At 41.3% G+C, this 72,089-nt stretch overlaps 1 protein-coding gene across 1 annotated transcript; it reads right to left on the reverse strand.

Moving 5' to 3' along the window:
• Positions 1 to 3,867: 3,867 nt before the first annotated feature.
• On the reverse strand, positions 3,868 to 51,047 carry LOC120526133 (alpha-1,3-mannosyl-glycoprotein 4-beta-N-acetylglucosaminyltransferase C-like). The gene is made up of 4 exons (XM_039749103.1): positions 51,016 to 51,047; positions 44,394 to 44,542; positions 14,614 to 14,728; positions 3,868 to 4,833 (listed from the first exon to the last, which is right to left on the reverse strand). Exons 2-4 carry the CDS (start codon positions 44,526 to 44,528, stop codon positions 4,202 to 4,204), a joined length of 882 nt encoding a protein of 293 aa, XP_039605037.1. The 5' UTR covers positions 44,529 to 44,542; positions 51,016 to 51,047; the 3' UTR covers positions 3,868 to 4,201.
• Between the last annotated feature and the right edge of the window lie 21,042 nt (positions 51,048 to 72,089).

Raw genomic sequence — 72,089 nt, forward strand, 5'->3', positions numbered from 1 at the left:
CTGTCTCTGCCCAAACAGTGTCCATCTTTGCACTTTCATTCATGGTCTTTATATTCCAAGTTCCAGTGTTGATGGCCCAGAATGACAGAAGGTTGATCAGTTCTATAGTTCATTATCCTTCCACTTTCTCTTGTGGTCTTTGTGATGAATGGTCTGTGGTGAAGGGTGAGTTTTTAACTAAATAATCGCACCTCAAAGTGCAGGCTCTAAATGAGAGTGGGTGTGCGCAAGAGGTTTCCACTCCAGGGTTGGTTGTGGTAGCTTGGTCGATCACGCACACAAACTTGCAAAACTGAGAGGAGCGGTCAGGTGCCAGATTCATACCTCGAAGTGTGTGAAGGTTCCCACCTGCTCTCAATCAGGCTAATTAGGCAAGATAAAAGTAGCCTGCATGGGACAAGGGGGGAAATGGAAAAAGAACAGAGAAGTAAAAGAAAAGAGAGCTTAGGTTAAAAGATAAAGAGAAGGGCAGGAGTGAGAGAGAGGCAATACAGAATAGAAGGAAGCAGGAGGATAGGAAAGTTGGCCCTGGGAGCATGTGGCTGGTGCTCAAGAAGGGGCTGAGGTTTTCTTCTGTAGAGCAGCCAGGGAGCAGGAGCAACGACCAAATACTTCAAAAGGACTCCCCAGCAAGGCTGGGAATGTCAGCGGGAGTTGGAGGGAGTGGCGCTCGATGGACTGGTAGCAGAGGCCTGAACAGATCAGGGGGTTGTCTGCACTTGCTGGTTGACATCTCTCCATGCTGCAAGACCCAAACAGGGTAAGCCAGGGAGATGTCAGTTTTAGAAGCATGCACCTGGGCTTGTGAGTTTTACAGGACTGATTCCTGCCGATATTTTAACCTCAATTCTATGGATTATTTATGGATTAATTTATTGGCTTGTTTTAATCTCCACAATCAGTGGCTTTTACTGGATTATTTATTTCTTTATTGAAGACTGAATCGCTGCACTATTTTCACTCTGTTTGGACTTATTTTAAATAAAAGCACTTGAACACTTATGCACGTGTCAGAAGGGGACCTTGTTTTTCGATTTCCAGGATAATCCAGTTACTGATTGTGTCAGGGTTGTCTGCAGGATGTAGGTATTGCTGTCTGGCAAAGGAGTCACCACTTTGAGGTCTGGCTGGTTGAGTATACAAACAATACCAAGTTGTGATAATAGACCTGCTCCTTCCTTGGAGGATGTGTGTATTTACCTGACTTGGATATTACATGTCTGACGCTATTGGTTTCTAATCAGCATATCTGTACTTATTCATGATTGGTAACAATACATTTTGTTAACTTGTATTTTCATTAATTGTTAAACCCGGGAAATTTAGATGTGCCATTGTTTAATCTGTTTGTCCAGAACTGATAATGGCAGGGACTGAAGGAGATTTAAGCTTCTGGGCAGGAGAAGGGGAGGGAGGAACAGTCCACTGAGAATACTGCCATGACTCGCAGAGAGCACAGGGGCTCACTGGCAGAATGGGGTATGTGGCTGGTGCGACGTGAGGGACATGAACGGCATCACTTTCCCCGAGGGAGGAAGAGACAGCTCCACAAGAAGATGGTTGTGGGTCCAGCGGGAGACGGAAGCCGCATGAAAGGACCGAGCAAAGCTGGTAGATGAGAGGTGAGGCATGCCTAGGTCACAGTAACACAAGGAGCCCAGAGTGGAGAAAAAGAACGACGAGGAGACACTGACAGGGATTCTACGATTGGACAAAACTTCTGTTGGGAAACAACTGTCCAGTGAACAGAATGCAGCGGTGGACAGTTGCACGATTGATTGTTGGGGTAACAGTGCACAAACTGGACTCTGCACCACTAAAGGTTGTATCCTCCGATTCTGTTTTTGACGGACTTTTGGAGGACTGTGCGTTTTCCTTTTAAAAAAAATAAATTCGTTCTTGATATTGTTAGATTTTGTTTATGCTCATTTATCTTTTTAATGTACTTATTATTGTCTGGTGTAATAGAAGTTACTGTTGCTTTTCCTGAAATTACTGTTGTGTCATTTATTGTGTGTTTACTCACTGCCCAATTTAAAGAAACCTGTGTGCTATTATTGGTAAATTTCAGGAGTTCCCAGTCTCTTAATAAAACTGGGTGGCGTAGTCGGATAATTAAATGGTGTCTAAGTTGGATCACCTGTAAGTGTGACCAGACACCTGTCACACACCTACCTGTTGCTGCATGTGTGTGTCCTCATGTGCCTGGTTCATGACTATCGACGGCTCAGGTTCAAGAGACTCCAAGACAGAATGGGGAGCGTGAAGCCGACTGGGACCATTGCAGTATTTACAATTCATGTTCAGAAGTAGATTGTCCTGGATGATAGAAGGTTGATCGGTCCTGTGGTGAAAGTTTATGACTTTATATCTTCTATGCGAAGGTTGTTCTTTTCCCTTGACTGTGGTCTTTATGCCTCTGTTGATGTTTCTATAGAACTGTTTCTTCTTTTTTCTGGTTGTTTTTATGAGATTTGATTACTAGATTGCTTCGGATTGTCTATAACATCATATAGTATTCTATGGTTACACCAAACTGTAAATCTGTAAATTACAAATACCTACAGGTTTCATAGTATACACTCTTTTATATTGCCTCTTTTCTATCTATCTATCTATCTATCTATCTATCTATCTATCTATCTATCTATCTATCTATCTATCTATCTATCTATCTAATTTGAGCATCATATATAATAAGTATGTGTTTTAAAATAATCTATAAAAATATAACTCCAAAATATATACAGTGTGAATGTGTTTGTAAAGCAATCATCATTGCTCAGCCTGCAATATTAAAAGGCATCTTCCATTTTAGTGACACTTCACCATGATTCTTATTCAATTGTTTAAAATAACAGAACTCCAGCTGACACAGTAAGTTGCCTAAAATATTGTCCCGGCACTTAACACCATATTACAAGGAGAAAATTCACTGTGCTTACTAAAATAGTGTACACAACAAAATGAACAAAGGCACAGGTTTCTCAGAAAACTGCCAGATATTGCCAAATTCTTGTAAAAAAACAAATTATACTTAATTTTAAATAAATGACACACTGCCATTTTTCTATTATATTCATGGTTTCCATGGATCATTTACTTGCCCTTTTAGCCCTTTAAACTCAGCCACATTGTTTCTGACTTCCTGGCAGGACCAATGAATAATTCAAAAGTTTAACAAAAACTGCATAAAATCATTCAGTGCATACCAAAATACCACATTACAATGTTTTCCTTTGCTTTCTTGAATGTCCTGAGTTAATTATGTACAATTTGATGGACAGACCATATCTGCTAAATGAGAGGGGTGTTTCAACTTTCAAATGACTCCACTTTACACCTTTTGTATTTTGTAATTTGGCGGCCCGATATAATTTCTTTATCAATTACGTAAAATCTGAAAGTGTAAGATCTGCCCTTTAAAATGACACATAGGCCATAGGTCTCCCATAATGAATATGTATGCTTATATGAAAACAGTAAAACCAAAAAAAAATCTGTTTTTTGAGTTAAAACCAGGCATATTTGTAAATATGTCATTACAGTTTTTTCTGGGTGTTCCTGACAAATGTGCTGACATTTTTATAGTGTTTGGAAGCTTATTCCAACACATATGGAAATAAGAATAACATTCAAAATGCAATGTTTTGTAAAAATGTTAAAGAAATCTGCAACATATTCTACTGCAACATACTGTAACATGTCCAACATTTCTAATTCTCTAGCTGTAAAAAGTCTGATGGAGACATGTCTGATCTTTATTTTGAAGGGAAGAACATGAATACTGAGTGAAGGATGATAAGGTTCGAGCCAGCTAAAACAAAGTAGCAGAAAACAGACAAGAATGAGGCTGCATTTGAAGGCTTAAGGACTTTAATGCAATACTGTTGACATTGTAACAAAACAAACCATTCTCCAAAGTGCTTATCCAATTCTGGGTCACTGGGAGCCAAAGCTCATTCTTGAAGCACTAGGCACAAGAAAGCAAACAGCCCTGGACAAGCCATCCATCCCACAGTGCATATTTTAGGATGTGGTAGGGAAAGGTGAAGTTCATGGATGATAACCTAGACAGACACAGAGAGAATAAAGCAAACTCTACATAGCAACAACCAGTTATGATCTTCAAACCCAGGATCCTTGGAGTGGCAATGCTGTCTACTGCATTACCTGCATTGCTATTGTGTCTTTTAAAAAATTACCAAAATGCTGGAGGTATAGCAATTATATCCTTTTTTTGAATTCTAGTCCTCTGAAACTGAAGTAACAATTCTGGAAGTGACATCTTGTCATAAAACAGCAACAGGAAACGTGCCAGTTGTGAACAGTCATAGTTGTGATAAAGTTTTCCAACTAGGCCGGGATAAGTGAGGTGAAGAGAAACCCATTGACCTTTATTCATTTCTGCAATATGTGCTTTCACTCTGTTGAAGCAGTTCTTCGTACACCTAAGGCTGTCTTCCAGAATGATCACATATTTAGAAAGGTTTGAGCAAAAATTTATTAGGAAAGCAAAATCCACATTTTCTTGGACACTGGGGAGACTGTTTTCTTGGTTTTCGTTGAAATCCACTTGTTTAAGGGGTGGGTATGCACTCTTAGCTGCCTGAATGGTAACTAGTCTGCCAGCAGCAATGTGTATGCTGAAGTAGGTTTTAATTGCTTCTGCTATGCTCAAAACCCAAGCATTGTCAGCATCGGCTAAGTAGATTATGACAAGAATTTCCTCCAGATTTATAGGACTTGATTCATCAAAGATGGAATGAATGACTGCTAAGGAATTTACATTGTCCGTATTTTTCTTGACTCGTATTCCTACTGCAAAGCATTCTGAAATTGAAAAAAATATATATTTAAAATAATATTTTAACTGTTGCTTATTTTTTTGTTTGACATCTGTAACAACTGCCTTGACCATAGGGTCTGCTAATCCAATAAATGAATGATTATCCTCAAATTTTATTTGTTTACCTTTAAAAATAAAGGCAATCCACTCAACCATACAGGTTTCTACTTCTTACAGTCAGGTCCTTAGTATTTGGACAGTAAGTCAGTTTTCATAATTTTCGCTCTTGTATACTACCACAATGGATTTGAAGCAAAGCAATCAAGATGTGATTGAAGTATAGGCTGTCAGCTTTAATTCAAGGGGTTTAACAAAAATATTGAATGAGCTGTTTAGAAAAGGCTGACATTTTTAAACATGGCCTCCTTATTTTCAGGGGCTCAAAAATATTTAGACAAACTAACGTAATCATATATTTATTGATCATTTATGGTTGATAATCCTTTGCAATCAATGACTGCCTGTATTTTGGAACCCATGGTCATCTCCAATTGCTGGGTTTGCAACTAAGTGATTCTTTGCCAGGCCTTTACTGCAGCGGTCTTCAGTTGCTGCTTGTTTGTTGGACTTTCTGACATCCATTTTGCATTCAGCAGGGGAAATGCATGTCAAATTGGGATGAGGTCAGTGGATTGAGCTGGCCATTGAAGCATATTCCACTTCTTTGCTTTGAAAGGCACTTGGTTTGCTTTCACAGTATGTTTTGGCTCATTGTCCATCTGTACAATGAACCGTCGTCCTATCAGTTTTGTAGCATTTGGCTGAATCTGAGCAGATAATGTAGCCATGTACACTTCAGAATTAATCCTGCTACTTCTGCCAGCAGTCATGTCATCAATAAACACTAGTGACTGACTTCCATTCGCAGCTGTGCATGACCATGACATAAAACTGCTTTCAACATGTTTCATAGAAGATGTGGAATTCATTGGATCATGTGTCATTTATCCTCTTCTCCAGTCTCTTTTTTTTCCAACATTCTTGTATATATTCATCTTAGATTCCTCTGTCCAAAGACAATTTTTTCACAACTGAAGAGGCTTTTAAAAAATGTCTAATCTGTCCTTCCTATGTTTGAAGTTTACCAGTGGTTGCATCTTGTGGTAAACCTTCTGTCTTTACATTCATGAACTATTCTATTGATTGTAGACTTTGGCAATGATAAGTCTACTTCCTGGAGAGTGTTCTTGGTTTGGCTAAATGTCATGAAGGGGTTCTTCTTCATCAAGGACAGAATTTTGCACTCATCCAACACAGTTTGGTTTTCCAGGCCTTCTGGTGTTGTTGAGCTCACCAGTACGTTCCTTCTCTCAAAAACTACTCCTTGTGTTTCTGGTGTCTCTCCAAAGGGTTGGTTTTGTTTTCTCAGCCTAATGATGGACAGCTTTTACTTACTGTACATGGGTAGCTGTTTGCACCTCATATTTAGAGTTCACGGTGACAGCTTCCAAATGCAAATTCCACACTTGAAATCAATTCCAGACCTTTTACCTGTTTCATAGTTAATGAAATAATGAGGGAACGACTCCAATCTATCTGTTGAACAGCTTGTCAGTCAAATGTCCAAATACTTTTGAGCCCTTGGAAAGGGCAGGGCTATGCAGAAAAATGGCTACCATTCCTAAAAACCTTATACGATATTTTTGGTAACCCCCTTAAATGAAAGCTGAAAGTCTTAACTTCAATTATGTATTGATTTTTTTCTTTTCAAATCCATTGTGGTGGCGTACAGAGCTAGATTTTAAATTAATTGCAAGCTGTAAATAAAATGTATGGACTAGTTTGCAGTACAGTAGTGAACAAATTAGCATTCTACATTGTGAGAAAGAAGTAGATCTTGGATGGCAATTTTATGAGTTCGTTGCCAAACAAAACATCTCATTTATGGGCTGATTTGACTAAACAAAGTGTTAAGCCCACTAAGTTCAAAGCTGAGAGTTTCTTGTTACTCTTTGCAGGATTTCATCCCAGGAAAATAAATGCTATTTTTCAGTGTTTAAGGACATGTAGATACACAATGGTTCTTTATATAAAATAAAATAATTAATAACAAAACAGGAAAAGCATCATTAGATTGGATTAAGAATTAGAAATGAATGTCTTCTTCAAACAAGTGAAAGTGGACATGGTGTTTTCAAACACGATTTCCTAAAGAAAAGAAGGCCATATTTGATTTAAGGCAGCAAACTTAAACTTTTGGCTTTATGCTTGCTTAGAGGTGCTGAGAAATGGAAAACTAAAAATACGGATGTTGTTTCCTCTTTATTAGGTGAAGAGGTCAGAGAGTTATCAATCTCTTAGACATCCTCACAATGGCTTCCCTTGTTCCTCCTAATAAGAATTTGCCTCAACACCCCTAACTGACTCTAGCTACAATTCCTTCTGTGTTGCCATATAACGTTCAATATTCTCTTGGAATAAATCACTGTCAAGACCTTTTTTGCTTTTCTAAGCAATTGCCCAAATCTAGCAATATCACACTGTTATGTTTAAAATCACTCCCACTACCAAAGTGATTCTTGCTCTCTTTTGGAGGTCTTCTGTGAAACTTTAGGCTGTACAACATAATCCTGCTGGTGTTCTTCACCTTGACAAACCTCTTGCCAGCCTGATACAGTAGAACCTCTGGTCACAAACGTTTCCGAACACATACAGATCAGGTTACGATCAAACAGTTTGCCAAAATTTTGCATCTGTTCACGACAACACGCTCTGGTGGCGAACAAAAACACTGGTGGCCAGTTTCCCAACGCCTGTTCGTACGAATGATTTCCTATTCCCCGTTTACTATTTTCTTTTGTTTGCATATATAAGGCCTAACAAAGCAGCTAATGTTGCAAAAGGAGTTAAAATGTTAACCAAACAGAGGCCTCAAGTACTGGAAGAGGTGGAAAAACTGTTGCTAGTGTGGTTGAATGAGAAGCAACTTGCAGGGAATAGCGTAAGCAAGGTGAACATATGTGAGAAAGCCAGGAAGATTCATGGTGATTTGCTGAAAAAAAATCCTTCTTCAAGTGGCGAAGGTGAGGAATTTAAAGCCAGTAGAGGATGGTTTGAAAAGTTTTGCAAGAGAAGTGGCATTTAATTTTTTTTCCCTGTGCTTAAAACTCATGAAAAAGTGTTTACAGCAAGCGGTTCGTAAGGGTCTAGCGCGAACTCTTACAATGTTAGTTTTCTCTGTTGTTCAAGGTTTTCTCAGTGTTATTCAATGTTTTTACATTTAGTTTACTATTACACTTTGCATTCTATGTTATAATTAACTATTTTTGTGCTTAAAAATGTATATTTACATACAGTTTGTACAGTCTAGAACGGATTAATTGTATTTACATACAATCTTACGGGGAAATTACGTTCGGGAGTTTTGGAATGAATTACGGTCGTGACCAGAGGTACCACTGTATATCTTTTTAGTATTTATTGTCTGGATGCTACATACATTACTTAAGTTTTTAATTAAGTTTTTTTATTCTATCAATGTGTCATAGGGTACCGGGGCCTCATTTGTAAAATGTTGCATGGATTTGAGTGCAAAAAAAGAAAAAAAAAAAACAGGACAATGTGTAAGCCAAAAAAAATATGATTTTTAAAACCTGGTGTATGCACATTTCTACACAATATTCCATTTATAATTCACAGTCACCTTGTAAATATGGGTATGGGAACACACCTCGACCACTGCCCTGAAACATCCATATATGGAGCATGCTATTCAACCTCATGAATATGCAATCACAACGCTGCAGAACTTCTTTGGCTGGTAGAGCAGCTCCCTCCTGAGACCCTGCCGACTGCATTCAAGATTATCTCACTGGGTCTTGCAAATGACAGTGTAAGATCATTTGTGGTATTAAAGTGCCTCATCTCTTTGCTCTGTGGGTCCAGGAAAGGTGTAAGGCATCATCATCTAAGAAGGTAGCCACTACCACCTGGCACAAGAAATGACGTGATTGCAATTACAATAAATAATAAAGACCATATGAAACACATAGTGTTGGCTTGCTTAAGATGTAACTAAAATACATTCTGTACATCATATTCATTGCTTCTGAGGTGTAATATATTTGATATATCAATGCACTTTATAATAATGGCTCAGTGATAAGAATTACTATACATGGGTAAGTCATTGCATAGCTGGTTTGGCTGCATTTCCCTACTTTACAAAGGGTGTTGTCTTTTCCCAATCTCTCCCAATGTGGGTCAGAATTGCCTTAAATTTTCACACATTCTCACATCAATTTTTCATTTATAAATCCTGAATATGCATATTTTGAGCCTGTTTTGGTGTGTATGCAAGCGTTACAAGTGAGGCCCTTGGAGCCTATCTCAGGGGCATCAAGCGCAAGACAGAATTCAAATCTGAACAGGTCAACAATTCCGTGCTATCAGCCTGCCCTAAGAAAACCTGTATTGACAAAGGGAGAATACGATAATTCTGCAGAGTGTGCTAACTGTGAAGGAACAGTGCTCACCATTGTTCTATCAACCATGCTACCTTTATCTTTACATTTATATATTTAAATTTTTTTAACATAATTAATCTAATTTAATATTTTAAATAGTTTTTTTTTCCATAGTATAGCAGTGTATAAGACATTAAGATACACCACGGAAAATGCAGAGCAGCCTTTACCAGACTTCAGCCCTTCTGGCATTCATTTAGTCATATAACACCAGGATGAAATGTTTCCAAACCATTGTTTTTTCTGTTCTCTTGTATGGCTCAGAATGTTGGCGTATCACCCAACTTGATACAAACAAAATCTCATGTTTTCATAACAATTGCCTGAGAAGATTCATGAAAATCCACTGACCAGTGGAGACTCTACAGTATCACCAAATTGGAAAACCTGATGAACATACTGAATAAACAATTTTATGCATGCAAGTATGATGTCTTATAGAGATCAAACATGAGGCAGTCCAGCCTGATGGCAACTAATGTAATCCCTGCTCCACCTTCCTTTAGGGTTTTGGATCTTAATGTCCAGGAAGTGGATGTTAGTCTTGACCAGGTGCTGCCAGAAAGACACATACACTTGGGTACCTCTGGAAATAGATTACTCTTGGCAAACCATCAATAAATGGGGATTTACAAGTGGGACTCCATTCCTCTTCAAAAAGTATGTGTTCTCTTTTACACCAACTGTTCATTTTTTATTTATTCAGTTCTGAGTCGTGGTGGATAAAGGATCATTCTGGTGGCACCAGCCAAAAGGAAGAAACTGTCCCTAGATGGGATTCTAGTCCATTGTGGGGTACACTCAATGTTCACTCATACTGGGCAATTTCACCACATGACATAATACACACATCTTTGGATACGTGAGGAAAACTGAAGTTAAAATTTCCCTGAGATAAAACTGAGCAAACACATAGAGAACATGTCATCTACACACAGAGAGTAAATGAGACTACGTTTAAACCTCATCACGTATGAAACAACAGTATTAATGACTGAGCCCTATATTAACCATTACATATAATAACAGGCACTACTGCTAAATCATATAATATTTTAAAATGTCCCATTAACCTGAATTGGGAAGGTGAATCTAGCAGAACATATTAAAATACAAACATATATACTGTAACAATTCAGTAGTTGCTCCCCAAGCACCTGTATCAGCAATGTATGTGCAGGGGACAAGACCCAAAAGATGATGGCCATTATGAGATGTTAAGTAGGCTGCTCCAAACTGTTGGAGACAAAGACTGTGGGAGACATATGCCATCCATTCAAGTTCCTGAACACTGTCAGAGAAGGAGAAGCTTGGCTGTTCCATCTGTTGCTGAAAGGTCTGTGGTGTGTGGTACCCCTTACTGAGGATACAAAATAAATAGAGACTGGAGGAATTGTTCTTTTGTAAAGAACTGAAACATTTCTGCCAGTCCCAAAAACTGATAATGTTCATTCTACTTCCTTTACATCTTGAACCTTATTTGCCAACCTTGTGCTATCAAGTGCGGCTAGCAGCCATACCACATGTCTTTCAGAAAAGGTAATCCACCTGAAGCTAAACATGTTCAGGCCTGCCCAGTACTTGGATGGGAGACCATCTGGGAAAAGCTTGGATTGCTGGTGGAGAAGGTGTTGGTGAGCAGGGGGCACTTACCCTGTGGATCCCAATGCCGTAGCACATTGGTGAGGACACTGTGCTTCAAAAATGGTGCCGTTCTTCAGATATAGACATAAAAGCGAGGTCCTGAGTCACTGTAGCCGTAAAAGATCCCAGGGCATCTTTCATAAAGAGTAGGGTTTTTCCTGATATCCTGGCTAAATTATCCATAATGGCCTGATCATTCTGACCTTCTAATCGTCCTCAGTCTCAAATAGCTAACTACCTCTCTCACCTCTTCATCACCTAATAACTAACATGGGAAAGGGGCAAAATCACTGCATTATCCTAGTGGATGTTGCACATTGATGGTGTTTGTAGTGGCTCTCCCCTCCCTATGTAAAGTGCTTTGAGTGTCTTGAAGATATAATGTAATGTCTCCCTCATCAAAATAAAATACAGTGATCCCTTGCTATATCATGCTTCGACTTTCTCTTGCTCTTTCGACTTGCTCTATCGTGATTTTTTCTCATACACGCTTACGTCACTACGCATGCGCTTTCTGAGAACTTTTATCTAAGCCCCATGATGGCTCCTAAATGTGCTGCTTTTCTAAGCCTTCTGACAATAAAACTAAGCGCCGGAGGAAGATGCTTACTATCCAGAAGAAGGTGAAACTCTTGGATATGATCAAAGATGGCAATACCCTACAAAAGCTTTCTCACGCATATGAAAAGACAGAGCCAGCAACTGCCTATCAAGATGTTCTTCAGCCGCACACCCAGACACTCACTTCCTACTCCTAGTACTCCTTCAGCGGAAGAAGACAATGATGCACCTGCTGAAGAATACTGCACCACCTGAAGACCCTCCTACTGAGATTGTGTCTTCATAGGCTAGTGGTTGTGTGTAAGAACTGTGTGTGTGTGTAATTAAATGTACAGTACAATAATCTACTATATAAAAGCAGTCAGGATTGTCCTTCCGTTCCATGAGTACAAAGCGTAGTGGTATTCCGCTTATCACAGACTTACTACTTGTGGTACGAAACAAGGCGATGTGAGCAGAGTTCTGGTGCTTCCATTGTTCCCTTGCTTTTGTGTGCGATGCGTTGGAAAAATAGACAAAATTGTGTCTCTGGAAACAAATAATGTTGATGGAGTACAAATGCCTCACCGCATAGTAAATATCAGGGGAGATGGTGCTTGCTTATTCTCATCTATAGCTTATTTAGTGCATGAAACTCCGTCTTTAGCGGTACAGATTCGGGCTGACATTGTACGACTTTGGACAGGCACTCGAGGGGATAAAAACGTTTTTTTAGGTTTTTAGTTATGAATGTGCACTTTGATGTTCTCATTCCCTACACTTACATGTCTGATGTACACATGGAGCGCACACAAATTGAGGATAAAAGGCGGGTGAGCCTAGTAATAATATGATATTTGTAACGTCTAATATGTCTTATTTTCTCTTATTTTGTCTAATATATTGGAAAATACGAGTGTAATGGTGACTAAAGGGTGTTATTTCATGTCTAGAGGGCTCTAATAATGTTAAAAAATGTATTTAAAAGGTCGTAAACAGGTTTTCTATACTCTAACTGCGAAAATATTTGATTTATAAATAAAGAATCGTACTTCGCGAAAATCTATTTATCACGGTAGAGTCTGGAACGGATTAACCGTGATAAACAAGGGTTCACTGTACCCTGATTAAGAGTGTAAAACATGTCTAAAATAAATTATTTCTGCAATGAAATGCATACAGTATATTATTTTTATGATTCTACTGAGTCCATTACAGAGTTGTAGGAAGCTGGAGCTTATCTTGTGTGGTAAAGGCGTCGACCTGACATAGACTGACAATGGAGGCACAGATAAAAATAAACGAAAAGATTTTATTTTGTCTTCAGCTGTGGGGTACATCTTCACCGTGTCCCACAGGCCCTACACAGTCTCAAAAACACCAAAAGAAAACACCCTTAAAATCTTACTCTTCTTTCTCATCCACTCCTCCCAGGCAGCTTTGTTGTGATCGTTGTTGTTGTTGTTGTTGTTGTTGTTGTTGTTGTTGTCGTCATCCTCCCAACTCTGGCGCCCTGAGTAGTGGCTGCAGGCTCCTTTTATAGCCATCCCGGAGGTGCTTCAGGTGGTAATTGGCCTAATTAGGCTGCACTTCCGGGTGTGGCTGCATTCCAGCCCACACTGGCTCGTTAAGCCGTGCAGCTCCTCCGGGTGGTGGCCACGGAGCCCAAAAAGTCTGAGCCCTGAAGTCCCATGGCTGTGGCCTCAATGTAACTCAGGAGGGCTTCCACCACGCATTCCAGGGGATGTAGTGTGCATCCCATGGCTGCTCCCCCAGTCCCAGTGTCAAAGGGGCGTCCCGGCCGTCTGCCACACTTGGCACCATCAGGCGCAGGGAGTTATCAGTCTTGATGGTACAACAATCCAAAGCAGGGCACATTCTAACACTCACCAACAGCCACTCACACAGGGCCCATTTATATAGTCACCAGTCATCCCAACTATGCATATGGGAGGAAGCTGTAGTTTCTGGAGAAAACCCATACATGCAGTAACTGGATTGAGTATACAAATACATTTATTTGATGCACTTTAATAGAATGGTTATTAACATAATAGTTAATAGAAGTTAGTCTTTGAATATTACAGCAAACACCCAAAAAATTAAATGTGACATGCATACTTTTAAAATAGTAAAAAAAAATTAGAAAAGAAAAAATGTCTTTTCCATTCACTGGAAAAAAGTCTTCTTTCCCAGTGAAAGCTTTAAAGGGTATAAAGGAGGTTTAGATAAAAAGTAGCAGCTCACTGCCTTTGATTATTTAAGGTTGAGTCATCTATGATTACAGTTCTGTATGAATCCAATAAAATAAGAAATAAAAGCTTTAGCTCCCTCTCTTTTGGGGTAATGGCAAGTAGGCCATTATTTCACACTCTTTTCTGTAAAATCTGAAACAAAAGGATGCTGTTAGACTATAGCTTCTCTTTCTTCTTCTTGCAGTGATGAATTCATTATATCTCTTAAAGCAGTCATTATCTGATGTACAGTGAAGCCCAGTATTGCTTCAAGTAAAAACAAATGTTGTTTTCAACATCTGCCAATTTTTTTTATTTAGTAATTGATGCCAAGCATTCCTTGCTAATGCAGTATCACTTTCAGTTCCTAAGTACGGGCTCATATTTTGTAATGAGTCTATCCTTTCCAAATTTCATTTTGTACAATTATTTTAATGCTTAAATGGCATTCCTTTGTTTCTTGAGCATGCTTTTGTGTAATGATTTGACAAGCAATGAATATAAAGAATAATTGGTAAAAGCAGTTAATTTTTTGCAATTACAATTAAGATTACAAGAAAACAGTAATTAATTGAAACCTATTGAAGTTACGATGTTTTTGCTCAGGTAACCATTTTGTGGATGAATTGACAAGTTGTGCTGTAACATTATAAGCAGACTCACAAACTGTGTTAGTCATTGTGATGTAAAATCCTTCAAATATTTTTCTAAACACCAAATTGTAAAACCTGACACTTTTCACAATAGAATGGAAATTATAAAATACAAATATGATCTACTTATCTTAACAGTGTCCCATTTGCATTGCCAGCACAAGCAGTGAGTATGAACACCTCATTATAAATGAATACTTCTGAAAAGAATCGGTAAGGATACTTACTTTTGGTTAAAAATGATGACCCCACCAGGTACCGATAAGGAACTTGCAATGGAAGATAAATTGCCTCCTTTAAGAATGATGTCTGATCCTGCCATTTTCTATAAAAATCTGTTATCTGAAAAAAAAAAATTTTTTTGAACTGGTGCTTCTATTTGCTGCTGTAAAAACAAATGTATTCCCATGTTTACCTTGTATTATAGTATATACTGTACATCTTTATATGTATTCTTAAAGAGTCTACTGGAAAAAAAAACTGTTAAAATAAGCTGATTAAATGGAGTTGTGTTGTTGTTCTTCTTTTTTGACCTCATAAGGTGATTCTAGTGTGATTTGTTACATTTTATGATATTAAACAGCCTTTCTGATATCCAAAATTATTTGCATATATAATGTAGTATATAATCCTGTTTATTAAAATAACCAATGCCTATCCATTTTTTAAATAAATAAATTCAGTCATGCCTTTTTTATCCCAATTATCCCAGCAACCCAGAGTGCAGCCTTAGACCTGATACTAATTTATCACAGTATACAGAGAATTATATGTTTCTCAATGATATACCTTCATACACTTCTTTACCTTGATCACTTGTTTTTGTTTTTTTTTCACCTATGGACTACCCTTTTCTCTTAAACCAGCTAGGGGATACACTTCCTTGAATGAAACATGTTTTTCTGTTAGAGGTATAAAATTATAAAAGTCGCTTAACCCACATAAAATATATATATAAGCAGAAAACAAGCAGGAGTTAAGAGGAAACAAAATTGGCAAACCTGAAGGCACACAGCACCAAAATAAATAGGAGTGCAACAAAACAATACCTTTAAAGGAAAGACAGAAATCAAGAAACCAAAAATCATAACAAAATGAAAAATAGAAAGCCAAAGAATAAAAGATAAACTCAGTGCTGAACGAGCATTATGTGAGCTGCTTGGTCTTAAAAAGCACTCTGGGTGGTTCCCCAGCTCCACACAAAAAATACAAGGAAAATTATTTTAAGTACTAAATGCAACAAAACTGCCCCTCCTTGAACCGCCACCTTATCGTGGTGGAAGGGTTTGCGTGTCCCAATGATCCTAGGAGCTCTGTTGTCCGGGGCTATATGCCCCTGGTAGGGCCACCCAAGGCAAACTGGTCCTAGGTGAGGGATGAGACAAAGAGTGGTTCATCAAACCTTCTATGATGAATGAAAACTTTGGACAGTGTTTTCCCTTGCCCGGACGCGGGTCACCGGGACCCCCCTCTGGAGACATGCCTGGAAGTGGGGCTCGATGGCGAGCGCCTGGTGGCCAGGCCTGCAGCCATGGGGCTCAGCCAGGCACAGCCCAAAGAGGAAATGTGGGTCCCCCTTCCCATGGGCTCACCACCTATGGGAGGGGCCAAGGAGGTCAGGTGCAGTGTGAGTTGGGTGGTGGCCGGGGCACCGATCCTCAGCTACAGAACGACACCTCTCTGAAGGGGAAGGAGCCTGAGCTAGTGCATGAGGTTGAGAGGTTCCGGCTAGATATAGTCTGTCTCACCTCAATGCACAGCTTGGACTCTGGAACCAATCTCCTTGAGAGGGGCTGGACTCTCTACCAGTCTGGAGTTGCCCCCAGTGAGAGGCGCAGAGCGAGTGTAGGCATACTTATTACCCCCCGACTTGGAGCCTGTTCAGTGGGGTTTACCCTGGTGGACGAGAGGGTAGCCTCCCTCTGCCTTTGGGTTGGGGGACAGGTCCTAACTGTTGTTTGCACGTATGCGCCAAACAGCAGTTTGGAGTACCCACCCTTTTTGGAGTCCCTGGAGGGGGTGCTAGAGGGCATACCTTCTGGAGAGTCCCTTGTTCTGCTGGGAGACTTCAGTGCTCACGTCGGCAATGACAGTGAGACCTGGAAGGCCATGACTGGGAGGAATGGCCCCCCCGATCTGAACCCGAGTGGTGTTTTGTTATTGGACTTCTGTGCTCATCATAGATTGTCCATAACGAACACCATGTTCAAGCATAGGGGTGTTCATATATGCACTTGGCACCAGGACACCCTAGGCCTCAGTTCGATGATTGATTTTTGGTCGTGTCGTCGGACCTGCAGCCACATGTCTTGGACACTCAGGTGAAGAGAGGGGCGGAGCTGTCAACTGATCACCACCAGGTGGTGAGTAGGCTTCGATGGTAGGAGAGGATGCTGGTCAGGCCTGGTAGGCCCAAACGTGTTGTGACGATCTGCTGGGAACATCTGGCAGAGTCTCCTGTCAGAAATAGCCTTAACTCCCACTTCCAGCAGAACTTCGACCACATCCCGAGGGAGGTGGGGGACATTGAGTCCGAATGGGCCATGTTCCATGCCTCTATCGTTGAGGCAGCTGACCAGAGTTGTGGCCATAAGGTGGTCGGTGCCTGTCGTGGTGGCAATCCCCGAACCCGTTGGTGGACACCGGCAGTGAGGGATGCCGTCAAGCTGAAGAAGGAGTCCTACAGGACCCTTTTGTCCTGTGGGACTCTGGAGGCAGCTGATAGGTACTGGCAGGCCAAGTGGAATGTGGCTTTGTGGTTGCTGAGGCAAAAACTTGGGCGTGGGAGGAGTTTGGGGAGGCCATGGAGAATGACTTTCGGACGGCTTCGAGGAGATTCTCGTCCACCATCTGGCGTCTCAGGAGGGGGAAGCAGTGCAGTGTCAACACTGTATATCATGGGGATGGTGCGCTGCTGACCTTGACTCAGAATGTTGTGGGACGGTGGGGGTGTACTTCGAAGACCTTCTTAATCCCATTAACATGCCTTCCAATGAGGAAGCAGAGCCTGGGGACTCAGAGATGGGCTCCCCCATCTCCTGGACTGAGGTCACTGAGGTGGTCAAAAAACTCATTGGTGGCTGGGCCCAGGGGGTGGGTGAGATACGCCCAGAGCTTGGCCAACCAGTCTACATGTGTTTTGTGGACTTGGAAATGGCGTTCGACTGTGTCCCTCAGGGAATCCTGTGGGGGGTACTCCGAGGGCTTATAAGGGCTGTTCAGTCCCTATACGATCGGTATCAGAGCTTGGTCTGCATTGCCGGCAGTTAGTCGAACCCGTTTCCAGTGAGAGTTGGACTCTGCTAGGGCTGCCATTTGTCACCGATTCTGTTCATAACTTTTATGGACAGAATTTCTATGCACAGCCAGGGCGTTGAGGGGATCCGGTTTGGTGGATTCAGTATTGGGTCACTGCTTTTTGCAGATGTTGTCCTGTTTGCTTCATCAGGCCGTGATCTTCAGCTCTCTCTGGATCGGTTCGCAGCTGAGTGTGAAGCGGCTGGGATGGGAATAAGCACCTCTAAACCCGAGACCATGGTCCTTAGCTGGAAAAGGGTGGAGTGCCCTCTCAGGGTTGGGAGCGAGATCTTGCCCCATGTGGAGAAGTGCAAGTATCTTGGGGTCTTGTTCACGAGTGAGGGAAGAATGTAGCGTGAGATCGACAGGCGGGATTGGTGCAGCATCCGCAGTGTTGCGGGCTCTGCATTGGTATGTCGTGGTGAAAAAGGAGCTGAGCCATAAGGCAAAGCTCTCAAAATACCATTCAATCTATGTTCCTACCCTCACCTATGGTCATGAGCTATGGGTAGTGACTGATAGAATGACATCGGGAATACAAGCGGCTGAAATGAGTTTCCTCCACAGGGTGTCTGGGGTTTCCCTTAAAGATAGGGCGAGAAGCTCAGTCATCCGGGAGGAGCTCAGAGTAGGGCCGCTACTCCTCCGCATCGAGAGGAGTCAGATGAGGTGGCTCGGGCATCTGATCAGGATGCCTCCTGGACACCTCCCTGGTGAGGTGTTCCAGGCACGTCCAACCGGGAGGAGGCCCTAGGGAAGACCCAGGACACGCTGGAGGGACTATGTCTCTCGGCTGGCCTGGGAACACCTCGGGATTCCCCCGGAACAGCCAGAAGAAGTGTCTGGGAAGAGGGAAGTCTGGGTATCTCTGCTCAAGCTGCTGCCCCCGTGACAATATCTCGGATAAGCGGAAGAGGATGGATGGATGCAACAAAACTGACATCATACTGACATTACATCTAATGTAATTAATACACAAAAACATTAATCAATAAATAAACCATATAAAAGAAAATAAAAATATATGTGTGAAAGTAGGATATTTAGGGTGAAGGTTTTCCTGGTGGGACGGAAGTAGAGAGGAAGGCATATTTAAGTAAGTGAACGGGTGAGCCCATTGCACTGAGGATGATGAGATTCTGGCATCAAAAAAGCAAAAATAAGTGAGGCCTACAAACATACTCACAGAAAACAAGACATAATCCTCACTGGGCTGCCCCAAAAATAGGTCTCACCCCATGGGAGCCTGACCATAGAAAACCTCCAAAGGCACATAAAGCCCCAAACAAAGTAATTAGAAATGTCCCAAAATATATCAAGGATATTAAAAAAATCTTACCATTGAGAGAAAAAATGAAAAATTCTAGTTATAGGATAATGCAAGAGGATTTTATTTAACAAAAGCCAAAAAATGGAGACAGACAGCAATAATGCTGAAAGGCACAAAAAAATAGTCACCCAAAAGGCAAGTCTTAATCCCCAAATCAAAGTCAAAATCCAGGGGTAATGCAAAAATTACAAACCAGAATATCAGAGAAAAAGCAATACTAAAGAAATCAACTGCAAGGTTCACTACACTTATATACAATAATACATTAAACATATATAATAAATAATAAATGAAGAAAGCAATATTAATTGAAACTATTGCGACAAATGAACAATACTGATACCTGAAGGAAAAGAAAAGGAAAAGCAATACTAACTTAAGCTAGGAAAGGAACCCAAGCCAAAAATATAACAGAGGGTTGCACTGTATAACCCGTACAAACAGGCCCAGAGTGATTTTCTTTTTTCTTTTTTTTAATACAGTATTGTGCCTCCTTTAGTCCATTGTGTTCTATCTGGATTTATACCTTCCTTGTTTTTATGTTTTAATTTGTTTTCTTTTTTACATGTTTTGCCTGCATGATGTTTTGTGTGTCATTAAGAAGAGCCCCTTGATTCACAATATATGTAGTAAGTGCTAAACATTTATATTGACTTAGGCTGGAGTTATACTTCACGCAAGGCGAAGCATGCTGCAGCGGACGCTCCTGCTACGCAAGCCTTGTAGTGTTCATACTTGCGCGCGTACTTTACGTAAATCTGGAGGAATCCACCAGGTGGCAGTGCGAGATATTATCACGGTGAGAACATGTTCGGCTTCTCTGTGTTGTAAATTGCCTAGAACACCTATTAAATTCTGATGACACCTTACCGCAATATCTCTGAAAAGGATGTTTATTGATTAAATCCATCAATTCAGGGATGTGTCCATTCCAGCAAGCATTGGGCACGAGTGAGAAATAGTCCCTTGACGAGGCCTCAGCTCGTCGCAAGGTGAATACAAGCACACACATACACTAGCGTAAATTTAGCGGCACCAGATCCCCAAATCTGCATATCTTTGGAAGGAAAACGGAGCACAGTGTGGACGACAAGCAGGAAATACCAGCAACATAACTCCCTGCGAGACAGCAGTGCTATCGCTCCACCACCGTGACACTGTTTCACAGGTTAATAACGACAGTAGTCGGGCAATTAGTTCAAAGCTGGTCGTGTTATAAACTGCTGCAACAAATACACCGAAGCAAGCCCGTGCTGACCCAGCCTGATGACATCATCATTAACCGCGCCAGCCCGCTAGTTAACATCCCTTAACATCTTTCCCTTCTGAACGAAAATGGCCATCAAGTGTATAACTAGAATTACCATTGATGCCAAGTAAAGCTATTATTATTATTATTTATTATTATTATTATTTTTTTATATTTTTTTTTAAACAATGTAATAGCAACAATAACACACGAGTAGGAACAAAACAAATTACTGAGAAACAACTTCAAGAACAAGGGGGGGGTACATCACAAATTGAGTCTGTTGGGAGGCCTGGACACCCGACCAAAGCGTGAGATGACGGTGGTATGTTGTGCGGGGGTGGCATCACTAACATCAGCACAGGGTGTTGTTGCTATTGCAGGAGATGACTGCTCCTCCTCCTTGTGTTGCTCCGCCTTGCCATTTCCTTCCAATTGACTGAAAGTTGACGAAGTCCCAGACTTTAAATCTGAATTTTGCATAGAGGACTCTGCAGGCCTCAAGTCCACCCTATTCCGACGATACAGCGAGCCATCTACTCCTACTAAGTAGGATCTCGGGGCTACCTTCTGCACACAGGATCCCAGCTTCCAGATGCCCGTTTGATCACCTGGTGGCGGCTTCATCCGAATTGCTTCCCCCACTGAGAGCTCTGGGAGATCTTTTGCACTGCGATCATAAGTAAGCTTTGCTATCTGTTTTCTCTGACGTAGTTTCTCCACAACACCTGTCACAACACTGGGCTCTAACAATGAATTGGTGACTGGAAGGGCAGTCTTCAAGCGCCTGGACATTAGGCGCTGTGCTGGGCTACTGTCCATTGTTTCAGTTGGTGTGTTACGCCACTGGAGTATGTCCTTCCAGGCGTCAGTGCCGTCACGCAGTGCTTTTTTGATCAGATTCTTTGCTAGTCTCACGGCAGCTTCAGCCTTGCCATTAGCCTTTGGGTGTCGTGGGGAAGATGTGCAATGTTCAAATTCCCATGCTGCAGCAAAGCGTCTGAATTGAAAACAAGCAAACTGGGGCCCATTATCGGTGATTACTCTATCAGGCTGACCATACCGGGCAAACTGTGCCTTACAACGTTTGATGGTTGTTTCTGCAGCCAAATCAGGTAAGAGCTCTATCTCCCAAAAGTCCGAATAGTGGTCAACCAGCAGCAGAAAATCTTTACCGTTGTGTTGGAAGAGATCGATGCCGATGATTTGCCAGGGTCTGGTAGGAAGTTCATGAGACATCATTGTCTCTTTTTGCTGCTCTATAGCGTATTCATTGCAGACTGTACATTTGCTCACAAAGTCCTTAATCTCACTCTGCATGCTGGGCCAGTATAAGGTGTCACGTGCCTGTCTGTAATAAGCTTCTCCACCAATGTGACTTGCATGTATCCGTCTTAACATTTCTGGGCGCATTGATTTTGGGATAATCACTCTCTGACCTTTATAAAGCACGCCATTTTGCACACTGAGTTCTTCCCTGTATGGCCAGTATTCTCTGACTGCTAAGTTGGTGTCGTCTTTCAGGTTTGACCAGCCTGTTAGAACTGTGGATTTAAGCGCTTGGAGGTTTTCATCTTTTTCTGTGTGCTGCCTTATTTGCGCTGATCCGTGACATTGAGATAATCGGCCTGATTCACGTGTTCGAGATCGAACAGCTCCTGCTGTAGCGCACAGACTGAGTGCCATGCTTCACCTGAACCACTGTTCGTGTCCGCTGTAGTGGCTCTGCTGAGGGCGTCACTCAAAAACATTTCAGGACCCGGTTTATATACCACTTTGAGGTTGTAATGCTGGAGGGCAAGCAGCATACTCTGAAGACGTTTTGGTGCACAGATAAGGGATTTACTGAAAATTGAGATAAGAGGTTTGTGATCCGTTTCTGCTATGATTTGATCTCGGCCATATAAGTAGTGGTGGAAACGCTGGCAAGCAAATACAATACTTAGTCATTCCTTCTCTATCTGTGCATAGTTTTGCTCAGCTGAAGTCAATGCTCTCGAAGCAAAAGCAATGGGCTGGCCCTCTTGCATGAGGCAACAGCCAAGACCGTGTTAGCTTGAATCGCTTTGGATGGTAACAGGTTTAGACACATCATAGTATCGCAAAACTGGAGTTGTGGTGACAAGCTTCTTAATCTCTTGCACAGCAGCTTCATGTTTGGGAAGCCAGTGCCAAGTTACATCCTTGCTCAAGAGTTTCCTTAGGGGCTCACACACTTCCGAAAGACGTGGTAAAATCTTGCTCAGGTACGTGATGAACTCTACAAATCGTTGCACAGCTTTAGCATCTGTTGGAGTTGGCATTTCCATGATTGCCCGCACTTTTTCTGGATCAGCTTTTAAGCCACTGGATGACAAAACATGTCCATGAAAGCGAACTTCAGGCACTTTAAAGCGCAACTTCTTAACGCTAAGCCTCAGCTTGACCTTTCTGCATCGCTCCATGAAAGCAAGCAGCTTCGCGTCATGGTCTTTATTAGCCTCGACATCAGTATCACCACAACCTACAATGAGGATGTCGTCTGCAACTGGCTCCACACCCTCGAGCCCTGCAAACAACTCATGCTGCTTACGTTGGTACACTTCTGGTGCAACACTAACTCCAAACTATGCTTACGACTGTGAATGACACATTCTGCGTCAAAGAGTCCTAAGGAGGTCATTGTTTGACCCGAGTACAGTTTTAACTTGGTATTACTGGGACGTAGTTTTGCTCTTGGTGCTAATCTCATTTTGTCCTTTAAGCACATAACATCACAAGTGGCCCCAGAATCTAATTGACATTGCTGTAGTTTCTTATGAAGCTGCAGTGTAACAAACCACTTCTTACCTCTAGCACCCATAGTGCCAATGCGTTCAGTAGAATAAACATCATTATCAGCACAGCTGCCTGCTTGGTTTACCTCTGGTTCAATGGTAAGAGGTTTACCTTCCATTCGTCTTCTCTTGCTTTTCAGGCACACTCTAGTGAAGTGGTTGGCTGTTTGACAGGAGTTGCATGTTTTTCCATAAGCTGAACAGTGCTCCCTCCCACGTCCATGTGGACTACCACAATATTTGCATGTTGGTCGATCTGTATCTGAACCTGAAAACTGACTTGCCTGCTTTGCTGCGGTGATGGGTGGTGACCTCCTAGTAATTCGCTTCGAGGTGGCATTAACACTATCCATGGAAGGTTTATCCAAATCCATCGACCTAAGTCTCATGTCAGTGAGCTCTGCTGATCGACATGTCTCCACGGCCATGGCCAGGGTGAGATCTCTCTCTCGTAATAACCGTCTGCGGGTTGCTTCATTTGCTATACCTAGCACAATTTTATCGCGAACAAATTCGTCTCTTAATGCTCCATATTCACAGGTGGCGGATTTTTCTTTTAACCGTGTAAGAAAACTGTCAAATGGCTCCCCTTCCTCCTGCTTGCAACTCCCAAATACATAGCGTTCATAAATCACGTTCTTTGTAGGTTTAAAGTGTCCCTCCAGTGCATTTAGAATAGCCGTTACATTGGACTGGTCCGCTGCTGAAAGATTCAAGTTGTGCTTGTACACATGTCTGCACTCGGCGCCCATGATACTCCGCAACGTAGCCGGTTGAATTGCGGCGTCCTTCCTATTAAGCTTGATAGCAATGGCATAATCTTCAAACTCTGACCTAAAAACATCCCAGTTTGTGCCCAGGTCGCCACTCATTTTCAATGCAGTAGGAGGCGGAATGTGTGTTGCCATATCCGCAGATAAGTGCGACTACTAACTTGAATTGATTCGAAGCGGCGCAGCCCTTGTCTGTGTTTAGGATACGAAAGAAAAGCGGTGCGTTTTTTTAATCTTCGGAGCCGTGGTTAAACTTCTGACACCATGTTTCACAGGTTAATAACGACAGTAGTCGGGCAATTAGTTCAAAGCTGGTCGTGTTATAAACTGCTGCAACAAATACACCGAAGCAAGCCCGTGCTGACCCAGCCTGATGACATCATCATTAACCGCGCCAGCCCGCTAGTTAACATCCCTTAACAGACACCCCCATGTGTGAAATTAACAGTATTCATTATTTAAACGAAATTATATGTAAAATGTAACATACACACTTTAATGCATTTCATCATGAAAGTGATATCAAGTATAAATCTAAAGATTCTGAATGTGCAGAGAGTTGGAATATCATACATTTAATTTGTTCTGTGTGGCGATCAATTGCTGCTTTCCGCTGCTGTCAGGTCCAAGAAGCCCGTAGCGATTAAAAACTGGGATGACGTTTACGACGACCTGCTTTAATGATAAAGTAAACTACGAGGTTAAAGTGGACATTTCGCGATTAAAGCCGAAATTTCCACTTTAATCACAAAATACATGTTTTCACCGTGTCCTTTATTTTTTTCTCAGTGGTTCAAATACTATATAACGCTATACATTATGTTGCTGCTGTTAAGTTGCAAAAATAAAAAAATAAAAAACACGACACAAAAGATGGTATGTGAGACTTTTAAAATGTATCGTGTCATTACGTTCGGGTACTATCTACATGTGACAGAAAGCCTCTATGCCGATCCTACGGGATGGATGCTTCAATGTGGTGAAGCAAAATGCCGACATACAGATGCATTCGTGGTGCTTTTATATTCAAGCGTTGCATATTCCCGATCGTAATGACACAATACATTTTAAAAGTCTCACATACCATCTTTTGTGCCGTCTATTTTTTGTTTTTTCAACTTCACATCGGCAACATAATGTATAGCACTGAGAAAAAAAATAAAAGACATGGTGAAAACGTGTATTTTGTGATTAAAGTGGAAATTTCAGTTTTAATCTCGAAATGTCCACTTTAAACTCGTAGTTTACTTTATTATTAAAGCAGACCATTGTAAACATCATCCCAGTTTTTAATCGCTACGAGCTTCTTGGACCTGACAGCAGGTAAAGTAAAAAAAATTAAAAAAATAGAGGGCACAAAAGATGGTATGTGAGACTTTTAAACTGTATCGTGTCACTACGATCGGGAATATGCGACGCTTGAATATAAAAGCACCACGAATGCATCTGTATGTCGGCATTTTGTTTCACCACTTTGAACCGTTCATCAAACAGCAAAGCGCGCACATCGATCCCCGAAGGATCTCCATAGAGGCTTGCGGTCACATGTAGATAGTAAACAGAGACTCTGACGTCACGTTCCGACTTTTAGCACACTGCGCCCCCTGACTTTTTGCTGGTACTGCAGTTCGCGCATGCGTTGCGTTAATTTCTGAGGACCTGCTCAGAGGACGCGTGAAATGAACGCTGGGAACGCGTGGCAGCCATGAATCGGGTATAAGTATAAACCGGCCCTAACAGAATGCTTTACTTTAGGAGAGTTGACTTAAATAATAACGAGCATACAATGAACACAAATCAATACATATGACTAGCACAAAATTCATTTGGATAAATTTGCTAAAGAAAAGAGGCCCTTCAGCCTAACCTGCCTTTTCAGTCTCTACATGTGGTGTTCTAAGGTGGTTAAAAACAGGGTGTTGTCATAGAAAGGACAATTCAAAAGGATCAGGAAAGAAAAATAGCAAATGTAGCATAGCAAATGACAGGGAAACACATGGTGAAAAAACCAAAGTAGCAAAGCAGATAATTGCCTTAAAAGAGACAGGTCTCTCCTTAAAAGTACAGTCATCAAAAACCAACAGAGCAGAGCCCAGAGGATTTGAGCAAAGACAAATCTGAGACCAAGCAAAAACTTCATAACCAAGAGGTCAAAAATAACTCCCAACCAACATCAAAACCAAAAATTCCAAAATCAAGTTATTTTATGAACATTTAAAAACAGGAGATTGAAGGCACAAGGAAAAAATAGCAAAAGAAATGTGACAAGTTTGTGAGGAAATCCAAAAATGTTGACATCAACTAATTAGTGGCAGATGTTACACATCTGAGATGCCCCCTCCTTTTAAACCCCTGCACGGATTAAGTAGTGGACATCTTGTAGTTCATGACCGACTGAAAACTAGTTAGTCGGTAAGAGACACCAACAAGGTTTAAGGTACAAAATTCAACATTATGCACTTATACAGTACGAAACACAGTTAAATAGCAATGATGCACAAAATGAGAAAAATAAGTATTTATGCTATTTATATGACTGCAACTTTTCGTAGCTACATACTGAAAAGCAAAAAGGTTTTCTTCCACCAAAGAATATTATAGGAAGTCCAGGAAGCCATTCCACAAAGAAAACAAAAATAATCCAAAGATCAAATACAAACACAGCTCTTAATCACTCATTCGTCTAATCCGAACCACTTCTCCAATTCTTCAAGTCAATGATCAGCAGGCAAATGGCCACAAGACAACCCCTAGTGTCAGCACAGGTGTTTTATACTACTGGCTACATGACACATCTTGTTTCCATAGGAAGTCAAGATGATTATCTATATATATAATTCACTAAGGCAAGGCACCCATGGAAAGCACGCCGAAAGGGGTGTGGATTCACTAAGCCGCCGACAAGTAAGACACCTATGGCGCACGCAGGAAGGAGCCACGCCGGAGGTGAATCGCCATATGCAGTGTGTAAAACGGTTTGCGAGGGGTATCCCACGGGATCCTTAAAACAATCCTTTACAACTGAGGTTAAAACACAATGAAGTAAGCAGACTTTAAAAACCGAGTTTTCGGTTATGATGCACGACCGCGTGCACCATAGCAAACTGTTTTACACGCTACATACAGCAATTCTCATCCGTAACAAACATGTGTCTTCTTAGATGCTCCTGCAGGAACACGGAAAGTCTACGTGAGTCACAGGTGCATCTGGACTGTGCAAAGACGACAACGACTCAAGTGACGAGTTGCAGGTGGGCACATGAGCAATAGCGGTCCGCCAGTTTTCAGTCATGGACGATTGTGTGTTGGTTCGTTCCGTGCATTGTTACAATGTTGCTTTTCTTGCTGATTTATTACATTACCGATTTTTCAAATGTTAATTTTCTCCCTATGCTTAAAAATTGATTGATTATGCGGCGTATGGTATGCCGCGGGTTGGCTAGTTTCTAATACACTCGCATGCTAGTGTACATAGAAGGTTCTTTTTCCTCATTCACTTCCTGGTGGCTTTCTCAGCTGCTCACATGGCCTTTTCTCTATGTGTGCCAGTGACCCATTTACACTCCGTCCTCCGTGGTGGCAGCCTACCTCTGGGAAGATGGGCTCATTTTTATTTGAACGTGGGTGCTAAAATGCGTTTGTATGACAGTATGGAGCTGCTATGACCAGAGCTGAACTCCCAGCACAAACCCCATTTCTAAAGGTAAGTGCACCAGCTGCTGTTACAAAGTTATTCTTCAGGTATAAACATCCATCCATCCATCCTAACTACAGGGTCACGGGGGTCCGCTGGAGCCAATCCCAGCCAACACAGGGCGCAAGGTAGGAAACAAACCCTGGGCAGGGCACCAGCCCACCGCAGGGCACACATACACAAACACACACACCAGGGACAATTTAGGACAGCCAGTGCACCTAACCTGCATGTCTTTAGACTGTGGGATAACCGGAGCACCCGGAGGAAACCCACTCAGACACGGAGAGAACATGCAAACTCCACGCAGGGAGGACCTGGGAAGCGAACACGGGTCTCCTAACTGCGAGGCAGCAGCGCTACCCACTGCACCACTGTGCCACCCCAGGTATAAACAATTAAAGATAATATAAGCATATGAAAAGACAGTATTTCACTGATACAACTCGTCACAGCATCAAATCTTATTTCTCTTTCTCTTATTTGTTGAACAGGAGTTTCTCAGTCGGTGTGGCTGGCTTTTCATCAGACTCTGCTCCTTTGACATGTGGAGTGCCACAGGGCTCGGTTCTTGGACCTGTACTCTTCTCTTTATATATTCTCCCCTATCACAGATTCTTAACTCTTTTAAGGATATTTCGTATCATTTCTGTGCAGATGATTTACAACTTTATTTTTCATTTAAACCTAACCAAATTAATACTTTGGTCACTTTGGTTGATTGTCTATCTCATGTTAATGACTGGCTCAGTAGTAATTACCTGCAGTTGAATTCAGGAAAGTTTGAGGTATTAATTGTTGCTCCTCCTGTTCTTCATTCTGAAATCATCTTAAAATTATCTTCTGTCTCTCCATGTTATTAAGTCGAATTTACGTAACCTTGGGGTTATTTTTAACCAGCCCCTGACACTTGATGCATATGTAAGATCAGTCAGCTGCTCCTGTTTCTTTCATTTAAGAAATCTTTCTAAACTAAGAAATGCTGTTTCAAAGTCAGAATCGGAGATGCTTGTTCATTTTTTATTTTTTAACGGCTTGATTACTGTAATGCTGTCTATATGGGTTTCAGCAAGTCCTCTCTCTCACGTCTTCAGTTAGTTCAAAATGCAGCTGCCAGGCTCCTAACTTGCACTAGCTGGAGTGGTCATATCACTCCCATTCTGCACACACTGCACTGGCTCCCAGTGTTTTATAGAATTAATTTTAAAGTTTTGGTACTTACTTTCAGAGCTTTCCTTGGACAAGCTCCTGAGTTCCTAACCAGCCTGCTCCAACGATATACAGCTTGTTGGACTCTTAGATATGGGCAATAGGGCCTTCTCGTTGTCCCACTCACTCGGCTGAACACCCGTGGAGATTGTGCCTTTCAGTCTGTGGCACCAAGAATATTGAATAGCCTGCCTTGTGTTCTGCATGCAGCTGAGTCTGTTGATTCTTTTAAAAAACAACTGAAAACATTTCTTTTTAAACAGGCTTTTAATCAGTGCTGAGTAATTCCTGTTTGTTTATTTATTATTTTTATAGGTTTTGTTTATGTATTGCTTTATCTGTTGTATTTGTATTGTTTTTGCTGTTCAGCGCTCTGTGACCTTTTGTCTGTGAAGAGCACTATACAAATAAACTACTAACCAACTAATTAACTAAATGACCAGAAACCTCTGAAAAAGTAGTAAAGAAGATGGTGGTGCCCTATAGAATATCAGTAAAAATAATAGAAAAAAACTTTTTTCACCTGTCTCCAATGTAGTATTATCTTCTGCACTAATGGTAACTTATACTGTTCTCTTTGTGAAAAAATACTTTTAAACACTGACCATTATTTTATACGGAAGCTCTGAACCGCACAGTGAAAAAAATTCTGGGATAACCTTTATCAGACGTGCGTGAAAATATCACAAATGACGTGCGTGAAAACATCTTGTGCGTATGTGCGAGATGTTTTCACGTACGTACAAGATACTTTCACGTATGTACGAGATAAACTTAGATTAAAATATTACAAAAGTGTGCTTCGGGGCTTCCTAATTACGACCTTACCAAGGCCATGGCGCTTCAGTTTGACGTCACTTCCAACACTTGTAGCGCGGTAAAATAAAAAAGCAGATGGATGGGCTTTTATTTATTAAAGGAGTGTGGGATGGTTAGAGTTGGGTTTAACAGCAGCTTGCAGTACCTACGTCAGGTAATGCCCAGAACGTCAGTCACGAAATGCCCATCGTATACCCCGTTACACTGTGGTTGAGATTAGGCTTGTGGGAGGGTAATGGTTTAGTTACGTGCTTTATGTTTACAGGTATTCATCTGCACACTCGTACGGAGCAACTGAAGAGATCTGGTGTTTTTTTCTTCCTGGGAAACAATTTAGTACAACTTACTATCTCGTGCCCACCACTTACCATAGCCTGCGCACCAGGCACTTTTAAGGTCACATCTGCCAATACTGCGTGTGCACCGCATTCTTTCAGATGAGCACCAAATGCCATTGCGTGCTACTGTACATCATTTTCTGGAAACAGGACATATCACTGAACAGTCTGATGTTTTCCTCATGCAGTTAGAGTCCACAGAAATTAATATTGACAAGTTTATAAAATCAGGCTATGCATTCAAGCCCAGATCGTTAAATCCGCGAAGCAGCACCGCTAACCAATGCACTAATTTATAGTAAAAAGAAATTACATTAGTTAGCCATTTACTTTCTAGCCCGCAGCTTGTTATTCGCACAAGTTATGAAAGGAATTCATATTTCACGTATTTACTGCGTGTGAAGTTAACCCAGTTCAATGCGGGTTCACTAATTTAATTCTTTGGTAAACCAGGCACACTCGATTGCTTATCTGCACCAATGAACTGTGGGATTTAACGTGCATCTAAAGAGTTAAATACAAATCGGGCCACTTTAACTCCCTCCGTTTTCAGACAAGAAATGTACCCTTGTTAAAAAGCCAAACTTGAATATCCTAGTGAAATCCACTAGCCAACCTGGCACACTGGGTCACCCGTTGTATTGTGCAAAATGAACTGCGATCTTTAAAAGTACAGCAGAGATCTAAATCGTGTTGCTGCAGTTTTTATTGTCACGTTTTTGACAGGATGGATCACTAAGTTAAATTGCAGGTAATACTTGCTTAGCCCAAATGTAGGTACACTTGGTATATTAATTGGCTAACTTATGATGTCATTGTGTTTACGTTAATGGGAAAAAATAAAGACATCTTCTTTCAGTTTTATTACATATCAGAGGCACGGATGGTTATTTAACCTGATTGCCCCTTAAACAGCGGAGTCCGACTTGTTGCTGATATGGGAATGTGTAAACTTTGCTAGAAAAAAAGGACTTGTATCCGCATTTGGGTGTCAAAATCTAACTGCAGTCTCTCTTGTTACAGAACTGTAAAATGAAAGTGAGCCAAACTGATTTAACAATTTAGAGTGTGACTTCAATATTACAATCAGTCTTGTGCCATTTATATGAAGACAGATGTATGGTAAATTTACTAGTCAATTTGACTATACTCAGGTTGGTCTGGGCAAAATTCAACTGCATTTAACAAAAAAAATATATATATATATATATATATAAATCAAAGAGCTCCAAATCGATTTCACTCTTTAGAGCGCATATTATATATCCCACACTCCTTTTATAAATAAAAGCCCATCCATCTGCTTTTTTATATCACCGTGCTACAAGCGCTGGAAGTGACGTCAAACTGAAGCGCCACAACCTTGGTAAGGTCGTAATTAGGAAGCCCCGAAGCACAATTTTGTAATATTTTAATCTAAGTTTATCTTTAAGTTTATCGCGTACGTACGTGAAAACATCTCGCACGTATGTGAAAGTATCTCGTATGTACGTGAAAACATCTCGTACGTACTTAAAAATCTTGTACGTACGTGAAAACATCTTATGCGTGCGTGAAAGTATCTTATGCGTACGAGATATTTTCACGTACGTACGAGATAAGGGTTATCCCATAATTTTTTTTCACTGTGCGGTTCAGAGCTTCCGTAATTTTAACTGTGCAATTGTGTTATTTTGAAGAATTCACATTAAACTAATAGCTGGTATCAACCATTACAATTTCTCTTATGATTTTAAACACTTCTATACTATCAATCCTCAATTGCTTAGTTTGAAAAAAATTCAGCTTTTCAGTCATTCTCAGTCATAGCCTATGCCTGGTGGTCCTGGTCTCAGTCTGTTAATTATTCTTTGTACTTTGCACTGCAATGATGTGTTTTTCTGGAATAAGCTTCAAAAAGTGCATTTTACAGCTTGAGTAAGACCCCCTTTGGTGTGTACCCAAAAGAATGTGATGTAAAGCCCAATATTAGTCGTCTTAGTTGGTTCTGTTCAATGTCTGGACTCCTAAGTTTAGCACTTACAAGTCTGAGACCTCTTTTGTGTGTCTGCTATAATGCTTCCTGTCTGTTAAAGCTTATGTAAATAGTATTAATAATACATTTTTTATGCTATACAGTAATCCCTCGCTATATCGCGCTTTCGACTTTCGCGGTTTCACTCCATCGCGGATTTTAAATGTAAGCATATCTAAATATATATCACAGATTTTTCGCTGGTTCATGGATTTCGCGGACAATGGGTCTTTTAATTTATGCTACACGCTTCCTCAGTTTGATTGCCCAGTTGATTTCATACAAGGGACGCTATTGGCGGATGGCTTAGAAGCTACCCAATCCGAGCATGTATTACATATTAACTAAAACTCCTCAGTGCTATAAGATATGCATCCCGCGCGCTTGTTTTGTTTGCTTGTCTCTGCCTCTCTCTCACCCTCTCTGACATTCTCTGCGCCTGACGGAGGGGCTATTTGCACAGAGGCTGTTTGCTTAAAAGATACTGACGCTCCTCTAAAAAAATGCCGCTTTATTGCGGTGCTCGGCATATTTAAAAGCACACGTATTGATTTTTTGATTGTTGCTTTAATCTCGCTCTCTCTCTCTGACGTTCTCTGCGCCTGACGGAGGAGATGTGAGCAGAGGGCTGTTTGCACAGAGGCTGTTTGCTTAGAAGATACTAACGCTCCTCTAAAAAATGCAGCGGCAAACTTAAAAGCACAAGTATTGATTTTTTGATTGTTTGCTTTTCTTTGCGCTCTCTCTCTCTCTCCTCTGAAATTCTCTGCTCCTGAAGAGAAGAAGATCTATTTGCATTCTTTTAATTGTGAGAAAGAACTGTCATCTCTGTCTTGTCATGGAGGACAGTTTAAACTTTTGACTAAAGGGTGTTATTTCATGTCTAGAGGGCTCTAATAATGTTAACAGTGTGGGAGAGTTTGTAAGGGCTTAAAATATATAAAAATAACTACACAAACATATGGTTTCTACTTCGCGGATTTTCGTCTATCGCGGGGGGTTCTGGAACGCAACCCCCGCGATCGAGGAGGGATTACTGTATATCTGACCAAGTTTGAATTTTATCATAGTTCTCATGCCATTTTCTTTTGCTATTAAATGCAAAAAATTAGATAATTAGCATATTCTTATCTAGATCTTTGATATAAAAAGACCAGGCACTGAACCCTGTGAGCTCCATTTTAAAATTAACTAATTACAAAAACATTTGTTGTACCAACTTGTACTCCTTGCATTTATACCTATTTCACATCTTTTGAATTTTCACTTCTTTTTTTACAAAATCTCTGTTTACTACATCATCAAAATCTTTATAAGAGTTGAGATACATCAAAGAGTATGGATCTTCAAATGCTTTTTGTTGCTTCCTTTTCAAATTCTAGGATGGCTGTGAAATATGTTGTTTCTGTCTAAACCTAAGGTGAGTTTTCACTAATAAACCAGTAGTCGATTATCTGCCTCAGACAGAGAAAAAGGCAGAGTGAAGTGATTTGTAAAGGACCAAAAGATGGGAGCAGCAGATAACGCGGTCAAACAACAAAGCAAAGGTAACAAATAAACAGAAAGACTAGCCAGAAACATAATCAAAATCAAAGTCGTCGTAAACAAGCAAAAAGTCTTTTAGTCCTGAAAAACATTCAAACAAACTGACTGTAAAGCCGCATAACGTGATATTCAACTTTCTGCTCTCATGTGATGATGATGAGATTGTGTTGCTATGCACAAAATGGCTGCCGGTAAAAATATGTGTCTCCCAATGGTAGCAATTGTGGCAAAACAAAATGGGGGGCAAAAGATGATAATAAATGATAGAACTGATTTCAAATAACAAAATTATCAATATTAACGTATTACAACAGTCTCAGAACTAATCTTCTTATATGATATGCTACTGTGGCTGTCTGTTTGTCTGTCCAGGATTTTAAATCACCTGTAGCTTGCAAACTGTTTGACCTATTGACCTGAAATTTGGTACACATATACTACATGATGTCTACTATCCGCTTTCGGGGTGATGATTGAACTCCAAGGTTTTCCTCTTTTTATTTTTAATTTATTTTATTGTAGAATCAACTCAGCAAGGCGGATGTGCAGCACATGCATACAGGTACCGTTCTCATTCCCTACCACCTTCGCCATCATTTCCCCTATCTCTTTAAATCTTAAATCATTCTTGAGGCAGATTGAAGACTTAAGTACCAGCTTAAGTTAAAAATTAAAGAAAACGTACTATGTAATTGCAACACAAACACTGACTTAATTAGTTTTAACGCAAAAATAGAAGAGAAGCAGCAGGCGTTGTAGGGTAGAAAAAAGAAGATCTGCTCAGGAAGCAGCAAGTGCATCAACCTCTGAGCAAACAGATGCTAAATGCACAGAGAAAGAGGATGAAAACTATGAATACTCAAGTCAAGTGTATTCACTGCACGTTATCGTACAGTGTGCCGTTACTGGTATTTCTTTAAAACACTGGAGTAAATCATTACATTGATATATGGAATTTTGCCAAATTTTCTCCTTAATAATAATTTTTACCAATTATCCTGTGATACATGTTTGAATGTATTTTTCATGCAAAAAAATAGATTCATTGAATAACTTACTACACAATACAGTGGACAGCACCATTTTGATGACCTTTAAACTTTGACTTCATATTTTTTTTTGAAAGTTGGGATTTCCTAGTTTGTTTAGGCTTTATGCGTAAACTCTTCTTAAGCTATTATTTTAGGAAAAGTCTGTTATAAATACACCACTCATTCAAAATCATGGCAAGAAAAATCATATGCAATATCATAATGCTAAAAGCAATTATTTTGGCATTTATTTCAAAGATAATTTCAATTAAACTAAATTATGCTAATGATTCCACTATACGCATGGTATGTCAGCTAAGCAAAAGCATCTGCCAACACTGAGAAATTTTAGAATAGGACCAAATTACATTGGCTACAAATAAGAAGGAGTTCTAGATGAAAATTAATCAAAATAAGAAAATCTCTAAAGTAAGATCTGACACAAAAGAAAGCATTAGCAATACATCAGTATTTTGTCTTTAGGACAGAGAATATTGGTCAGATATTGTGTGCAGTTTGCTTTTCCGTTGAGGCCACAACTTGAGGCAAGATGACAAATTTGTTCCACCATTTAAAACAGCACCACACACCACTACATGATGAATGTTTGGCAAAATGGTCATTTGAAAAATTATCTCCTAAACCCAGCAAGTAAGCCAACATCAATCTTTGATGTGTTTCTGGGTGCAAAGCTTTATAAGACAAGTTTCTCTAGGTCCAAAGAAATAAATTAATGACGCCATCAGCTTCTATATCACACACAGTTCATCACACTGAGATTCTTGTGAAGGTACACAGGCCAGACAGGCCACCACACCAGACAAGTACTTTACAAATATAACATCGTTCTTTTAGGAGGTAATCACTTCAGCACTGCCCTGGAGTAATTTATCAGCTATCATGCAATACTAGTCTCTTGAATCCTAAACGTCTCTTCACTGTTTGATGAGCCGTAAAGAAAAGATAAAGCATGCAAAAGAAATTAAAATACATTATGTATCAAATAACTTCACTTAAGTTTTAGTCTGTATGAAACAAATCTAGAGAATGTTTCCTTTATTTTCAAAAACAAGACAATAAATGGGTAGCACACTGGTGCAGGGGTTAGTGCCATCACTTTATTAAGTTTGCAGTGGAGAGTTTGCAAATTGTCCTGGGCTGTTTCCTGCTTTGCACCAAGTGCTGCCAAGAAGGGCTCCAGTCCCTCGTAACCCAACAATGGATTAAGGGAGCTTGAGAATGTTATTTTATACAATCAGCATAATGCATTTGCTTTTCTAGAGTTGCCATCCAAGATATGTACTGTATTCCAAGTACAATGAAAACATGACATGGGTAGAAAGTGGTACAGTCAACACAGCTACTGGAGTGGTAGAGATGCTCTACGTTTTGCTGGTATTTATATTTTCATTCTAACAATTATTATTTGATCTAGCTAGCTAGCTAGCTAGCTAGATAGATAGATAGATAGATAGATAGATAGATAGATAGATAGATAGATAGATATGTATGACAGTCTATTTGAGATTACAGTGATTCAGAAGTTTAGTACAATAAAAGATCAGCCCCTTAAAATTATTAAACTTCTTTTCATTAATTTGTTGGCCAGAATGTCTTCCTTCATCTGATGCCCACTACCTCAGGAAACCACATATTGATTATAACTGGTACCCCTTGAGGTTTCTGTATCCCGGATCACTTCTGTAGGGAGGAATAATTGAGTGATTTAATTGTTTCCATTGCATTTGGCATTTTGATAAGGTTTCCAGCTTATTCTGCTTACTTTTCCCTGCTGATGGGGATTGTCAGCCTTTAAGCTTATATCAAGGTAACCAAAGCACATTTTTTGTAACAAACAGCATAATACAATTTCTTGATTACGCAATGTAAGGATTATAGAAATCAGAAAGCTGCTAACACATGCAAGATGGACAAACATATAACAGATAGATAGATAGATAGATAGATAGATAGATAGATAGATAGATAGATAGATAGATAGATAGATAGATAGATAGATAGATAGATAGATAGATAGATAGATAGATAGATAGATACTTTATTAATCCCAAGGGGAACTTCACATAAGAAGAGGCTGTTCTAGGTTATTTAGAGGTTTTCATTTAGCATTTGTCTCATCTCACTTTTCCTTTAATGCAGTTGTTAAACTTTTTATTTCGTGACTTTATTTTGCCTTTTTTGTGTGTGCCTTTGATTCCCTCTCTGAGAATTACAGAGGCGGGTCATAGCGGAACAAAAACTTTCCCATTTTCCTTTCCCATTGAGTACAATTGTGAACCGGGACTCTTCACAACCCAAATTCAGGCAATACACAACCCAAAATGGCTCACGACCCATAGTTTCAGAACCTATGCTTTAATGCAGTACCATAGTTGAAACAGGGCTAGACTGTTAGTTTGTAACTGAAGCGTCTTTTATCTTTGAATTAGTTAAAAGCTAGTAAAAGAGATGTTTATCTTCCCCAGTTATTCATGACCTTCTCATACATTTATTATGTACTTGGTGTTCTAGTGTATCTTTGCACAAGTAGAGCAGTTTTATAATACCAGGCCTTCAAATGAGATAGCCAATTGTCCAATACTCTTGAAAACATTGACTTTGTGATAGAGTCCACTCTTTGTTTTTACCGTACAGTCTTTTGTTCATGTTCATGATGTGGCATTGTCCTCTGCAACTTCATGGATACTCTGCAGACACAAGAGTCTAGTAGATAAAATTCCATTCTTGAAGTAAGGCTTCTTCTCTGAAATTATTCCAGACTCTAGAACACAGCATAACCTTTGAAGAATCCTGTCCCCAAAGCAGCATCACTCTCACACACTCTGACCTTTAAATAGAATAGATTTCATGGCCAGGAACAACGGATGAGCTTCCTTGTTCCAAAGAGAATGAAGACATGCATGCATGTAGTTTTTAGAACAAGGTATATTCTGTGTTCCTGGATCAGAGTCCCTTTCCAACTAAAGGCCCATGCCTGCATATACTGTACATGCAAGAGTATTTCCACCAGAGCAAGTAAGAGTTCAGTCTATGGTGACAGGTGTTATGTTAGGCCATTTTCTTTAAGTTATTCTGTATTTATTTACAGTTTTCTTTGGTAGTTTTCTTCTTTTCCTGTGTTTTTGAAACCTGTAGAATTTAGTTTCACTTTCATTTTTTACTACAGTGGTAGTGCTGCTGCCTCACAGTAAGGAGACATGGGTTCGCTTCCTGGGTCTTCCCTATGTGGAGTTTGCATGTTCTCCCCATGTCTGTCTGTCTGTGGATTTAGCAGGGAATGCATTGTATGCCATTGAAAGTAAAGCAATGTATGTAACGCCCACTTTGTCATACACACTACAATCTTTTAATGTAGTAATAGAACTACAATATAACATTTATTTCGTTTTTGATAGTGATGATGTACTCCGTCATTTATGGCGTAGTTTAACTTTTGTAGGCATTGACATGAGTTAATTTTGGAAATCTACCTTCCTTTTCTATGGACCTTTTGGTTGAAAACTACTTGGCGTCACAATCTGATAGCCATGCTTAACAAGGAAGAAAGTTACAGTATCGGTGTGAATTTATTCATCCGTTTTCTTATCTTCTTTTTCAAGTCAGGGCTGACAGAAACCTAAGTTTGATTCAGCACCAACAGAGACAAGCTAATAACTTGCCCTTATCAAAGTTTTTTTTTCAGATCAGCAGAAAATTCAAACTTATTTTCACAATGCCAAAGATTATGGTAATGTCCTTTCACATCGAAAATGTATAGTAAAGAAGAGAGATGATCTTTACACAGTGACAGATGGCAAACAGTTGCTTTTTCCTGCAACAGTACATGAATTTCCTCCTGGAGCTGTCAACTGCCAGGTTTAATGGAACACCCAATAAATCTCTCTCTGTGACAGTAATGGAATTTGTTAGAGGTTAATTCTCTTTATTGTTGTTCTTCTATTTCACCCTTAATACACAGTGCAGTTATGTTTGTGGATGACCTTAAGTAATTGTGATCATTTTGAAAGTTTCTATATATTACACATACTTGAAAAGGTCTACGAACCAAATGAAATAAATTTTACCAGAACAAAAAACTTGTAGTGGTAGGGTGAACATTGACCACAGGATAAATATGTTAGTGTTAGGGCATCAGGGAAAATGTTTATTATTTGGGCACACTTTAAGATCCTTAGTCGTAGTCGAGGGCCTTTAGCATTATAGCGCTGGACAGCCAGGGTCCTATATCACAGGTGTACCTAATGCTTTATGTACTGTTTTTACAGAAGGTTCAAATTTACTGTACTGTCATACATCAAATAATTTATTAATTGTACAACATGTTTCCTCCAGGGTAAATGGGTGGCACATTGGTTAGCATAGCCGCTACATGAATCCAGGATTCTGGGTTTGAATAATGCACATGATCACTGTATTTCTGGAGTTTACATGTTTCCACTATGTCTGCTTGAATTATTTTCTGTATATACTTGTTATACTCCCTATTTCCAAACACATGTACCTGAGGTTAATAGACAATTCTACATTGGTGTGTGTTTCCCAGAAAACAAAAATTTCTGAAACCACTTATTACATCGTGCTCTGGTTGGTTTGTGTTTACTGTGTAGCTCTTCCCTAATTGAAACCTGCTTATTACAATGTCTCATTCCATGACTGGACACCCTTCATAGAAAAAAACATATTCCAACACAGCAGGCATAGAAGAGTTGCTTTCTATTGCGCTCGTTGTGTTGCTTACCTGTATGCATCTAAATTGTGTTTTGTGCGATATTTAAAAATCATGGACAAGCGACTACTCACATTGCATGATAGAGTCACCAGTCATTTATGTGCTCATACTGCACCAGCACTTTCAGTGCAACTAACATGCCACAGAGTGAATGTTTAGACTCTTCACGTGCAATTCATAATCATTGCAGTCGATGCACAATAAATTTAAGGAAATTAGATGACAACATCAGAAAATTGGCTTATAAGGCTGCCGGCAGCCCAATCGTCAGAGTCAATCGGGAATCCCATTATACTGCTCATGAAACAATGGCCAATAAAGCTAAACTTTGAGACGATTCAGAAAATCAGTCAGTGACTAAAAATAGGGCTTACAATTGTTCCAAAATTGCAGTATAGATAGATGATTATGCATTTTAAAACAATGTGAAAATGCCAGTGTGGACAGAGATCACTTTCATTTAAAACACCTTTTTAAATGAAGTAGTGTAGAGGTAGCCTTTCAGTTATCTTTTTATACCATTATTTTTCTCTTACTGACAAATTACCTTTTTTGTTGTTGCTCTCTTGGTCTCATAAGCTACTCAGTTTGAGCTATGGTTACACATGTGTCTTGCAAGAATAATAAAGTTGCCATTTGCTAGGTAATTTTTTTACCCAGTTACTCATTCATTGAGAGCCTCTGGTGTGTTTCAGATTTGTACTTACACGTTTTATTTTTTTTCTGTATTGTGTGTAGAAAACTTTTGAATTTACTTTATTGCTTCTACAACACCCCTAAATCTGGAGTGAAAGTAATGGTTTTACATTTCTTAGAATCTTTCTGTCAGAACAATGTGAAACTTGCTATATTGTAATAGTCAAGTGATCATAATATAATAATTTGAGACAGGTTGGCCCTTTTGATGTTATGTTGACATAAGTTAAAGCCAATGTTATTACATTTCTCACTTCTTGCTCCTGAGTACCACCAATTTTGTTTTTCCAGTTCAGATAAGGGTAATTATCAATGCTTACTATAACCTCCCTTTCTAAAATTGTGTTTTTAATAGTACAATAAAGTTAATTATTGACAACACTAGGTGTTGGAAAGTTTTTGTTATAACCCAAATGTCCTGACTAAGGTGTAGCTTCTCTCCCATTTGTAGCACCCTCATGGTGCAATTCTCCCTTATGTACATGGCTGACCCACCTTTTCACACTTGTTCATCTTTTCTTAAATAATGAGTATTTACTTATGCTCATTTTCATCTCCAGAATCCGACCAGGTTCCTGGAAATGTTTTCTGTAGTAATCCTGTACAGTTATATACAACTCTAATTTATCTATACTATTTTTAATATTCCTATCATTAACAAAATCATTTAGCCCATTATTAATTCTATTGCAAATCTATTCCCTGCTGGTAAGTAATTTCAATATGTAATTTCTTCATTTTATTTCTATTTAATCTTGTTCTCAAACAGTCTCTGCATACCCCTTCTTGATAAATCAATGTTTCTGCCATTCACATGCAGACAGTCTTGGAGGTACAGGTACAATTTGTTCCCAAATACCACAGATACCTCATAAACTCAAGCCACTCTATACTGCACCAAAATGTTATCTTTATATTGAAAAATGTGAACTTCTTTGTTCCATCTGGACTGGACTACCTTGTTTTTGAAATTTCCTTTCAGGAATGGTTGCCTTCTTTAAACTACCATTTGTTCCAGCATAGACAGTGGCAAATGGACATACCCACTTCTGGGCAAAAGTTTATGCATATGTAAAAGGAGATTGCCTACTTGTATATTGTCAAGAGAACACCCTGTATAAGACTACCTCCTTGTCACCTATGTAATTCTACAACTCCTTCACCATAATTATAGAGACCCTTGACTATTGTGCCAGAGGTTTACTGTCCAGGCCCACCAGGTGCTCAGACACTTTTAACATCTGAGCTGAAGCCTCTGCTTGCTGACAACATTTTGCCTTAGTTTCACATCTAAGACGTGACACATTTGTCATGTGAAATCCCTTCCCAGTCTACTCTCATAGTGTACTGTATCTCTCAAACCATATTTGCTGGATGAATATTAGCACTGCTAATACTGAAGTGCTGAATGAGTTGGCCTCTATCCTTAGTATAGTCTTTCAAACACGTTTCTGTGAATCCCAGTATCGAGACCTCTAGTTTTTTGAGATAAACTGTTTTACATCCCCTGATTTAGATTGGATGCACAAAGATGCCATCATTGAATTTACCTCCTGCAGCACTGAAGTTGATAAAGAAGGCTCAGTAAAATATAAATGATTTGGTTCCCTTTTTTTTAGAACACACTAAAAACTGATATATAACTTATTTTACTGTTATTCAAGATTACCTGAACATACACTAATTATGTCTATGTGTAAGTTTCTCTCTGTCATGAGCTGAATTTTACTTTTAACTGCCACCATTGCAGATGTGATTGAGCTTTTCCATTTTCTGTTTCTCTGTGTTATTTCAGTGTGATCAATAACTTTACCTGAATGAGCATAAAATAACTTACTTACTACCCCATTTTAAAAATTTTAACTAAGTCACATTCTATTGTGTACTTATGCATGGTATGTCAATGGATTACTAAAATTTTTGTGTTTTCCTTGAGTAAATTAATATACCTAATCATACAGCAATACTTGCCTAACTAGCACGCTTCTATCAGCATAAATCACAAGTGAATGTTTACATTAATGAAAAATTACAAGTACAATAAACATATTTATAGAGTTATGTGATTTTATTATTTTTCTTTAGCGTGTTAAATGCTATTATCTTATATATTAACATCTACTCATGGAAGTGTCTGTGTGTCTGTCTTTCCAGCCCCTAAAGTATGAGGCTACAGCATGAAGCTCAAAGAAGGCGACTCTGTCGGCAAAGTGAAACCGCCACCGCTAATAAACAAGTGAGGCAACCACTTCAGTTAAACGAAACCTCCAAGGAGAGAGAAACTCGCTTAGTCACTGATAGACAACGGAGATGAGCAGGTTGGCAAAATGAAACCACCGGAAAAAAGGGAACCTCACTTTGTTGCTAATGCATAACCAATGCGATAGATTGATTGAAGTACAAGAATCCATGGTTTGTAGGAGCCCGGGCTTTTCAAAGCACGGGCTTAAACAGCTAGCAGACTATAATTTTATGATGTTAAAACTGTAAGGGCATTTTTTTAGTTGACCTTTTGATTTCTGTAATAGTAGTCTGCTTTAAACACAGACACAGGAAGTGACAGAGACTTGTAAATGGGCAATCTAAGACGAAGAAAGATTAGAACCTTAAGTGGTAAAATAACCATTGGATATCCTCATGCATGAACACATCTTGTGAACATGTGCTGATATGGTTTGTCAAAATGAAATTGGGACGGAGAGAGGCTAGGGGTGTTCACCATTGCCCAAACAAGCTTTATACAGTCGGCAGCTTAAAGTGAAAGCATTGAATTGAAGAGAGGGAAGGAATATGGAAGAAGGAGGAGAAGCAAGAAGAATGCCATCAAGATGGCACACATTGTGAGACCAGCAATATTCAGTAAACTATAAGACACAAAGCCGCACACATTGAGTATGTTAGCCAGCACTGTCTATTACATCTCCTGAAATATTTGTTTTGTTTTTTGGCACATTAAGAATATTTAAGAATGTTAAAGACTATAATGATTAAATGAAAGTTTAATGCCTGCTTCCCTTGTTTGACTTGCTGCCCGATATTGCCATCTGGGCTACAGAGAAAAGAGGACACATCCTCTCATTGGAGAAGTGAAGCACCATAGCAGTCAATTCTGGATGTAGTTTGTATCTCTAGTCCCAGTGGCAAGTGTATTGTGACTGCAGGAATATCTCTCCTTCCGAACGAGTTGAGATAATAAAACAAGAAGAGCAGAGGTGGAGGACGCATGTGTGGGTCTATGTAACAAAGAATCTGGGCCTGGAAATAACAGTATCGATGTTTTAGGATAGGGTGACTCCAAAACCCTTCCATGATAGAAAAATAAAACAAAAGTGTTTTATCAAATTGTATGTGTTGCTGTTCTTCCATATGGATGGAGTTATGATTTGCACTTTGACAAAACTAAACTGAATTGAATTGAATTTGAAGACAGCAGGATAATAAAAACAAAGCAAGACAGATAAATACTTAAAAAAACACATAACCCCTAATGATGTAACAGCTGTCTGAAACAAAATGATCTCACATTCATTAAAATAATGATCATCACAATACCAAATACATGTCCCCACGTATGTAGAATATGTACTACTCCTTCTCATTAGCTCCCTGTTGAGAGGGGAGCTACTTGTAAAGAGGATGGACATAGCATACTGTGAGTGGAGTAAATTAAAAGAATTGAAAGATGTATTGTTCATCAAGAGAATAACAGCCAAATAAGAAGGAAACAAAGACCTAAAGGAAAACAAGACCAGTACCAGGAAAACTAGCTTATGTAGAGGAAGAGAGAATGCAGATATGTATAAATGCAGGAAAACAAACAAGAATCCAGAATGTTTAAACAAATGGAAATATCTCTGTCCAAAATTGTGATTGAAAATTGAACGCCAATTGAAGCTCTACTTACTTCATTCTGTAACTGCATTTACAGAAAGCCCTTAATTCTATTATACGTTACTTAATGTAGTGGCAGACAAAATTAAAAACACATCCAAAAGAAACCCGTTGTCAGACCTTTTAAATTCATATTCATTAATCTAATTTGGATGGTGTGCCTTACATGTTATACGCCTTATGTAAAAGGAAATTTCCTGTACAGTTTGTCTTTAAATTTTAACACAAACCTTAAACTTTATGAAAGATATTCCAGTTAGAAATTGATTTTTGGTAGTTTTCCTCTACACAAACCTGTAATGATTTCTTCTCCTCCTCCCCCTTAACAATTCCCTGTGGCAAACAGGACTTTTATTTGTTCTTAAATTTTTTACATTAGCTTTTGAAAATCAATATCTCTTATATTGAAGAAAGAAAAAATACATCATAACAGCCTTGGCTTAAGCAATATCTAGAAATTTAGAGCCTAAAATGTGTGTGTATAGTTAATATTACAGGTATGCCCTACTAACCATACCTGTAAAATTAATTGAAATTATTTATTCTCTTACATACCTGTTCATCCTGTAAGAATTTGCAGTCCACATCTTGGTCAGGAAGATAGTGCCATTTTAGCAGTACAAAAAATATTATGATCAAAAGAATCAGGAAAACATTGCGATGACAGTGATACTGATATAGACCTGTCATTGTCCTTTCCTCTCCTGTGAATAAATGAATGAATGTATAAATAAATAACGAGGCTTGTATTAGAAAAAAAAAAGCAAGCTAAATCAACTGATGGCAGATGCTTAGAGTGCGTCACCTTGGCAGGGGCACATAGATGTACAAGAGTAGACAATCTATAATAGATAAATGTAAGTTGAAGGGGCAGCATGCTAATGTGGCTGATAAAAGAAATGCCTAAGCTGAAGCTGGATGAATTCCTCCCAGTTGGCTAATGTAAATGTTATTTTATCTAACAGTATTAATATATGAATGTAGGCAACACTAAGCGCAAAGTTGGAAATCTGAATTTCTTATTTCAGTTATGGGTTTGGATGCCAGACTTTATTACCAACTAATTTAATTTTCCCTTTTTTCACCAAACTGACTTGGCCTTCATCTGCATGGTTAGTTTTCTTCCTCTCAGTTGAGGAATGCTGCTTCATTCATTGCTGATGATAATCATTGGGGTGTGTTATCATATCTAAACTCCCCTGATAAAAATTACATTCAAGATTGTTACTGCTGCCAAAATAGTTTGTGTGACTTGATATAGGATACAGATGGTATAAAAAATAAATAGAACAGAGGAACACAGTTAAACATATGTATACAGCAGCTCTGATACACATATGCAGCCAAGTGGTATAAATTTAGAATCTGCAGTGTCCCACTGTCCCTGAATTTATTCTAAATTTAAATAGAAAACTACATTCACTAACTGTATGTACAATTGCTGATACCACAGAATACTCGATCAAAATGGGAAAAAAGTCTTAAGCATGATTCAGCTATCACTTTCCAAAAAGCTTTAAACACATGTCCATATATTTGTCTAATTTATCTGGAACCAGACTGATTCTGGCTTTTCTTTACGCCATGGATAAAGAGAAGAGTCCAGTTTTACATAATGATTTTTAATTCTTATGGAAATTCAAAAACACACACCTTGCCTAAAACAGTCACATTTAATACTGTATATATATACTTATACCATACTAAAACACAAGAATACTCTAAATTAAAAAAAAAACTGAAGAGTCAAGAGAAGAAAATGTTTATAATTAAAATATCACTGTTTCTACAAGTCAAAGCATGTACCATTAAAGATGTTACTAATGGAAAATAAAGGGTTGCAAATTCAAAATGGGAATAACAGTTTTTGCAACAACACACCTTTAATGGTACGCCAGAGGATATTTTACAAATACATAGTCACCTGATACCTCAATGACAAAAAGATGCCTTAGATTTTACCTTGCTTGTATGCCAAAGCCACCAGATCACCTGAAATTGTAAAATAGTCATTATAGTGTACCTCTTCTGTCATTGTACTGCCAGATGATGGCATATAGCAGGCCACTTGGTCAGAAATGAAGGACTTAGAAATGAAGGACTTGTATGAGTCAGTAAACCATAGTTATTTGATTTAATTTATTTTTGTCTTTAATATCTATTTGTTACAGCCTTGTTGTTCATCATTAGTAACATTAATTTTCTGGGAGTGTGACTTTTTTGGGGAAGATACTGTTGTCATTTTATATTAAGTGTGTCACAAAGCCATTTAGGTAGCAAATTGCAATGTTGTCAATTATGGTTGCTAGGGATTATTTCCCTAGAGACATTACATGAAAGTTCTACTATAATTCTTGTCATAACACCTCAGTCCAATGTCCAAGATATTGGTTTTGATTCTGAAACAACTTTAGTCTAGAGTTCTTTGTGTCTGATATTCTGGTTACGTTTCTTAAATTGGCTTCTTGATTTAATTGTTGGTTGTAAGATTTTGGTTTTAGAAACACATTCAAGTTTTTTGGAAAGACCTTTGGCAAGTCCTGTTTTTGACTACACTCACTGATAGATCTCTGGGTTTTGTTTTTTAAAGAATAAACCTTTGGCACTTAGTAAAGTTTTTTATTTTCATCCATTTGAAAACATGTTCATCTCCTGGTAAACTCTGTGGCACCATACTAAATACAAAGACTGGCTAGAAATGCTTAGTTGATGAGACAACCTTGGGTTGCAGTTCAACCAAGTTGTTTATGAACAATGATGTCCAAATAACAAATTAATGATCAAATGCCAAAAGGACTAAAGATTCTTTTACCAAAACTACAGAACTACAATTAGCTTGTTGATGTTGATCACCCACAAAGAGTTGAAAGAATACCATTTGGAAAAAAGTGTATTTCTTCTTATCTCAACAGGATTATGCAGAAGTAGAAAATGTAAACAGAAATTAAGACTGAGCTCAGTGAAGAACAAGCACAGCCATCTTTGTAATTTCAAGGTGGTTGAGTTGTCCTTCCTATGTTGGCAGGCATCTTTCTTTGGTCATTTCCAGACTTTATCATTTTTCTTGGCTTCTAATAATTTTTCTCACTAGTCTTTTGGAATATTTTCCACATTTTTGAATTTGCAGATTTTTAATATTTAATTGTTTTCATTTCAAATTTGTGATGTAGCCTGATAAAAATGGATGATTGTTTGTTTTCAATTTACTGCAACGCCATTACCAGTGGTTGCATTTTCTGTATGTATGCGACTGTAGGTCACTAGTTGACAAACTCCAGAAGTAGAATTGAGTGACATTGTTAGGGTGACAGTTATAAGCCAGTGACTTAGTACATTCCATGCCTAAGTTTGACTATTCTAATTGCAATTTAAAGTGTTTTAGATTTATGATTTTTTGTCAACAAACTTGCACTCTGTATTTTGAGTTTTATTTGATAATATTTTGGATTTATACATTTGATTTGGTTTTATTTTTGCTCATTTCACAAACTTCATTTCTTCTTCTGACATGTTATCATTGTGCCCTTACAGCCTGCCTTTTTTGGTAGAATGCTTTTCCTCCAATATACACAATATCTTTATAATGTTTTACTGTCCTTCAATGCAAACTTAACCAACCAGGTAAAAGTATGTAGTTTTTTACTTGGTCACACCCTAAACTTAGATCCAATCCACATATAATTGTTATAATTGCATTTCAAGACTTCAGTGATATTTCAAATCCTCAGTATTGTAACTGTTATCATAAGAGAAAAGAGTCCACTGTCATACACTTTTGTAACTCTCAACCATTGTACTACATTGTAATATGTTCACAAATTATAGCATTGCAAATGCACCAACCGTAACAGAATGGTTTCACTAAGGAAAACAGCAAGCAGTTTTTAAGTACATTATATCAAATAAAATGAACAAAATTGTCACAGCATGATGCTAATTATACAATTCTCATTATAAAGCCATTTACCGTGCAATTCACACTTATGTTCAAACATGAATATGTCAAGAAAAACTTCCTGCTCTGGATGATAAAAATATTATTAATTTGAATTTAGCCTTGAATTCTTAATAGAATTTTATAAATAGGGAAAGAAAAGGTCTGACACAGAAAAAACAAAATGTTATTATTAGTAGGACTCTTATTTATTAAAAATGAGGTGGTAGGTTTTGGAAATAAGTCCTTTCATTTAAGTATGGAAAGTGCCTTAAAACAAAAGCTTTAGAACACTTTGGCTTCCCTAAACCAACATTTCTCCACCAGGGGCTAAGTGATCTTCTCTTCTTTGTAACCTGGTGCTTATTGCAATGGACATTTCTATGTGTGCTTATTTGGCAAAGGTTAGGTCAGACACTATAGCATGCTAACCTTCTCATCAGAAGGATATCTTCATTAGTTGTGGAGCTGAATAATTTCTAATACATTAATGCAATTATACAGATGAATGTTCAGTACTATTTTATGAAATGTTTTTCTACAGATTATTAGAAAAGGTGACATATTGCAGGAGACTGGGGTTCACATACTATGTGGAGTTTGCATTTTTCTCTCCATGTCTTCTCTCTCTGAGTGCTCAACACAGTTTAAGCACATACTGCTTAGGTGGATTAGTTTTGTTAAATTGGCCGTATGTGTTTGTTCACCCTGTGATGGACTGACACCTTCTCTGGAGATTGCTTCTGCCTTGTGCCCTAAGTTGTTAGGATAGGCTCCAGCTTCTAAACGTTGTTTAGGTGAAGATGGTAGAATCTAAATCTTCAACAAATCTGCTTGACATTCCACTCGGCTCACAGGCAGAAACAGTCACAGCTTTCTCGGGGTTTGGTAGGTTTTCCTGATTATGCTACTTATTCAGCAAATAGGTCACTGATTAAGCAAGTTAAATTAAATTTGTTATACTTGTCTTTACACATGCAGACCTACTTTTATTTAATGGAAAGGAATTTCTGTCAGCTTGAAGCCTACCAGTTCAATCATTTTTGTTTCCAAACAAGCACAATGTGTTACAGTAGGGAATTTCTCATGCTGCCAACGCTCAGAATTAAAGATTGGCCTACCAACTGTTCCATTCAAATAGCAAAAGGAATATTTTCACATGGACAAGGAGATTTTTACTCAAAAATGGAGGAATGAAAGGTACATACCACTTTGTCCAGTAATTCTGGCTAACCTGTTTGTTGAAAACAACAGACATTTTACATGCCAGATGATAGATATGTCATTATAAATGCTAAGGAGATGTCAGTTTGCAGACCAGTTTACATGTTACCTCCCTTGGGACGTCCTCAAAAATCTGTATGTGTAATTTACACTGTTAGGTACCCCTACTTCATGCTGGTCAGAACCCCATCTTGTTTTCAGAAGATCCTGAAATGTCCAAACTTTCAACAAAGTTTTGCAAGCTATCTGAATAGCATCACATAGCTATTTGTATTCCACAGATTTATGCTGATGATCTCCTGTTACACTTAATCTAAAAGGTGCTGCTTTGAAATTATATCTAAGGCCTGTGCTGACCATAACAGTGGGCTGAAGTCACTGCCAAATTTGTCAAACCATCTTGATGGTAAATACCTTTTTAGATTGCATAATATCAGAGAAAGTCTTAATATCAGCAAATATCATAGCAAATAGCAGAAAAAAATCTTAATATTTCAAATAACAATGAATTGGTATTTAGGAGGTCTAATAATATATGACATGAAAACATTCCATACACCATTACTCTACCTCCTCAATCCTGTACTGTTGACAGATGATAGGCCGTGCCATGCAGCAGCCTTTTTACAGAAGCTCTCTCTTTTCTCTCTTTCTTTGTTTATTTTTATAACCTTTTGTTGTTATTAATTATCAATGATAAGATGTGGTCACTGGATATATATTTTTGATGGATTTTTAAATTGAGAATATGCTGCTGTTACCACTGACCTGAGTTTAGTCTCATCTTGATTGCCTTTCAGACGACTTGTGAACTTGTGAACTAACTGGGTATCTGAATGCTAACTTATGTCCACAACATCGTGGAGTATAAGAAACTTTGAGGAATTTATTAAATACAGTAATCCCTCGCTATATCGCGCTTCGACTTTCACGGCTTCACTCTATCTCGGATTTTATATGTAAGCATACTAAACATATAACGCGGATTTTTCGCTGCTTCACGGGTTTCTGCAGACAATGGGCCTTTTTACCTCTGGCACATGCTTCCTCAGTTGGTTTGCCTTGTTGATTTCATTCAAGGGACGCTATTGGTGGATGGCTGAGAAGCTAACCAATCAAAGCACGCAGTTAAGTTTCTGTGTGCTGATTGGCTCAGCTATGGGCCGCCGAATTCGATTCCGCTGCATTAACCAGGAAGTCTCGTCTCGCTCATTCAGGATCAACGTGTTTCGCTGTGTAAAGAGTTAACTTTTGTGCTCTTTTGTGTTTATCTTTGTGTGTAGTCAAGCCCTTCGTTATGGTTCCAAAACGATCTGCTCCTGCTACTGCTTCAGGGGCCGTGCCCAAACGCCAACGGAAGATGCTAACGATTGCCGAAAAAGTAAAAGTTTTGGATATGTTGAAGGAATGGAAAAGCTACACCGCTGTAGGACACCATTACGGCATCAATGAGTCCACGATTCTTTTTATTTAAAAAGGAAGAAAAGAATATAAGCTCACAGGCCACAGTGTCCTTTTAACCAAGGCGCAAAATGAGTTGTGAGTGGACGTAATAAGGCGGTAGTCCGGATGGAATCTGCTTTAGGGATTTGGATTGAAGACTGCCGGAAGAAGAACAACAGCAGTGCTACACAATCGCCTGAAGAGGCTCCTTTAGTAGAGCTGTAATGGCCTCCTTTGTTGTGCAGTAAAATTAAACTAATTATCGGACAAGTCATCGTGTCATTGTTGGTGAGTAACCATAATTAACTTTCTACGTACAGTACTTAGTACATGTACGTACGTTTAGTGCCACTTTACACACATTTACTGTATACAATTTTTCTTGCATTGTACATATTTATTGCTGGTGGCCTGTCTATCGTAATGGCTGTAACATATGTGATATCGGAGACGCTTGATATCTTTAAAATAATATTTAGGTTTTACTGTTCTCACGCATGCGTGAGTAGGAGGCCGCGGACGGATCTTAAACCGCTTTGAAAGACGTTCGCCGGCGGGGAGTGGCGGGGTACTAACCTTTCTCCTTTGTCTTCCAGAAAAAGAGACGCTCCGCCATCATAGCCTGCCCGCAGTACGTCCACTTCCGCCCTTCCTTCGCCATCTTTCCTGACGTCAGCAGTCCCATCCTCCCTCACGGTTCCTTCCCAGCATTCCTCCACTTCCGGCCCCTCCTCTATAAAATGGCCGCCGACGCCTCTGAAAGGGATCGTGCATATGAACTGTTTTGTTTATATTTTGACCTGTTCTTTTTTTGAAAAATTGTGGAATTGTCTGCAATATACGGGGCCGGAAAAACCCCAAACCTTTATATTGTCTATTGCTTCTTTTTACACTGTATATAAACAGTGTGTTTACATGCATAATTTCAATGAATCTTACCTAATATCTAAGAGAATACAAAGGGTTTATGCTGTATAACTGTGCGGGGAATATTTATAAACAGTGTGGGAGAATTTATAAGGGCTTAAATATATACAAATAACCATACAAACATATGGTTTCTACTTCATGGATTTTCACCTATCGCGGGGGGTTCTGGAACGTAACCCTCACGATCAAGGAGGGATTACTGTATTTTTTTACTCAGCTGGTAGCATTGCAATCACTACCACCAAAGAAACTATTTCACACTGTATCGGAGGAACAGCTTGCCTGGAGAAGGCTGAGGGATCCATTGTTCAGTGTAGAGGAATTTTGTAGAAGGTTAGAAGCTCTGAGTGTGAACAATATATTGCTGCTATCTTCAAGGAGACTCAACAAAGTCATTTGTTGTTGTATTACTGCAGGAATCCAGGATTATAACCATTATTTCATAATGGTCTACGTATTGCCTAATTCCAGGAAATGCAGAGTGATTATTCTCCTAGCATACAACCTGAAGAAATATAGGGTGTGACAATTAATTTCCAAAATGAACCTGTGAAAAATGTGTGCTTATCTGTGCACTAGTGACGACTGTTGTCTTCAAAGTGTTCTCTTTCTGCAGCTATGAATTTAGTTAAGCAATGTTGTCACTGTTAGAAACATACCTGGAGCTCTGTTTTTGGAATACCCTTGAGTTCCTATGTCACACGATGCTTAACGCTATAAATGTCTGGCAACACTATTTTGCCATTCTGGGAATTAAATCACATCTCGTACATGGCACATGCTTAGATAACTATGATAGGTTCTTCTATGTACTGCAGGTAATGGCTAAAAGGTGTGGTGAGCGGCTGAGGGCGGTACCCAGCTGGGACGCCTGAAAGGTCTGGAAGATGGCGGAAGGATTACGCCTCCTCCGGACCACGAGGGGGCAGCTGCCCTGGTTGGTATGGGGAGCACAGGAATAGAGCATAGAAGCTCAACCCTATAAGGGCCCATGGTCACTGCCAGGGGGCGCCTGGATGCCTGAAGAGCCCTGGACGTGAGCACTTCCGCCACCTGGAGGTGCTGGCGGAAGGAAAACCAGGGACACCCGGAGTGCTTCCGGGGACTCAGGTGGCACTTCCGCTACACCAGGAAGTGCCAGCGGAAGTTCATCAGGAGACTCCTGGAGGAGAGGAGAGAAGGAGGTCAGGAATAGAGGCATCAGAGAAAGAGGCCTGGACTAAGGGTGATTGGTGCTTGGACACTGGGTTGTGCATGATACTTTTGGAACTGTAAATATGAATAAACGTGTGCTTGGGTTGTGGTATAGCTGGTCCGTGGCTTCCAATAAATAGCCCGGGTTTTAAATCCGTATAGCCATGCTGTTCTCTGTGGGCACGATTCCATGACCGTGGGGAGTTAATGAGGTAACGGGAGCGAGTTGTACCTTGACGTGTGGGTGTGGTTGATTGCCTCATTGGCTTCCTGCGGCGTGTAATTAAAGCGCTGCACCTGTGGAGACGCATGGGGGGTATGTATATATACGGGTCGACAGCAGAGAAAAGGGGAAGAGATATGAACAGGGAAATGGAAGGATCGAGGAAAAGTGAAAGATAATGGAGGTTAAAGGAAAGGAAAAGAGGTCTTAGCAGGAGGGCCTGGCCACCTGTAAGGAGGAGACAGAATGAGCTGGGGCCCTGCGAAGGAGCATTAGTTGGTTGCGCTCTGGGGGCTAGTTCGTCCCACAGAATGTTCGAGTGAGTGGGGTGAGCAAGGTAGGTGTCCTCCTGAGGTATCCGAGGAGCGACTATGGGTGTGCGAAGGATGAAGGGAGGAGAACCAACCTCGATGGTCTGGCAGTGACATCCATAACGAGGCCAAGACGGAGGCGGCTGAAAGGAGCTTGTAGCTGTTTGGGGTCTCTGCTGGCTGCAAGAGCAATGGGTGAGCCAGGGAGAAAGAGTAACAGAGGTGGGCCGGAGAGTAATGAGAGAGAGACTGCATTAACTTCTGCATTTTATTTTAACCTCGGATTTTAAAGGATTTATTTATTGATGGTTTTTATCCCCACTCGACACTTGTTTTTATGGATTTATTTATTAAAACCAGATGCACTGCACTTTTTGTTTAGATACTGATGTTCGTTTGTAATAAAAGCACTTATGCACTTTTTTTTCATGTTTAAGAATTGTCCTCTCTTGTCAGCTCATCTTGGTGACATTACTGACAGTGTTGGGTTCAAGGGCTCCCATAAAGACGGATGGGAGCGTGGAGCAGACCCGCATCGTCACATGGGTGTAAACCATCGGTGTCTGCCTGTCTGTTTCCGGGCTGCTTTCCACAAAGGAAAAAATCAGTATCTAGTGTTTAAGCACATTTTGCATGGGAAAGATGCTATATAACTGAGATGTATTATTATTATTATTATTATTATTATTATTACTACTACGAGGGACATTCAAAAAGTTTCTGCGCTTTCGTATTTTCGTTAGAAACGGTGAAGGCAGGTGGAGTACTAATTGGGCATTAAAAAGTTGCCACAATGCTGGGAAAATTGCATCACAAAGGAAGGTGACTATGTAAAAAAGTGATCTAATTTGTTTTTGAAATTTTTAATAAATAGAGTTAAAACAAAAGTATGGAAACCTTTTGAACATCCCTCATATTATTATTGTTATTATTTTTATTTTACTAATTTTGTCCATCCATCAATCCATTAACCAACCTGCTATATCCTAATTACAGGGTCATGGGGGTCTGCTGGAGCAAATTCCAGCCAACACAGGGCACAAGGCAGGAAACAAACCCCGGGCAGGACACCAGCCCACCATAGGCTGCACACACACACACACAGCAAGCAGATAGGGACAATTTAGAATCACCAATGCACCTAACCTGCATGTCTTTGGACTGTGGGAGGAAACTGCCCACTAATTTTATTATTAATTATTATTATTATTCATATTCATTATTTGAGCTTAGTCCTCTTTTCTTCCCCATTACACTAGTGTTTGTATTGCTTTAATGATGTTCTCTTTCACTCCATGGCCATGTTGAGGTATTTTGACATTATTGACGTCTCCAAGCTTGGAACATTACAATAACTGAACTCCAGGTTTTCTGTTCTTTTTCTGTCTCTAAATTGCCACATTTGTTGATATTGTATTCAACTCCTGATAAGGCATCATCTAGGTCCTAAACAGTACTTTCAGTCTGGAAGTGTGACCTATCTTCGGAAATGTGACCTATCTTCCTTCGTCACCATCTTATGGAAAGCTTTCTTTAGTAAGACCTTTTATCCTATAAAACCTCAACTAGCAGCATAGTCTGTTTTAATTTGCATACTATCTACACAGTACTTTGCTCCACATAGGCCCTGCACCTGGCTTCTGATCCCAAATTTCATCTGAGTCTCTTAATGTACCCCAACACATTTATTGACATATTTTTCGATTGCTTCTGTTTTCTGATGTGCTGTTTCTGACTTTCTGTCTTCCACTGTCTCCATTAAAATTACTTTCCTGCCTCACATATTCCTTCTCTTGGATATCTTTACTTTCTCACCTTTAGCCAACATAAGCTATTTTCTCTAGGTATGAATACTGATAAATTTAGGCTTATCTCACTTTGGAAATCCACCGAGTCTTTCCCAGCTTTACTTTCTAGAACATCTCTTTCTTTAATTCAGTTTTGCCTGAACTTTCCACAGCACAGATCAAGATTTTCCTGCTCTACTTTAGATAAGTGGCAGTTTGCGGAGGAAAGCCTGGATGTCTCCGTCTATGCTCATCAACTTCAGCAACTGCACAGCAGGATCTGACATCCACGACTGAATTCTATTGCTGTTAGTCTACATCAGTGTAGGACCACAGATGAGGACCACCAAGCACTACTATTGTGGACAGATTGGCAGTGTCCTAAATTACTGTGAGTAAATGCATCGCAAGATGAAAATAGACAAAAGAATACAGGAAAAATCATTGTCAGAAGACACACAGGGGTCAAACCAGTGAATCAAAGAGACAAAACCAGAAGATCAACGAAACTCTACATTGCTAAGGAGGAGAGTCAAATGTCAAATTCAAAAATGAAGAGAGCAGGGCTCGAAGTCTAAACAATAAAACCAAACTAAAATGAAAAGGAAGCCATAACTAGCTAAATAATTCAGCACCAAACTAACTAGATAAGCCTTCTTTTAGCATTTCATCAATTCAGCAAGGATGCTGAAGAAACTAGGTATGGCCATTTTACAGAAGATGACCGATTATGTCACATACTACATAAGAAAGCAAAGGATCCCAGTAATCAATACGATGGCATCCGGAAATTAAAGCATTCTTTGAAAAATGTCATCCAAAACATGACAGTAAAAAATAAGAACACTGACTATATTAAGAAATATTACAAAACATTTATCAAAATTCACAACATCATAAGCCAAATCCAATTATTGTGACAACTACAAAGGGTGGTGAGGACAGTACAGAATTATTCGAGCACCAAGCTCCCTTCTGCTCCAAACATATATAACACATGCTTTCTTATGAAGACAAACAGTATTATTAATAATGCCATATATACTGTACAGTCACTTTTCTCCTTCTACATTCTAACAGAGTACAGGGACATTCACCCTCAAACCAGTAGATTGAGAGATCCACAGGTAATATAACTCAACAGCCACTTATACAGACAAATGCAGGATTGTTTCTCATATTTCTTATTGTTGCACTATTATCATTATCTCGAGTCTGTGGGAGAACTACAAGTAAAACTTCTATTGTACTATGTACACTTGACAATAAACTTCATCTTCCAAAGGATTATTTTATTCATGAGTACTTTTAACTTTTTATCTTTTCCTGTTCTTTATTATCAATTATTTATTTCCCATATTTATGTTAATGGGAATTTACAGTAAATCAGCACAAGTTTGTTTATATTGTAGTAAATGGGATTAATTCCTGCTCTTTTTTCTCGACATGTGTGTTTATCTACACAAATGTAATAAGCCAGTATAATTTATTGTTATCAACTCAAGTGAGTCTGTGCCGTGTTTCTAAGACCAAAGATATGGAAAGTTTTCTCAGGAATCTTTCCTCTAAACTCTACTCAGATCTGAATTTTGTGTGTACTAGTGAAAATGGAATGCAGAGATCAAGCAAAAAGGCAATTTAGTTGCTTCAAAAGCTTGCATATTATAATCTTTTTAGTTAGCCAATGAAAGGTGTCATTTTGCTTGACTTCTCATTACATCCATAATGGCTAACATGGTACAACACCCTAGTACTATCGGAGATTCATAAAAGTATATCAACATTTAAAAAAAAAAAATATTTAGTCACTGATCTAGCCTTTCAGGTGCGGTGCCGTGCATAAGGAGTCCATTGTGGTGCGTGTTTGTTTTTTTAAATGAAGACAGTGAAGCAGCACAAACCCCATGAGTGTAGGTGTGTGAGAGAAAAGCTGTGTAGCTGCAGAGATTCTTGATGAGGAATTTGCTAATTGTGTTTAACGTGCTTGCAAGCTGTTATCACAGCTGTTCCTCATCAGAGCTCCTTGGTTTGCTTGGTGCACCTGTTTTCACTGGAGATGAGATGGGAGTGAGAGTAAAGGAAGAAAGAATGTAAGAAAGAGAAAATTGAGAAAGAGAAAGAAAACTGGTCAAGTGCTTGATAAGGAAGCTTTGTATGCTGGGAAGTCCTGTGGGGGAGCAAGAGGAACAACGCTTTCAGAGGAGATCCACTATGCTGAGCGGATGGAGCATAAGAGATTGTGGGCTCCAAGGTATCCTGCAGATGCCATTGAGGGTGTGTGGAAGACAGAGTTAGGCGCAGCATTGGTCCCTATAGACTCTGAAAGATGGTGGTCGGGACAAGAGCCATAAAATGGTTGACTGCTTAGCTGAGTTGACCTGTGTGGGTGAGCTGGGTCTGAGAATGTTCATGGTTTTAACTATTTATGGATGGATTATTTATTGATAGCTTTATCTTCCTAACAAGCACTGTTGTTATTGAATTATTTATTGACTTAAAGTTATTAAGAGAAGCACTTCACTTTGTTTTGGATACTTCTATGTGTATAATAAAATGCACAAAGCACTTGTGAATCACCTATCTTTTGTTGCTAGAGTATCATTATTCACCCTAGTCCATCTCAGCCTATAATGTTGGTTCAAGGAATAAATGGCAGATGTGTGCAACTTTGCCCAGGCATACATCTAGGGTCCACTGAGAATGGTGAATGGGAATAATTAGATAGTTCACCGAGTATGAAGTTTGTAAAACAATCCAATGGTTCATGAAGGTGGAGCTCAAAATGGTGCTCTTGTTAACATCGTCCATATGATAGTAACACTGTGGTTAAGATGGATTTACAATTTATGGCTAAAAGGTCTAGCAAATGACTGCAGTTAAACATATAAATGTGTGCCATGTGTGCAGAGAACACATTACATGTGTTAACATACCATAACCTCTTGCAAGGAGAAAAAAAAATTCTGTTAGATCAGACTGTACTTGGACATTTGAAGAAACCAAGAACAACACTTGGACAGGATGCCTGCCTATCGCAAGGTTAACACACACACTCGCTAGAGCCAATTTAGCAACACTGATTCATGTAACCTGCATGTCTTTGGACTGTGGAAGGAACTCACAGCACACATTATGCCTGAACAGAGACAGAGGGTCATAAAATGAAAATGGTCAGAAGATGTGAAAAGCAAAATTTGGGTCAATGTCAAAAATGGGAATGGAAAAACCTTTAATCAGAGCCTAATACAGATTCAAAAAACAAATGGAGAATCGAGGCCAGGAATTCTGAAGAAAGGTTTTATTTTATCGGTAAGGAAAGGGCTATTCTGGATACTCTGCAATCAATGAGGATAAACTTTATACCCTCATCTGCTTAACACTGCCGTCTCAGGAAATTCTGGGATGGGTTTCCATGGCAACAGCCTGAACCGTGTTCGATGCCTGTGGTGAAAACAATATGGCGTTGCTTTAGAATATAACCAAAACTTCAACTTTGTCAGGAAGCAAAAACACAAAAACAGAACGCAGATTCTGATATGTGACAGTTCCAACTAATTTTCAAAATGAGCTTAAAAATGTATAAATACTGTAGATCATGATAACAATACAGTAGGAGTAATGTGATGTTTAAAGAATTGGCAGTTATGTTTAATAAAATATGTACTCTATAATGTGCACACAAGCTGAATATCAAGACATCACACTCACTAAAAAGAAGGTGAAAAGACCAAAGAAACAGTCACAGGCAAGACAGATGTCTGTAGTCAATACACCAGAAACAGTAAATTTGCCTAATGGCACTGATATCACTCCAGCAGGGCCAGATACAATGGATGAGGCATCCTAAATTAGTAAGTAAAGTAGGGTGATATTACTTTTTAATTGCAAATGACAAACATTGCTTAAAATTAACACATTAGCGCTAATTGCCTGTACATATTGTTGTCCATGTGTGAATAGGGTCTGGAAAGCTCAGGTAATCCCGTCAATTCCACTCCAAGGCAAGAAGGGACTCCCTGTCTTTGCAGCACCGAGCAGTCCCCAGGAGAGGAAGCCTATCGCTGCCACCCAACCCCCAAAAAAGTTATTCTACGCCCCACCCCAACCGACTGACAGACAAAAGTGACATCAACCGACAGTCGGACAAAAGTGACATCTTTGGACCAAGAAACGCAAATGAAACAGAGCTCCCTTATGCTAGTATTTATGAAACAGTGCAACAGCACTTTCTTCTCTTATTTATGTTAGTTCTGTACAGAAATATACTTAAAATTAAAAGTGGATTACCCTGCTTTGGAACCCCAACATTGGCACTCATGTCCCATAATTTGTTCATCAATAGCTTCCTTCATTTTAATTCACTTTTAAGAACTTCTTGTTAACAGTTAGTAGCTAATAGCTAATCAGTTAACCCATATCCATGTGCACTGCCAGTATTTATTTCAAAATAATATTTAAAAATTATAAAAATAGAAAAAGGGCACTGAAGAGCTAATCCATATCGTATCAACTAACAGGTTTGTTAAACAAAAGAATTTTTTAAATTAAGAAAATGCCAGGAGTGACAGACTACACCAACTGCAGCTCCAGGATCCAGGATCGAGGATCCAGGATTGCACAGCCCTAGCATAAAGGCAGAGGGATGGCTTCTTTTTAAATCTCAGGACATGACTGCAAACACTCAGAAGCAGCTGCACTGAGCTACACTGCTGCTGACATTATTTAAGTAAGATTCTTTAAAAGAGCTCAGCTGTGTGTCTTACAAAACATAAGCAACTAATCAATATGTATATTCAAGAACCGACATGCTCCTACATGTTACTAAAAATGTTTTACTTTGCTTGATGAAATCCTATAAAAATTCCTATAATATTTTGAAAGAGTAGAAATAATAATGTGGAAAACTATCTGCATATATAGTATATCATTAGCAGAATATTTTAAAACATTAGGCAGCATTATGTAGCACTTTAGCATGACAAGTATTGAAATCTCCTTTTAAAATACACTACAGAGGAGCATTTTAGCCTACAGGGAACTCTCTTAACCACCTTTCTGTTTTATGCTGTTATTTGAAACAGAATTTAAAAAACTCTTTCATAAATAATTGTCCTTACCTGTATAATCTTTCGGGCTACACACATGTAGTCCAAGTTGTAGCTGTAGCACGAGAGAAAAATAGATTTACACTGAAGCAGAAAGGCCCAGAATATGATAAACTGGTTTTTCAAGTCACTATCTCATTTGTGTATCTCCTTCCAAATTAAGGCGTGACAAAATGACTCACACATTTCTGATAAGAGTTTATTTATGTGTGTGGATCTTCTATGGGGATTTATGTGTGTTTTTCATATTACTTTGAATAAGCAGGGGCATTTGAAATTTTATATGATTGCTGTTTATATAGACACAAAGAATATAAAATATAAATAGATAGATATCGGGATAGTATATTTATTGTTACAAAAAACAAATGCAAGAGTCATAAAAAGGTTTGGGGCAGCCACCCGTATAATATTCCCTGGCTGTTAATGGGTAAATTGCTAGCACTGATGTGCTCAGAATGGAGTCCAAAACAGAACTGATTAGGTTAGTTAAATACAGCAGCTTTAAAGGCCAGAAAAGAAAGAGAAGTCATCGAGATCGGAAGCGGAAGGGTTCTCTTCCATAGGTTCGGAGTTGGATGTGACGTCATCAAAAGGCTGGAACAGGAAGTCTCTTCGGTCATGGGTTCTTCACCAGAAGTGAAGTCATCCAAGGGTCCGGAACCAGAAGTGACTTCATTAGGGGCAGGCAGAATTTTCCGTGAATGGTCTGCTGGAAAGTGAGAAAAAAGGTCAGTGCACTCAGCCACCCCGTGGTCTGGCGTGGAATCACTCTCATTTAGACCTTTTAGCTGCCTCCCATGTGCACATGTGTGACAACAGGTATATTTATATATATAAATATATATTAGGGTGGTCCACAAGCCAATACAGACAGGTGATGTTTCTAGAATCATTCCCCACAAGACTTATTTTTGTCCATTTGGCATAGCTTGTTTACCTGTGAAATTTCGGTATATAGAGGTCACTCTATTCTGAATATTTAATTTGTATTGTTACTACATACATACAACAACAACAACATTTATTTATATAGCACATTTTCATACAAAAAGTGTAGCTCAAAGTGCTTTACATTATGAAGAATAGAAATATAAAGGACACAGTAAGAAATAAAATAAGTCAATTAACATAGCATAAGAGTAAGGTCCGATGGCCAGGGAGGACAGAAAAAACAAAAAAACTCCAGATGGCTGGAGAAAAAATAAAATCTGTAGGGATTCCAGACCATGAGACCGCCCAGTCCCCTCTGGGCATTCTACCTCAAATAAATGAAACAGTCGTTGGATTTAGGGTTCTCATGGAAGGACTTCATGATGATGGTCATGTAGACTTCTGGCTTTAAGTCCATCAATGTTGGAGCATCATGATGCTTTGAGTAGATGGTGGTGGCGGCCAGAAAAAGAAGCAGAAGAGAGAGTAGGGGTCACTATGGATTTTACAGCCACCATGAATAGTTATTATAATGAATTGAACATACAGAGTATCAGGATTAAATTAAAGTGAAGTTATGAGAAGGCCATGTTAAAGTAATATGTTTTCAATAGTGTTTTAAAGTGCTCTACTGTATTAGCCCGACAAATTCCTATTGGCAGGCTATTCCAGATTTTAGGTGCATAACCACAGAAGGCCGCCTCACCACTTCTTTTAAGTTTTGCTTCTGGAATTCTAAGGAGACACTCATTTGAGGATCTAAGGTTATGATTTGGAATATAAGGCATCAGACATTCCAATATATAAGATGGGGCGAGATTATTTAAGACTTTATAAACCATAAGCAGAATTTTTAAAGTCAGTTCTGAAAGACAACAGGTAACCAGTGTAGTGACATCAAAACTGGAGAAATGTGTTTGGGTTTTCTTTTCCTAGTTAGGATTCTAGCAGCTGCATTCTGCACTCGTTGCAGTCGATTTATGTCTTTTTTGGGTAGTCCTGAGAGGAGTGCGTTACAGTAATCTAGTCGATTGAAAACAAAAGCGTGAATTAATTTCTCAGCATCTTTCAATGATATAAGAGGTCTAACTTTTGCTATGTTTCTTAAGTCAAAAAATGCTGTCCTAGTGGTTAAAATTCAGGTTACAGTCAACAGTTACCCCTAAGTTTTTTATTTCCGTCTTGACTTTTAATCCTAATGCATCAAGTTTATTTCTGACTCGCAAAATACTCACGCTTCGCAGAGGAGAAGTAGTGTGTTGAAGAAGTAATGAAAAAGAAAAGGAAACATTTTAAAAATAATGTAACATGATTGTCAATGTAATTGTTTTGTCACTGTTATGAGTGTTGCTGTCATATATATATACTGTATATATATATATATATATACATATACACATATACATATACATACATATCTACATATATACATATACATATATATACACATACATATATACATATATATATATACACATACATCCACCTATATATACATACATACATATATATTGTGGACTTGAACCCGGACACAGACAGACAGACATCGTTGGCTCCACCACACACTGTTTATTTACAATACTATTTACAATTTCCGTGCACCACAAACCCCAGTGCCTCCAGCACCGTTCCCCCAATGTCCAGGCTTCACAGTCTTTGTGCCTCTCTCTTGGCCGCCTCCAGTCCTCTCTCCAGCTCAGTCCACTCTTACCCGACTTCCTCTCTCGACTGAAGGGAGGCGGCCCCTTAAATAGGAACCCGGATGGGCTCCAGCTGCTTCCCGGCACTCCTCCGCAGACATGCCCCAGTGTGGTGGAAGTGCGGCTGCGCACCGGAAGCCATCCGGTGTCCCTGTCGTCTTCCCCAGCACTTCCTGGTGTGGCGGAAGTGCTGGGCTCCAGGGATATTCAGGCACCGGGGCGCCGCCTGGCGGTGGCCACGGGACCCTACAGGGCTGGGCTTCCAAGCCCCTTACCTGTGGCCCCCAACATAACCAGGGCGGACACCCCCTCGCAGTCTGGAGGAGGTACAAGCCTAGCTAGCGAAGACAGGTTGGTCCGAGCGGCACTTCCCGAAAGGGCAGCACGTCCCCAGAGAGGGTCCTACTATGTCCCCAGGGTTCAACACGGCACCCTGGGACATCTTATTTCGGCACCCCCTCCAACGCCAACGCGCCCCTCTGGTCTGCCAGCTGGGGCACCATCTGCTTCCCGGCGGGGAGTCCTCCCGCAGAGCAGCCCGTTCCAGGAGGGCAGGTTCCAAATGGTGTCGGTCCCAGCGCTCGTCGGGCTTCGGTCCTGTAAAAAGAGAAAAGGGAGGGCCAAAAGCACTGCCTGGACACTCACCCCAAGCGCCCCCATCGGTCTCTGTACTGGCAGTGCTCTCCCCCCCTACCGACAGCCCACGACTTGCCTGTCTGCCTCCTCCGCCGCAGGTTCCATGTCTGTCCGTTCGTGTTAGGTGGGACCGCTCTCGCAGGTGGTTCCTCCACCCGCCCAGGGGTTTCCCTCTGCCTTCGCAGAGGATGGCCCTTCACTGGACGCGCGCACCCAGCGACACATCCCATTCTATCGGAGGAACCGGCATTCACCCCTCGGTTCCTCCTTCTCCTCTTGGACGCCCTGACAGTCTGGGTCAGAGCATGGTGAAAGCTCAAATCCAGCCCTGTCTGCGTCCCTGCAGAGCGACAGGAGACTGCTGCGGGCTTGGAGCGCAGGGCGCTAGGACCCAGGGCACTCATCAGCCCCTGTCCTGCCAGCCCGTGCGGACTCGCTCTCCTTACTCCGCAGGCAGTCTGCACCGCCGCGTCCGCTGTTGGGGAATTGCCTACTTGTTGCCGTTTTCGGCGAATCCCCCCGTATCTTTACGAGGCCGGCAAGACCTACCTTCCTCGCAGTACTCTGCCGGCCAAAGGCTCCAGCGTCGCGGCGATCCTCCGTGTCACTCAGACAGACGTTGGTGGGCTTACTTGTCCATCAGCCGCATGCGTCGTCTGCCTCCTGTGGACCACTCCCTCTGGCCCAATCGGGTCTCCTCCCGGCACGAGACAGGCATTCCTAGGTCCCGCCACTGTACCGTCATTGGCGGGCACACAAGACACACCGGCCGATTTCGTGCCTGTCAGCGGGCAGGACATCCGGCCTGTGGCCATCTTGTCTCTGGGTGCGGTGGCGTGCCTCCTGGCAGGCTCGCAGCTGCTGCAGTTCTTTGAGCTGCAGCGGCTCCAATTTCGCAGCCTCCGCAACTGCCGCCTTCACGCTGTCGACAGCCCGTGGCCCGGAGTGCTCCTGCCACGGACGCGGATCCGGATCGTCCCTCCCTGTGGGAAACAAGGTACAGCCGACCCCGCAGGGCCGATTACCATAGGGCAGGGCACTTGCCTCCCAGATCGCGTCATTCCGAGGCCCCTGTCGGGCCATCCTTCTTGACAGCGCGACTCTCGGAGCCCGCTGCAGTCTGGCAACGCCTAGTTTCCTTCCTCCACACCCGGGGAACATGGCCATACTGTGGACCGGTGGCGATCCGTGGGGTGAACCGCTCCCACGGGTTGTGCACGTGCCGCTCCGCGGCGAGTGTGTGGGGTCCGCTGCCAAGCCGGGCAGTCCACAGAAATATGTTTTTGGATGCAGGTCCCTGTCTTGCACCAGACGGAGCATCCTGCCGACTACGCCACTGTGGACTTGAACCCGGACACAGACAGACGGACATTGTTGGCTCCACCACACACTGTTTATTTACAATACTATTTACAATTTCCGTGCACCGCAAAAACCCAGTGCCTCCAGCACTGTTCCCCCAATGTTCAGGCCTCACAGTGTTTGTGCCTCTCTCTTGGCCGCCTCCCGTCCTCCGCAGGCAGTCTGCACCGCCGCGTCCGCTGTTGGGGAATTGCCTACTTGTTGCCGGTCCTCCTTATTAAAGTCACGGCCGTTTTCGGTGAATCCCCCCGTATCTTTACGAGGACGGCAAGACCTACCTTCCTCGCAGTACTCTGCCGGCCAAAGGCTCCAGCATCACGGCGATCCTCCGTGTCACACAGTGTCTCCCCCGACGCGACCGCCTTCCCCTTCAGCTTCTCCAGCTGGACGGCGAGAGCACTCAGCAACTGCATGAAAGGTGACTCTGCGGGCTGAAGGGACTCCTCTGGCTCACGCAGAGCCGCCGGCGAAACCAGGAAGACAGACGTTGGTGGGCTTACCTGTCCATCAGCCACAAGACACACCGGCCAATTCCGTGCCTGTCAGCGGGCGGGACATCCGGCCTGCGGCCATCTTGTCTCTGGGTGCGGTGGCGTGCCTCCTTGCAGGCTCGCAGCTGCTGCAGTTCTTTGAGCTGCAGCGGCTCCAATTTCGCAGCCTCCGCAACTGCCGCCTTCACGCTGTCGTCAGCCCGTGGCCCGGCGTGCTCCTGCCACGGACGCGGATCCGGATCGTCCCTCCCTGTGGGAAACAAGGTACAGCCGACAATATACATATCTACATATATACACACATACATATACATACACATACATATATATACACATACATATATATACACACACATACATATATATATATATATTGTCACGACCTTGAGTAGGAGGCATGGATTGATTCGATAGCACCTGGGAAACCACTCGCCAGGGAATGGTGGGGTATTAACTTTCTCCCTCTGCTTCCTCATAGAAAGAAAGACCTTCCTGCACCATAGGCCTGGATTGACCGCAGTGCGATACTTCCGCCCTTCCTCCGCCATCTTGCCCTGACGTCATCCTTCCCATCCTCCCTTGCGGTCCTTCCCGACATTCCTCCACTTCCGCTCCTCCCCAATAAAATGGCCGCGACGCCAGGAGTCGGCGTCGCGCATTATGAACTGTTTTGTTTGTAATTTTGACCAGTTTTTGAGTGTGTTTACAATATACGGGGCCGGAAAACCCCAACCCTTGCTACTGTCTCCTCGGTCCTTTACAAGTGGCGTAGCCGGCAGGATAGAGAGATCCCGGAATGACGGAGGGACAGGACCTGAACACCGTGCTGCAGGGAATGAACGCCCAGCTCCAGGCCCTGCAGCAAGCGCAAGCCGCTACCACCGGGAGCTGGAGGCCACGAGGCCAGGTTAGTGGAAGCCCAACGGGCGAGACCAGACCCGCCCAGGCAGCCGCCTCCTATGGTACCGATGGGCCCTTCGGAGGACGTCGATGCCTACCTGGGCATGTTTGAGAGGACGGCCACCCGGAACGAGTGGCAGCGGTCCGAGTGGGCGCCCATCTTGGCGCCATACCTGAAGGACGCCATGGGCCTATTATGACCTCCCTGAGGAGGAGGCGCTAATTACGACCTCCTCAAGCCCGAAATACTGGCCCGCTACGGCATTAGCCGGGCCAGCAGGCGTCCGAATGGCGGAACTGGGTCTTTGCACCCGAAAAGCCCGCTCGCGCCCAGGCGTTCGAGTTCTGGGGCAAGATGGGCCGCTGGCTACGGCCAGAGAGCCCCGACGGGCGGAAAGTGGTCGAGCGGGTGGCCTGTGAAGGCCTGGTCAATGCGATGCCCAGTTCCCTCGCCCAGCAGGTCCGGGGACACGCCTATCAGAACATGTCGGGACTCCTAGGCGCCCTGGAGCGTCAGTGGGCGGTCCTCCGACTTGGGGGGTCAAAAAAGCCTGCTCGCGGGAACCGACAGGGACGGGCGGCCACCCCCGAGCCCCCTCGACGCGCTGCAGAAGCGCCAGCCAGAGCCAGAGAGAGGCCGGGTCCGCCGCGCTGTTTCAAGTGTGGCGAGACCGGCCACCTGCTGCCAAACTGCCCCATCACATCGCCCGGAGCCTATGGACTGCAGCTGGACATCATCGGAGAGGTATTGTACCCGCCGCATCCCTTGGCGAGTCCGAACACGGGAGTGGTGTTGCTAAATGGGCACGCCGTGGTGGCTTTGTTTGATTCCGCAGCAACATTACCATTGTTGCTCGCCGTTTCGTCTTACCGCAACAGTGGTTAAAACAGCATTTGTTGGTTACCTGTGTGCATGGGGGGACTAGGTCATATCGTTCCGCTCACTGCTATGTTACCTGGAAGGGGGAACCAATCCAAATGACGGTCGCTGTGTTACCTGACCCCCCCTTCCCAGTGATTCTGGGACAAGACTGGTCTAAAAGAATCAGCGGTAAGCCATTCGCCGCTCCCGGGGCCTCGTTGGATCTTGTCATGAGGGGAAAAGGCACCCCTCCCGCGGCCTCCACGCCGTGCACAAGGGCAGGCCCTATGGGCGCTGGTGTCTCGGGGACCTTTCGTGGCTACGGACCTTGACCCGAAGATTCCGCGGAGAAGGGACTAGCCAGGAACTCTTCCCGGCCCAGGCCCCAAGACCCTCTCGGCGGCCTGGACCATCAATTTCGGTCCACGCCGCCTCCTTTAAGAGGGAGCAGTGGAATGATGACTCCCGCGCTTTGCCCGAATGCGATCGTTCTGCCTAACAGCTCAACAGCGGACGGATCCACACGCGGGAACCCTTCTTTGTCCTTGAGAATGATCTGTTGTACCGAGTGGCTACCCATGAGGCGAGGTGCGGAAGTTGTTGCTAATTCAGCGTACCTTCCGGCGGGAGATATGCGAGTTGGCACATGCTCACCTCCTAGGCCCACCTCGGGGCGAAAAACACTGGAGAGGATTAAGCCCGCTTTTACTGGCCTGGGATCAATGAGGAGGTCCGGCGGTTCTGTCAATCCTGTCCGAGTGCCAGACCCGCCAGATTCCTAGGAGGGACCGTGCTCCTCTAGTCCCTATTCCCCTCGTGGACATCCCCTTTGAAAGGATAGGGGTCGATTTGGTGGGACCCTGGAGCCCTCAACCCGTGGCCACAAGTATATCCTAGTCATGGTGGACTATGCCACCCGGTACCCAGAGGCGGTTCCCCTGCGCTCGCTAATACTAAAAGCATCGCACGGGAACTGGTTAATTTTTTTTTCGCGTGGGCATACCCAAGGAGGTCCTCACGGACCAGGGTACGCCCTTCACTTCGGATACGTTCAAGGAGGTAGCCAAATTACTGCAGATAAAGCACCTGAAAGCGTCAGTCTATCACCCGCAAACTGACGGGTTGGTGAGCGATTTAATCAGGCGCTTAAGCAGATGCTCCGCAAGGTAGTCAGCGGGACGGCAGGAACTGGGACCAGCTCCTCCCGCCGTGCTTTTGCCTACCGGGAGGTACCCCAGGCCTCTACAGGCTTCTCCCCTTTGAATTACTATACGGGCGACAACCCCGGGAATCCTCGACATCCTAAAAGAAGGCTGGGAGGCGAGGCTCTTCCCTCCTCTAACATTTTGAGTGCGTGGCGCAACTGCGCGACCGACTCACAAAGATCAGGCCCCTCCTAAAAGAGCACGTGACTCGTGCGCAAGCAGCGCAGGCCGGTGTTACAACCGCAACTCCGTCCTCAGGGAGTTCCGCCGGGGACCGAAGTTATGGTGCTCGCCCGACCTCCCACTTTCGAAGCTGCTCGCTCACTGGCAAGGGCCTTACGAGGTTAAGGAGAGAAAGGACTCGTCGACTATTTGGTGAAACAGCCCAATCGTCGACCGAAAGTGAGAGGATCTATCATGTCAACCTGTTAAAGCCCTGAGAGATAGAGAGGAGCTCCCAGCCCCGTAGGTCACTCTCCCTTTCGCAAGCACAACTGCCCTTAACCTCGGCGAAGAGCTGACCCCAAGCAGCGGCAGGAGTTAGCCCAAACACTCCGAGCCATCCCGAGGTAGTGAGCGAGTCACCCGGCGGACGCGCTGATTGAGCACGATATAGTCACGGAGCCCGGGTAATCGTCCGGGAGAGGCCCTACCGACTCCCGGAGGCAAAACGCGCAGAGGTCGAACTGGAGGTGAAACGTATGTTGGACATGGACATAATTGAAGAGAGCCATAGTCCCTGGTCCAGCCCTATTGTCCTCGTCTCCAAGCCAGACGGCTCCTGGAGGTTCTGTAATGACTTTAGACGCCTGAATCAGATCTCCAAGTTCGATGCCTACCCCATGCCCCGCATTGACGACCTCCTTGGCGGCTGGAGTACGGCTCGATATCTGACTACCCTTGACATGACAAAAGGGTATTGGCAAATTCCTTTAACGGCATCCGCAAAGGAGAAAACGGCCTTTAGCACCCCTAGCGGGCACTGGCAGTACAAGGTCCTCCCATTTGGGCTGCACGGGCCCGGCGACCTTCCAACGCCTGGTAGATAGAGTGCTGAAGCCCCACCAGTCCTATAGCGCCGCCTACCTGGATGACGTTGTCATCTATTCCGGCACCTGGGAGGAGCATCTACTGCAGGTCGCAGCTGTCCTCCGAACACTGGCTAAAGCCGGCCTCCGCATAAACCCCCGGAAGTGTTTTTTTGGATTAAAGGAGGCCAAATATTTAGGCTACCTCGTGGGACAAGGACAGGTGCGGCCACAGAGCTCCAAAGTTAAAGACATCTTAGAATGGCCCGTCCGAGTACCAAGAAACAGGTGCAGGCTTTCTTGGGGCTTGCGGGTTACTACCGCCGGTTTGTTCCCGTTTCTCGAAGAGCAGCACCCTTGACTGACCTGACAAAAAGGGCGCCCCTATACGTGGTGTGGACCGACAAAGCAGAACAGCGTTCAGTGACCTAAAGAAGGCCCTAACGCGGCACCTGTGTTACGGACGCCCGATTTTGGGCTCCCGTTTATTCTCCAGACCGACGCTTCGGACACAGGCCTGGGTGCCGTGCTGAGCCAAAGCGTCGATGGTGTCGAGCACCCTGTGATGTACCTTAGCGGAAACTGATGGACCGGGAGACCCGCACGCGGCAGTGGAGAGGGAGGCCTTGGCCATTAAGTGGGCAGTGACCCACCTCCGTACTACCTGCTGGGTCGCGAATTCGCTCTGGTGACTGATCACGCTGCACTTCAGTGGATGTCCCTACACAAAGAGTGAATCCGCGGGTCACCAGGTGGTTCCTGGACTTACAGCCGTATAAGTTCACTGTCACTTATCGGCGGGCACCCTTCAGGCCAATGCCGATGCCCTCTCTCGTATTCACGACCTCTCGGTTAGGTCCGCCCGACCTGACGGTCCTGGGCTAAGGGGGGGATCGTGTCACGCACGCCGAGTAGGAGGCAGCGGATTGATTCGATAGCACCTGGGAAACCGCCGCCAGGGAATGGTGGGGTATTAACTTTCTCCCTCTGCTTCCTCATAGAAAGAAAGACCTTCCTGCACCATAGGCCTGGATTGACCGCAGTGCGATACTTCCGCCCTTCCTCCGCCATCTTGCCCTGGCGTCATCCTTCCCATCCTCCCTTGCGGTCCTTCCCGACATTCCTCCACTTCCGGCTCCTCCCCAATAAAATGGCGCGACGCCAGGAGTCGGCGTCGCGCATATGAACTGTTTTGTTTATAATTTTGACCTGTTTTTGTGTGTTTACAATATACGGGGCGGAAAACCCCAACCCTTGCTACTGTCTCCTCGGTCCTTTACAATATATATATATATATATATATATATATATATATATATACATACACACACACATAATAAACATATATATACATATACACATATACATACATATCTACATATACACATATATATATACACACATATATATATATATATATATGTGTACGTGTGCATGTGTATAACCTGTTTGCATTCACCCGCAAGTCATTTATTACATTAACAAGTGCAGTTTCTGTGCTGTGATTTGTACTAAAACCCGACTGAAATTTATCAAGAATAGCATGTTTATTGAGGTGGTCATTTAACTGCATAAGAGATTAGAGATGGGTCTAAAATTTTCAAAAGCAGAGGGGTCAAGATTATTTTTCTTGAGTAGGGGTGTAACCACAGCAGTCTTAAGACAGTCTGGAAGACCCCCGTATTTAATGACGAATTTACTATGTCAAGAATATTATCAATTAGCACGGCTGAAACTTCCTTGAAAAACCTTGTTCGTATTGGGTCAAGGACGCAGGTGGAGGGTTTCAGTTGAGAGATTATTCTATGTAAATCAGGTAAATCTATCCTGGTGAAAGAATTAAATTTGTTTATAACGGAGTACTGGGGATTAGGAGGATTCGCAGTGTTGGAGAGATGTACTATGTTATTTCTAATATCATTGATTTTTTTGATTGAAAAAATACAGCAATAGCCTCACAGGTTTCACTGGAAGTATTTTGGAGGCATTCCTTTGTGTTACCTGGGTTTAGCAGCCAATCAATTGTAGAAAATAAGACTCTGGGATTACTAGCATTGTTATTTATAATCTTAGAGAAATAGCAGCACCTCTCAAGACTGACTGTGTTATTTTATTCTGTTATTTTAACATTCAATATCTCATAGTGGATAATCAGTTTAGTTTTCCTCCATTTACGCTCAGCTCTATGACATGTTCTTTTTAAATCAGACACTCTTTGAGTCTTCCATGGTATAACAATGCTAGAAGATCTTTTAACTGTCTTTTCAGGTGCAACTATGTCAACAGCAGCTCTCACTTTAGAATAAAATTTTTCCACCTTACTATTTACATTATCCTCGCTATTATACTTGGACTGATTGCTTAGAAAGTTTGTAAAGTTTTAAAGCTGCTGATGAGTCAAAGAAGCGTTTTTAACTATATGCTTCTCATGAGTGTTTTCTATCATTATTTCTATATTAAATAATAGAAGAAAATGGTCTGATAGACCAATATCAATGATCTGCTTCACATCAACTTTTAGTCCTTTGGTAATTACTAAGTCTAACGTATGACCTGCTTTATGTGTAGGCTGATTAATGAGCTGTCTCAAATCAAGAGTCCAGGAGTTTCATGAATTCCTTTACTTTTAGGTCACACTGATTATCGATATGACAGTTAAAGTCGCCGACTATTAAGAGTGTGTCATAGTTCGTAATTAAAATTGACATTAAGTCTGAGAATTCCTCAAAGAAAGACGCGTTAAATTTGGGAGGTCTATACACGGATAATACTAGAATGTGAGAATCTCCATGAATAACAAAGGCGAGATACTCAAAGGGCTTGAATTTACCAAAACTAACATCTTTACACTTTAACCGGCAGGAATAGATGTTTGCCAAGCCACCCCCCTTTTTTCCCTGGCAATCCGAACGAGTAAAATTGTAATACGAAGGCGCAGAAATAGATTAAAACAGCCGCGCCGTCTGAGCTAAGCCACGTTTCA

The sequence above is a fragment of the Polypterus senegalus genome, chromosome 1 (assembly GCF_016835505.1).
Source record: "Polypterus senegalus isolate Bchr_013 chromosome 1, ASM1683550v1, whole genome shotgun sequence".
NCBI lineage: Eukaryota > Metazoa > Chordata > Cladistia > Polypteriformes > Polypteridae > Polypterus > Polypterus senegalus.

Excerpts from the sequence above, each read along its gene's own strand:
- LOC120526133 (XM_039749103.1), bottom strand. The coding sequence starts at position 44,528 with ATGACAGGTCTATATCAGTATCACTGTCATCGCAATGTTTTCCTGATT. Across the intron at positions 14,729-44,393 it reads AATTCTTACAGGATGAACAG|ATAACAGATTTTTATAGAAA; the intron begins GTATGTAAGAGA and ends TTTTTTTTTCAG. Across the intron at positions 4,834-14,613 it reads GTCATCATTTTTAACCAAAA|AATGCTTTGCAGTAGGAATA; the intron begins GTAAGTATCCTT and ends TTTCAATTTCAG.